General features: G+C 46.4%; 1 protein-coding gene and 1 pseudogene across 1 annotated transcript; both read right to left on the bottom strand.

The window, feature by feature from the left end:
• Positions 1–11,799: 11,799 nt before the first annotated feature.
• On the bottom strand, positions 11,800–46,843 carry LOC137532680 (proline-rich protein PRCC-like). Its single transcript, XM_068253484.1, has 7 exons — positions 44,914–46,843; positions 36,981–37,028; positions 30,576–31,148; positions 19,769–19,870; positions 17,747–17,890; positions 16,104–16,169; positions 11,800–13,874 (listed from the first exon to the last, which is right to left on the bottom strand). Exons 1-7 carry the CDS (start codon positions 46,417–46,419, stop codon positions 13,788–13,790), a joined length of 2,526 nt encoding a protein of 841 aa, XP_068109585.1. The 5' UTR covers positions 46,420–46,843; the 3' UTR covers positions 11,800–13,787.
• On the bottom strand, positions 46,525–57,814 carry LOC137533560 (uncharacterized; annotated as a pseudogene).
• Positions 57,815–72,089: the final 14,275 nt, after the last annotated feature.

Below are 72,089 nucleotides of genomic sequence, written 5' to 3'. Positions count from 1 at the left end.
GAGTATATTTCTATGTATATGTATATGTGTGTGTATATGTATATACACATGTGTAGTAACAGGTGCAGGTTGCCGATACATATGTATATATGCATGCAAGTGTTGTATTAATATTTTAATATATTTTAATGATTTTCTATATGAAATGAGGTATTTTAGCCTAAGCGCCACCGTTATTTCTTTTTGAAGCATTTTATTTGACCTGAGGAAGCGATTTGCGGTCGCGAAACGCGTTGTCCAGTCCATTTGTGCTTGAAATAAATTCATTTTTACCTGATCTGTGTGTACGAGCCTTCATAACAGGTAAGGCACACTTTACCTATTTTTAAAAAAAGTAATAGATATTGAAAATTAGATACAAGGGCGCCTCCCACAGTGTTGTTACCATTCATTAGCCTATAACTTTATCACTACTTATCACAATGAACTGATCTATATCTTGTTTTTCCGCCACCAATTAGGCTTTCTTTGGGGGGTACATTTTGCTAAGTGCCACTTTACTGTAAATGCATTTTAACAGGAAGAATAAGAAAAAAACGGAAAAAAATTATTATTTCTCCGTTTTCAGCCATTATAGTTTTAAAATAATACATGCCTCCATAATTAAAACTCACGTATTGTATTTGCCCATATGTCCCGGTTATTACACCGTTAAAATTATGTCCCTATTATTATTATTATTTTTTTATTATTATTTAGTATTTATATAGCGCCGACATATTACGCAGCGCTGTACAATGTGTATATATATATATATATATATATATATATATCTTGTCACTATCTGTCCCTCAAAGGAGCTCACAATCTTATCCCTACCATTGCCATATGTCTATATTATGTAGTGTAAGTACTGTAGTCTAGGGCCAATTTTTAAGGGGAGCCAATTAACTTATCCGTATGTTTTTGGAATGTGGGAGGAAACCGGAGTGCCCAGAGGAAACCCACGCAGACACAGAGAGAACATACAAACTCTTTGCAGATAGTGCCCTGGCTAGGATTCGAACCAGGGACCCAGCGCTGCAAGGCGAGAGAGCTAGCCACTACGCCACCGTCCTGCCCTATCACAATGTATGGCGACAATATTTTATTTGGAAATAAAGGTGCATTTTTTCCGGTTTGCATCTATCACTATTTACAAGTTTAAAATAAAAAAAATATAGAAATATATCATCTTTACATTGATATTTAAAAAGTTTAGACCCTTAGGTAAATATTTACATGTTTTTGTTTTTTTTTTATATTAAATATTTTATTTGGGTAGTTTTGGGAGGGTGGGATGTAAACAATAGGTTTATAATGTAAATGTGTGTTGATTTTTTTTTTTTACTTTTAGTTGTAGTATTACTTTTTGGTCACAAGATGGCGGCCATGAGTTTGTTTACATGACCTCACTCTAAGCGTAACATACGCTTAGAGCGACGCATGAGGGAGGTAACAGCCAGAAAAGGCGCAGCTTCCGAGAGAAGCTGTCGCTTTTTCAGCGGGGGAGAGGAATCAGTGATCGGGCACCATAGCCCGATTCACTGATTGCCGGGCTAACGAACCGCGGGCCGGGAGCGCTCATGCACGCGCGCGATCGGCCGCGGGAGCGTGCATGGTTCCTGGACGTAGTTTCTACGTCCAGGAACCAAAATAGGTTAAGATATGGGGAGTTTCCAGGCCATGGACCCAAAATTTAAAGTTTTGGTCCCAGAGCCACTTAGTTATCTCTTTTGCCTTATGACACGGTACTCCATCGGGCTGGAAAATGCATTGTTCTTCACCAAACTGTTGTTGTATTGTTGGAAGAAGTTGCTGTTTGAGGGTGTTTTGGTACCATTCTTTATTCATGGCTGTGTTTTTTGGCAAAATTGTGAGTGAGCCCACTCCCTTGGATGAGAAGCAACCCAACACATGAATGGTCTCAGGATATTTTACTGTTGACATGACACAGGACTGAATAGCTTTGACATGGGAGACCAGGGTTCGAATCCTGGCTAGGTCAAGTACCTTTTCAGTAAGGAGTTCAAGGCAAGACTCCCTAACACTGCAGGGTGACCTCTTGAGCGCGTCCCAGTGGCTGCTGCTCTTGAGCGCTTTGAGTCCGACAGGAGAAAAGCGCTATACAAATGTTCAGATTAATTCAGATTAATAATAGCAACTTCTTCCAACAATCCAACAACAGTTTGGTGAAGAACAATGCATTTTCCAGCCTGATGGAGCACCGTGTCATAAGGCAAAAGAGATAACTAAGTGGCTCGGGGACCAAAACTTTAAATTTTGGGTCCACAGCCTGGAAACTCCCCAGATCTTAATCCCATTCAGAACTTGTGGTCATTCCTCAAGAGGCGGGTGGACAAACAAAAACCAACTAATTCTGAGAAACTCAAAGAAGTGATTATGAAAGAATGGGTTGCTATCAGTCAGGATTTGGCCCAGAAGTTGATTGAGAGCATGCCCAGACAAATTGCAGAGGTCCTGAAAAAGAAGGACCAACACTGCAAATACTGACTCTTAGCATACATCTCATGTAATTGTCAATAAAAGCCTTTGAAACATATGAAGTGCTTATAATTATATTTCAGTACATCACATAAACAACTGAAACAAAGATTTAAAAGCAGTTTAGCAGCAAACTTTGTGAAAACAAATATTTTTGACAGTCTCAAAACTTTTGGCCAGGAGTGTACAAGTGTTTCTCTATGTCACTGACATGTTCACTAGTGATTCCTCCCACTTGATCACTAAGGCCCTGTTCACATCACAAACGCGGATGGCCATGCGTGCGGAACGCAACGCGTACGAACGCACGCCATCCGCGTTTGTGTGCGTTGCGTGGCTGATCCCATCACTGGAAAGTGAATGGGACAGCCACGCGTTTTTACGATAAATGCGTGCAGCATGCGTTCCCAGACTGCACAGGTCCGGAACGCATGCAGTGTGAACATCAGACAGTGCACTCTATGCACTGTCTGATGTCGTGCGTGTCTGCCTCCTGCACGCGTTTCCAAAACGCGGCTGGAAATGCGTGCAGTGTGAACGGGGCCTTACATTCATTTTCTTTCGGACCCAGGAAGTTATTTTGAAGTCTCCACAGTGGGAAGTGATGTGCTCATCCTCTCTCTCCATAGAGCAGAACAGGCTGCTTGCCAAAGAGATAAGCAGTGTGTTGGTACAGTAATCATTCCAAAACAGTCATCCAAAACAATCACACTTACAGAGTATACAAAGATCTAATGCACTGCAATCCACTCGTGGGTGCAGGATAACCATGCACTGCATATTTGTGTAGTCTATATGGCATGTTGCTAGGCACAGTGGATTTTTGCTGTAGCTGTGTATTTTATTGCTAATATGATTTTGATAACAAACTTGTATATACTTATTTTATGTAAAAGAATGGCATGTTTTTCCTTGAAAATGATCTAATGCAGTGGTCCTCAAACTAAGGCCCGCGGGCCGAATGTGGCCCCCTGAGGCTTTTTTTACTGGCCCGCCCCCACACACAAAACGTATTACTTATAGGTGCGGTCAGCTACATCTTTAAATATTGATGGTCCGCATATAGAATAGCAGTGCTGGTACCACCCATCCACATGGAAGCCAGAAAGCAGCAATCGCTGGTTTCCAATCAAATTCCACATCAGGTGACACTGCTGTCCACTGCAAGTTGTCACCTGGGTATGCTTCACTGTCTGGCCTGCAAAGACTTCTACATCATTTTATGTATACTCCGGCCCCCCAGCAGTCTGGAGTATGTTGACCCGGCCCTCGACCCAAAACGTTTGGGGACCTCTGATCTAATGTATATATAAAAAAGAATGGCACAGTGCCACCTCGTGGTGCCTTTTAGTTACTACATGATTGATTTTCAGGGTAAAAGTTCTTTCTTTTGTTTCAGCTGCATACATCTGATCAGCTAAAATAGTCTTTTCAGAGCTACACAGAATTCCAGATGCCTTCTGAAAACACAGCACCCTATAGAAAATCATTACATGTTTTTTTTTACCATTGTGGCAAAACGCTGCTGAACTGCACAAGTGTGTTTCCCCTCTTAGCGTTCCATTATTTCCTGATCCCCAATGGGTGACAATTCTTGCATGTGTGTACTTAGCTTTAAGGACAACTGAAGAGAGAGGTATATGGAGGCTGCCATGTTTATTTCCTTTTAAGCAATACCAGTTGCCTGGCAGCCCTGCTGATCCTCTGCCTCTAATACTATTAGCAATAGCCCCTGAACAACCATGCAGCAGATCAGGTGTTTCTGACTTTTAAGTCAGATCTGACAAGATTAGCCATATGCTTGTTTCTGGTGTTATTCAGAGACTACTGCAGAGAAATAGACCAGCAGGGCTGCCAGGCAACTGGTACTAGTTAAAAGAAAATAAATATGGCAGCCTCCGTATACCTCTTACTTCAGTTCCCCTTTAAGCAATACCAGTTGCCTGGCAGCCCTGCTGATATATTTAGCTGAAGTAGTGGCTGAATCACACCAGAAACAAGCATGCAGCTAATCTTGTCATATCTGTCAAAATTGTCAGAAAAACCTGATCTGCTGCATGCTTGTTCAGGGTCTATGGCTGAAAGTATTAGAGGATCAGCAGGATAGCCAGGGAACTGGTATTCCTTAAATGGAAATAAATATGGCAGCCTCCATACACCTCTCTCTACAGTTCTCCTTTAAGTGCTTCACAAAACCTCAACTAGATTTTCCTTTAACAAATTGCCCAATCGGTGGTAGAAGAGTGCAGCCTTTGCTTTGGTCACAGTGGACCATAATGAACATTACTGAAATCTTAGTAAATTAGATGTGTTGGACTTTTGATAACGGATGTAGGGCTGGCAGTGCTGCTCTTAGGTCTGACAGAGGCATATGAACACCACTGGGTCACACTGCAGCTCTACCACGGTTCCCATAAAAGCACAGTGACTACCAACCACAGCAATCATGTTGCTTAGTTTAACTTATACATTTATAAATATTCAGTTTGGAACTGTAGTTTTTAACATTGTGTAGCTCTGCTTGCCTGCAGCTGTGCACCTATTCATACCGACTTACCTCTCCTGCCTTTAAAGAGAAACTCCGGCCAAGAATTGAACTTTATCCCAATCAGTAGCTGATACCCCCTTTTACATGAGAAATTCCTTTTCACAAACAGACCATCAGGGGGCGCTTTATGACTGATATTGTGGTGAAACCCCTCCCACAAGAAACTCTGAGGACCATGGTCCTAGCAGTTTCCTGTCTGTGAACCTTGTTACATTGTGGAAAATAACGGTTTACAGCTGTTTCCAACTGCCAAAAAAGCATGCAGCAGCTACTTCACCTGCCAGCAGTAAAAATGTCACCATGTGATAAATGTCAGAATGTAAATCAGGTATTTAAAAGATTTTACAATGGGCAAACACTGACTTAATCATTTATACATAATTATTGTAAAATTAAGCACTTTTTTATTACATTATTTTCACTGGAGTTCCTCTTTAAGTATATCCAAGAGTTTTTATGCTGCAGCAGCACAATCGTAAAGGTGCATACACAGCATCAATCAGTGACACCCGTAAGATTCATGCTCTACATTAGGGGTAACGACTGCTATACAGACACACTGGGTATACCTGAGTGGCATATACTTCTATGGAGAAGGGAGACGGGATGATGGGGCAGCACACAATTCAGCAGCTTCCAGCAGGCAGGCTGAGTGCAGGAACGATGTGCACACTGGTCAGTGTCGCTTACAGATCCAAAGTGATAGATCTCTAAGTAACTCTGCGGACACTCTAGATTCTCAGCAGAGGCCACTCGCACAAACACCTCAGCAGAGTTCTATCTAGTATGTGTTTTATCAGGGCCGGTTTGAAGATGGGGAGCACAGATAGAGCAGCGCTGGCACAGGGCACTTACTATGAGGACAAAACTTTGCAGGGGCCCTGGGGAGCACAAGTCAGGGGGAGACCTTGGGGGCCCTGGGGCAATTGCCCCCTTTGCCTCTATAGTAGCGCCAGCCTTGTGTTCTATGCTTTACTGCTCGCTACTGCTTTCTCATTTATAACCAATCTATTTTTTATTTTTTTTATTAAAAAAAATAGTTAAGAGGACAATCTCTTGCTATAAAGAGATATAATCATAAATTACACATGCATAGAATTTTGTTATCTAGAATGAGTAAGCTGCACCTCATTCTGTGCTGATATCAGCTTTCTGCTATGTATGTATGTATGTAGAGCACAAGTATAAAAACTTAGCAGAATAATGTAAGTGATAATTAGCTGCTGACTTGCCGTGTCCAGTCAGCAGGTTGAGGAGGAGGAGCTTTGCCCATGCCTTGTTGTTCAAAGCATACAGATAATGTCGAATGACATGACTGGCTGGGCAGAATATCAAATCATTTGGCAAATAACACATTTCTCTTGTCGTGTTCTATCCAGGTATTTAGCTGATACATCAAGAATGTTAAAAAAAAATCTTAAGCATCACCCAGGCATGGTTTTATTTAAAAAAAAATAATAATAATAAAAAAAAAAATCAGACATTAACCTGAAAAGCATTCATCCAATATAAGCACCTTTAATTAACAATTCATGTTTTGCTAACCATTCTTAAATTTAGATTGCCCAGATGCAAAGCACAAGTCATTTCTTGGAATCAACTACTCTTATTAAACAAATGCTACGTAAACAAAAAATAAATTGAACTCAAAAATATGTACAAGTCATGTTATATACAATAATTCACACCACAATGTGGAGACAGCTTTGCATTATGGGAGCCATGTTTATGTCTCTGGGAGCAACTTCTTTGCGGAGTCCAAACTTGTTGCGCATGTAGATCCTACAATGGAATTGTCCTCTGGTGTAGTAACAATAAATGACACAAGCTTGCAAAGCATTCTGGGTAATACATAGGCCCTGCATTTGCTCAGAGTTGCTATTCTTAAGTGATATTACACGGATAACCCAGATTTCCTATGTAACACAGCAGTCTACATACAAAATGTTGCATATCTCATATACAGAGGTCGGACATTGTCACTAACTGCTTATTTTACATCTTATGTGTTATGTTGTGAGAGAATGAACTGCAAAGCGGGCTGGTAACAAGAAAAGGCACCTGCGTGCTTAACCTCTGACTGAAACTGCCCCACACATTCATGGTCTGCATGTCAGTTCAAATGCATCAAATTAACATTTCCTATTAGCTGGAAGAACAATTACTTTAATGGGAGCCCAATAACAACTGGTTTATTGAACCATGTGGAACATGGAGGCTGCTATAGCCCACCTCCTTATTTATACACCCAGTTAAACCAGCAGCCTCAGAAGTCAGAGCATGATTGGTATTTCTCTTCTGCTCCGAGAAGGGATCTGTTTAACAGAAATGCCTTTTAAAATTAAAAAAAAAAAATGTTCTTCAAAACTTAGCTGTGTAAATTTCAAGGGTTTCCTCAAGCCAGCTGGCTGATTGGCCTATGTGAGTCTAGAGAAAACAGGCGGGGCTATTTGCATTACAACTACAAGGACAAAAGGGGTTATCTTAACAAAAAAAAAGGTTGCCACCGTCAACAGTTAATTCATATTAACACAACCAAAAGACAGGAAAAATTTCATTGAACTCACTCCAGGTTACTCAGTTAAATAGCAGAAATGCTGTTCTTAGCAACATCTCAAAGCATAATTTAAAGCAAGGGAAAAGAGTATTCAAAGATGAATAAATGGATAAAAATAAGAAGGTACCTTTAACATGTCCTTTAAAGTAAATGAACTGGACAAAAAAAAAGAAAAGAAATAAAAAGAATTGGCCAGTTACTTACCTGGGGCTTCTCCCAGCTCTGAGGCCTTCCTGGTCTCTTGCCACCATTCCGCACTGCTCAGTTCCCCCGCTGTCACACTTTGAATGCTGGATGTTCAGTCCTGTGCCTCCTCCAACACTTTTGCTCTAGGGCAGTGAGCAAAAATTGCTACTGCGCATGCGCAGAACACTTCCATCCACGGGACCTCAATCAAGATGGGGCGCAGCCAGTGCCACTTATGCACAGTGCCTGGCAACTTGCCCAGCGTACAGAGGGGCACAGTGCAGAATGATGGAAAGAGACCAGCAAGACCAAGCAGAAGAAGCCACAGGTAAGTAACTGGTCAATTTTTTTCCCCATTAAGTATCCCTTTTAATAACCCCAGTGGAACTTTTTCCTATGTATTTCCCCCAGAATGTACTGGAGCCATTGGAGCAGCCAGGAAACAGATATGGTATTGGAAGATCAGGAGCTCCTGCCAGTGTATCCAGGAATACAGCTACCCAAACTCTCCATAGCTGTATTTGAAATAACAAAAAGACTCCCGCACATAATTCATCACATGAAATGAAAGCAGCTGTGGTGAGCTGTCCCAGTTTATGCCGGACATCATTTTATCTCTATATCTAGGCAAACAAAAGATTACTCACATGAGGACTGCAGTTAAGAACCAGCTAACGCCCATAGGCGCCAGCAGGTCTTAAGTGGGTTACCATGGAAACCTTCCATGTCAGTTCACGGAGGGTGTCTCCGTGAACAGCCGGAGAGCTGACGATCGCGGCTCGCTGGCAAAATGTAATCACGTGGGGAAGAAATCCCCGCTGTTTACATCATACGGCGCTGCTGCGCAGCAGCGCCGTAAGGCAGATCGGCGATCCCCAGCCTCTGATTGGCTGGGGATCGCCGGCATATGATAGGCTGAAGCTTATCCTACAATGCGCAGGACAGATATCCGTCCTGCGCCGCTCACAGGGGGAGGGAGAGGGACGGAACGCCGAAAAACGCTGCGGAGGGGGGCTTTGAAGAGCCCCCCGCAAAGTGCAGCAAGCCGGCGGCGATCAGACCCCCCCCCAGGAGGACATCCCCCTCCAGGAGGACATCCCCCTAGTGGGGAAAAAATGGGGTAAGTCTGATCGCCCTGGCTCTATCCTGATCTGTGCTGCAGGCTGGAGAGTCCACGCAGCACAGATCAGGCAAACCACCCCTGGTTCTTAAGTGGTTAAACAAAAATCTTTACTATTAGCATGCTTGTATAAGGTCAGGCACTAAAAGTATTAGGAAAAGGAAACAGCATTCTACCAGGGGGTTGGCAATCGCAGCCTCCATATTCCTCTTTGCAAGATGTCCTTCAAAACCAGCAAAATTTCAGTTTCTGGATAAAAGGTAAAACATTTGTGTAGAGATCACTAACTGAGGCTGAGACTTTTCTACTACAGTGTAAAAAGTCAGAACATCTGTTGTTTTTATTGGTATGTATTCCTATTGAAGATTTCATTATATCTATATATCTAAATTTAGTTACAATATGCATGGCATGGATATGGTGATGCACATGCATATTGCAAAGGTCTGTGTAATGTCAGAGGGGGGTGTGGGTGGGTGTGTGTGTGTGACACCATACTATTAAGATTCTCAGTCAGCTGAGGCAGATGCACAAGTATGTTGACGGCGTATCCTAAGCAGATACGCGGTGCCCCATTGGCCTGCCCGTCACTGTATTCATACTATTCACCATTGTGCATCTGGCACCACCACTGTGAGTGGGGAAAAGTGCCAGTACATAAAGTCCAATGGACTCAGTGAACCAATAAGATTCCTTCCTGGTGCTAGCGTAGATTCCAAATGGTCTTTTGCATTCTAGTGGGAGCCAAATGTTTCTGCCGTGACTCAGATATATACCATTGCTTGTCCTCCGATCCCAGCAGCAGCAGAGGACCAGAGATGCCCAAAGACAAGTCAGGTAAGCAGGGCTGTGGAGTCGTTACAAAAATCTTCCGACTCCTCAGTTTATGAAACCACAACTCCGACTCCAACTCTGATTCCGGGTAACCAAAATTGCCTCGACTTACTCTAATATTTAACAGGGCTGTGGATTTTGTACAAAAATCACCCAACTCTGACTCCTCAGTTTATGGTTGGAAGAGGAACACAGCCTAGTGAGAATGGACACCGTCTGTTCCCATAGGCTTACACAGATTCCTTGGGCATCCAGAAAAATCATACCGGTTGGGAATGTATTGCTCTGCTACATTTTAGGTGGCAAGTGTAAATGGAACCTATGCTTAACATAAGATCTGTTTACTCACCAGCTTCAGCCCTGCAGAATTGGTCCAGTTTACAGACAAATCAGTTGCTTCCGGAGCATCTGGTTACATGATCATTCGATAACATGCACACTTGACCTGATCTATGTTCCTCCAGAGTTCATCGGGTTTCATAATCAAGAATTGTTAGACCTGGCTGTTTCTGATCTTTCTATTAGATAGTATCAATGAACTGCACATTTTTCCAACTTTGAACACATTTTGCTGCAATCCATATGAAGACTGAGACTGGACCAACCATATGCAGTCACCACCAAATTTGATTGGTCGAATTTCAATCTGCATACACACTGCAGCAAAATGTCCCTGAAGTCACAACAATTGACATCAACTGGTCATCTCTACTTAATAGCCTGTACATGTTTGGCCACCTCTTGAATTACATTTGTTGGCTATTTGCCAGTGTGCTGACAAAACTGGGCAGACTTGAGGAAAGGATGGCACAGTAGAAAAAGATGAAGATAGACATTATCAACAAGCAGGGCCAATGGACAAACTTAACACACAACTTCATAGTCTACAATTTATTGGCTATGACTGGTGACAACCTCTAACCCTGCTAAAGTAAATTATCTGGCTTCTAACTACAAAGATATGTTTAATATCGCAGTGCCTACAACAAGCTTTCATGTCACATTTTAATGTGCAACCTCAGGCAAAAATAAAAACAAGATTTTCTTTAGTTGTGTAGATCGCATATAGAAGAGTTTGGTAATATGATATTTTTTTTCGTGCTGTCTCTGCTCTCATTTGGGAGATTTTCCTTCACTTTCTTTCCCGGGGATGCTCAGGAGCTTGAAGAAGTTAATTAGGTGTGTTATACCTGAATTAGCAGCAGTCCTAACGTGATCCATAAATTAATGGGTTAGGAAAATTCCAAAAGAGATCAAGTTAGTGTTATTGTTAGGATAAAGATAAGACTGGGACATAGGGTAGTGTTTTGTACCACTTATTACAAAAGGTTATAGCTAGACTTGGGTGAAATGTCAGGCTCAGTGTTAGGCACTTGCCAGGGAGATGGAATTGGGGTTACTGTTTGGCACACAAGGCGTAAGGATAGTGCCAAGCAAAGATCTTGTCTGGGATCAGCAGATGGGGGTTGTTATAAAAAAAAAATAAGGAAGGAGGGAAAACTATTCCATCCCAGAATGCTCCAAGTTTTACTAGCTACAGGAAGTGACTAGAGGCTTTCCCAATGACATACAAAATCAGCACCGGGAGACTTTGGCGCAGGATACAACCGGTATGGCTTATCCTGCTGCTGCACAAGTTGGTGGCGACGTTAATTACTATTCCCCCTCTAGGTCCACATGGATAGTGGGGAATTATAGTGTTTTAAAAGTAACTTGAGCTCAGTCTTCTGACGGGGCCGAAGTTACTCAGTGTGCAGCACTATAGCCGTAATTCCTATTGCGGCCCATGGTGGCGCCGGCTGCGCCCAAATCTTCCTGCGCTGAAAAGAACTGCTCCATTCCCAGAGGGAGCACAGACAGCAATAAAAGCATAACAATGGTCCAAACACTGCTGCTCCCTCCCGAAAGCTCAAATCAAAATGAATAATGGCAGGAGTTTCACTTTAAATCCTAAATAATTAAGCAATGCGGTTTGAGAGGTTGACATGAAAGGTGTAGCTAAATTTTTATGTAGCCTATACAGACATACCTCAGCAACTCCTTCTACATGAAGACTCTGGTGTAGCAGCCTTTCTGCATGGGAATTTTATTTTAAGCTGAGAGTATGTCCCTCATTCTGCATATCCTAATAAAGCCCATAAAGTGTGTCCTTATAATACACTACAATGCATTTCCTCAGCCTCCTCATGTAACTACCATTACCTGGAAGAAGTCAGTGTGGCTCCTAAGAATGGGGGCTTAGCTACACTTAAAAGCCAAAATGACAACCATGAAAAATCACTGGATTGTGCACTCACACTTCCGGCTTGATTCACTAAACCATGATAACTCAAATATCACACCTTATCAAAGACATCACACCTTATCAGAGTAGCATAACGAGCACTACAAACCCGTAGGGGCTCAGGGCAGGACGAGTGGCATTGCCAATTAGCAGGCATAAGTTTGTAGTGCTCGCTATGCTACTCTGATAAGGCGTGCTAACTTTTATAAGGTGTGATATCTTTGATAAGGTGTGATATTTGAGTTATCACGGTTAAGTGAATCAAGCACTTAAAGTGAAGCAGAGCCGAAGCCCCTTTTAAACAGGAAATACCTAAGTAGGGAGTAGTCTCTGGATCCTATGGCTTCTCAGGCCTTCCTCGCTCCTTCCCCCACTCACTGGGACCCTCAAGAAGTTCCAGGCCATGCTGCATCCACCTGAGCCTGCACAGTAGTACAGAGCAGCTTGTGTAGGGTCAGCTCCGGCTCACTGCGCAGGCATGACTGTACTCGCACATGGCTGTACTCGCGCAGGGGCAGTACAGCTGTGTTTGGGCTTGAAGAGGAGAATGCCTCCCTTCAGATTTCTGACAAGCCCATGTTAGAAATCTTTGGGGTGCTCCATGAGTGGAAATGGGGAACTGGAGGACACTATGGGAGGCCTCTGCAGGATCTAGAGGCTTCCCTCTTCTTAGGGAAGGGTTTTCTTTTTAAATTTTTGAAAAGCGGTGAAACTGCTAAGGTTTCAGCTCCTCCGTAGCCATACAGACATATGCCATTTGCACGAGTCTGAGAAAGGCGTAAGATTGCCTGATTAACAGCTCCAAAGACAGTTTTATATTAAAACAACAGAACTCTGGGTTTTGACTGGAAGAAACGGTTCACCATTGTTCACACATCAGGTGGGTGTATTAAACTCATGCCTTAGCAAGCAGTCTGTGCAGCGGTTACAAGCCTGTTTTAAATCATTTTTCAGAACAGATTATAGCAAGTCAATTACATATGCAAACCTTTCCTGCAATAATTGATATAACTAAGGGGAGTTCTTTAACAGCCAGGGTATGTGCTTTGCCAGTACTGTGTCCAGAGAAAGCAGTGATAACTCCCATATGCAGTATTCAGTCTCTCCCATGTAGAGAGACAAAAGCTTGCTGCTGACAGGCTACATACTCTGAAGCCTGTAAGTAGCCAAAGTGTTCATAAACAGAGCATACTCCAGTTATGTGTGGCTAGGCCCTCTGCCCTGGGAGCAACACCTACTTCTCTCTGGTAACTGGCCATTATAGGAGGCAGAGCAGGATAAGTCAATAGTCTACAATAAGCACACCTACATATATGTAAAAAAAAAAAAACACTGACAATCAGTGCCAACAAACCCCGGAAATATCACCAGCCCATGTAAAACCATGTAGAAGGCCATTGTGTCAGCGCAATATGGCTGTGTGTGGCCGGAACAGTGTATGACAGCAGTGAATGGCAAGGGAAAGATCCACACAACAGGTAGTTAGACGGAAAGCAGAGGCAAACCTACAAAACGCTTGTGTAAAAAGTCTTCCTTTCATTCACATATTTTACAGGGAAAGCAATTCATTAGTCGTCCTATCAGAAAACAGGGAGCCTGCAGTCGCAGAGTCACAGGTAATCACATAAATATGGGCTGGAGCGCAGTCTGTAGTCCAACAACATAAGTGCCAGCCTTGGCCAGTCCCAATACACTTGGCAGGAGTTAGGTGGGATTCCCAACTGTGAAAAGCTTGTGTGATCCACTGAAATGACCCAGTTCTGCGACCGCTGCACTAAAACCCGTACTTTGCCTGCGTCTGCCGCCGGGTCATCTTGTTCTCTGACCAGGTGTTCTTCAGCTCCAGCTCTCGCTCTTTGGCCTGGGAAAAGGAAAAGTAATGGAGAGTCTTGAGAAATAGTACTGGCAGCCCAACGTCCTCAAGGAAAAATATCTTGTCAAGCCCCAGCTGCTCTACTCAAAACTGCTTGTTGCATCTACTGGTTATAATGCCTTCTAATTTATTTAAATTGGATCCGAGATAAACTTTTACAGATTTCATAATTGTGCCCCTTATATATTTTATAGGGCATTCCTCAAGCCAAATACTTGTTTTGTTTTAATGACCTAATTCCCTATAAACTAAACAAGCCACACCCACAGCTACTCCAGCACCTAGGCATTCTGATGCAGCATGCAGCAAGTACTCATGGGATCTCAGTCTGGGGAGAAGGAGGCTTTTCCCGAAGTAGGAGGAGGAGGCATTACCAGGCGGAAGCTGCTGGGATTTCAGAGGCAAGGGGGCGAGATGGGAGTGGAGTTTTCACAGGCTGAGGGGTGGAGATACAGAGCAGCTTGGCTGTGTAATGATGACAAGCAGAACATGGCTGCTGTCATTGTATCACAGGAAGAAATAATCATATACTTTTGAAGCCGTTTGCAGATGGATTTACTGTGTAAACCATCTAAACTTTAAATAATATATATAGACAAATTACTTGCTATAGTTAGTTTTTCATCTCGGACCCGCTTTAAAGTGGACCTGAACTCTTGCACAGGTCTGAAGAAATACATAGAGAAGTGCACCCTGTTTGTATTTAGAGAGTTTAGCCCGTTTAATTCCCCCTCATTTGTGTCTAATCACTAGTTGTAATCTGATCTCCCCCCTGTGTCACATGACTGCCTATGGCAGATAAGCCCATCTGAAAGTACAGGCTGTAAACAATATGTCTGCTTCCATCAATCAGGAAGTAGAAACAGTGCAGATTTATTTTAGGATGTGTATCAGCTGTAACAAATACATGTTTTTTATTTAAAGGTTATTATGCTGTTGTGTATCTTTTAGAGCAGAGAGGAGTTCTGAGTTCAGGTCCGCTTTAACTACAGCAATTATGCTGATTAGGTATTGATTGCGGACTTCCGTACTCCTTAAGGTACATACACACGTCGGCGGGTCTGACGGGTAGCTTGTGTCAGGCGACGTGTGTACGCACCTTTACAGGTGTCAGATTAAAAAAGGATAACCAAAGAATCTATAACACAGACAATCAACTAGCCATCATTGATATTATTCAGTATTTATATAGCGCCAATAGTGTCTGCACTGCTTTACAGGGTAGTCTTGTCACTAAAGGTGGCCATACATCTGTCGACCTGAAGCCAGATCCACCAACTGATTCTATAATTATTGTGGAATCAGATGAAAATTGGTGCAGCCACAAGCATTCCTGATCAACGATTCGACTGAATTTGGATCGAAATTGATTAAATGTATTGATTGAACTTGCTGGGAAATTTCGTCCCGAACAAATGCGATCGAAACTACCGCCAAGCATCAGAGAGCGCAAAAAACCTATTTTTTTGGGGGGGGTTACCTGCTATGTAAACCTCTACATGACCCACAAAGGATTAGCATTTACTCTCCGCAAGAATAGAGACTGTTAAGACTTCAGACCCACAACCAACCTGCTACCTGTACCTGACCCGCCACTTCACTGGTGGATCCAATATCCAATATCAACCTGACCTGTAAGTATTTAGACTAACTTACAACCCAACTTTTTCCTTTTACTAACAAAATACACACTGAAAGTATAATGGGAAGGCTGAAAATTGCAACTTATTTTTGTATGCAAACAAACCTAAAGCATTTCATATTTAATAATTTTTTCAATCTTACTGAAAGCAACAAAACAAAGGTGTAACAGTCCTAAAATAATTTCTAGGGGTACCACAACATGCTTCTATGCCATTTTAGAATAGCTTTATAGTATATAGACACTACTTTATCTTTTCCCACTTGCTTTGCTTTTGAAATAACACGCAAGTATACATAAGCCAACTGCTTTTCTTTTAATCATTTTTTCAGGAAGGACAATGCACTCTTAATAAACTGAAGTCTAACAAAAAAAACAAAAACAACTGTTTATGTCTGTATATATGTGCTAACATTAATGACAGCTAAACCAGCTCCTGAGGAGAAACTCCCACCTGTTTAATGTTTAGAGCAACTGCTCATGTTACAGTCTCCAAGCAGCTAAGCATACAGTGGCATTACCCAGCTATGCTGTGTGTTCAGAAAAGGCAGACTTCAAATATTTACAAAACATACCTGGTGGATCAGGTAGGTAATTTGGTGCTTCCGCCGCTGTTGTCCTGTTGGCTGCTCACCCTTTTTCTGTATAAAACATACACACACACACACACACACACACAAAAAAAAAAAAGAATATAAAATCAGGAAATTTACAGCATTTTAAAGGGAACTAATATCAGTCTTTTCAGTTTGTCAAAGTATCAGGTCTATGGGTTCATGGAACTCAAACACTGGAGGGGTCTGCTCACCTAAAATGGGGAAAAATATTACTTCCGTAGAAACTACACATTTTAAAGCAGGCCGGTGTAGATTAATTAAAGGGAACCTTAACTGAATGGGGGGTAAAGAGTTTCCCTTACCTGGGGCTATTACCAGCCCCCTGCAGCAGTCCTGTGCCCTCGGAGCCGCTCTGGAATCCTCCGGTCCCCCGCTGTCACTTAGTTTCGTTTTTGACGACTCACCAGTCGGCCAGCCGCCATGCGTATTATTGGACGCATCCCTACTGCAATTAGCGCTGTTGCGGACCACAACGCGTACAAAAATACGCGTTGCCACATTCCGCACGCGTAGATATGCTGCAACGCGCATCATTGTACGCGTTGCGGTCCGCAACAGCGCTAATTGCAGTAGGGAATGCATCCAATAATATTTGAAGGTTCCCTTTAAAACCCACCTGAGCTGAGAGGGATAATATATGTTAAAGGACTTACGAGGCCTGATTTTAAAAAAATAAACAAAAAAAGTTAGATACCTGTGTGTTTTTGTAAGGCACGGAGGACGCCGTCCGCGCCCTCCGTGCCGTTCCGCCGGGTCCCCGCTGCTGAATATCCCCCCGAACGACCCCCGACCGCACGGCCCGGGCTCTCCAGCCTTCACCAAGATGGCCGCCGGAGCTGGCCGCGGCTGCGCAGTCCGCATACCCGCGAGTGCGGCTGCGCAGCTCTAAGGCCAACTCCCCGATCCACGCTACTGTTACGTGAATCGGGGGGTTGGCCTTAGAGCTGCGCAGCCGCGGCCAGCTCCGGCGGCCATCTTGGTGAAGGCTGGAGAGCCCGACCCGGGCCGTGCGGTCGGGGGGATATTCAGCAGCGGGGACCCGTGCCTTACAAAAACACACAGGTATCTAACTTTTTTTGTTTATTTTTTTAAAATCAGGCCTCGTAAGTCCTTTAACAACAGGGATCATATATGACAAGGCTTGGCACATAGAAAAAAAATAAATGTTTGATGCAAAAACCAAGTCAACATTTCAGGACACGTCATATTCTATGAATTACAGAGGGGGTACTGTCAATTATCTCGTAAACTTGGCTTGAGTACGACGATAATTGTTTAGCATATACCAATAGAGTGCGGGTTGAATCAAGTTTTTTTTAAACAAAGGGATATAGATGCAGAGATTTATTTCCTCTTTATCTATGCAGATTTCCAGGCTGTCCTGCCTTATATAATCAGAATAGCTCAGAATATACTGTATGCCTGCTGGCTAAGTCTGGGACGTCAAACCAAAAATCATCATGAAAACAAATTGCTATTTTTTTACGTTACTGTTTTTTCTGAAGTTCTGCACTGTGGCATAGCTACAGATAAGCCCTTTCTTTTCTGAGATCAGGACCACTTGATCAGCCAGTGTCTGTATTTCTATAAGATGTTCTTACCTTGCTGAAGGACTTCATGTTCTTCTCCTCTGTCAGGGACTTGGTGAGCCACTGTTGGTTACCACTGAGTTGGTCATCACCTTTGATCTCCACAAAATTGATTTCCTCTCTCCCTCGATTCCTCTTCCCTTGCAGGCGTTTGAACTGAAAAAAAAAATACACAAAGCCTACATCAAACAATGTCCAGTAACTACTAAATATTAACAATGAACTAAAGCATAACTACAGGCACTTCAAACATGAATGGCATTTGTATTATGTCATATGTTGCACCGTCAGGACCAGGAGGGGGGGGGGGGGGGGGGTGGATCAGGTAGCAGTCCATCCTCGCTGCTCTTGTGGGCCCACTTTCACTTTCGTGACCTCTGGGTCACAACACTGAAAGATCTCTCTCTGTGTGCAGGGAGGCGGGGGAGTGGCAGGGGGCACAGCCAGGGAGAGAGAGACACCCAATGCAGCTCTGAAAAGCCTGCAGGAACGCCCCTAGTGGGCGTTTTGAGCAGGGAATCCCTCTTCTCCCATTACCCCTAGAGATAGTAACAAATATTGTCGCCAATTTCAGTGGGCTATAGCGCAGCAGTGGGGGGGTGGGGGGGGGGCAGAGAGTGGCGTGGAGGAGACACAGAGGCATGTGATGAGGCAGAGAACATGCCTCTGTATCCCTTCTGCCCGCCTTGGGTTCTCTCTAACAGAAAATAGCTTCTAACATACCGGTATTTGCTGTGCAATAGTTAACTTCATGCAATTAATGGTATCCTGACGTAAGAGGAATACAAAGACCGCCATCTTCATTCTCTGACAACACAATGCCAGCTGCTTGACTTCTGTGCTGATGCTCTGCCTCTGATACACCATGCAATTTCCTGTCAGATCCAAGGGGTGAATTGATAATTCCTGACAGGTCTGATCTGATTTCCGATCAGTTTTCCGTCCACTTCTATACAAAATGGATGAGAAAAACGACTGAAGATCAAATCAGACTGGTTAGAAATTAACGATTCTACCAGACCATCTGACGGGAAATTGCATGGTGGTGTACCAGGCATAATGTGTGTCCTTGCACTTCCTATAAGTGAGGGAGAAAGTGGGGTCCAGACAGCCAGCTGATTCTTGTAATTGTGTGAAGCTGAATTCAATACAGACTCCCTGCTAGAGCTGGCGTTTTTTGTTTTGGTAAACTACGGTTTTGCATTATAGATATCACCATGGAAGACAGTGACCAGGTAACCATTGGGTAAATGTAATCTAATGCGAGGAGAACGCCAGCGCATACCACTAAGGCTGCATCTGAAATGACCACCAACTCAGTGTGCAGCACCTAAATAGGCTTTCTGCACACTTCGCATTCAATTCAGATGCAAATCATATGCAAATCTGCTACTACTTATCATGCAAACAGGAAACTCAGGAGGAGGGGTTGGGAGCAGCTAACCTGATAGTTATATACTTGCAGAGTTAAGGAAAATGGGGGGGGGGGGGAAGGCTGCGCATCCCTAAACGCATGCTGCAATTGAATGGTTAATCGCACAGGCATACACCGCCTCTAACAGACTGAAAAATGCATGCCCTGCATCCAAAACAATGCTAACATTTATTACACTAGGAGGAACTTTAGCTTCCAATATGGTTTGCATGCAAAGTGTAAAATACTAGACACTTGCGCCACGGTGAGGCAAACCTCCGGGCAAGTGACCTAACCTAAATTTAAAACCTTGGGAGCAGCTAAGCAAAAAAAATGTATAACTTACATTTTGCTTTGTTTTTTTTTTTTTTTGCTTAGCTGCTCCCAAGGTTTTACATTTAGGTTAGGTCCTAGTGTAATAAATATTAGCATTTGTTTTGGATGCAGGGCATGCATTTTTCAATCTAATAGAGGCGGTGTATGCCTATGCGATTAACCATTCAATTGCAGCATGTGTTTAGGGATGCGCAGCCTTCTCCCCCATTTTTCCTTAAATGTAATCTAATGTAAATGAAAAAAAACTTTCCTTTCCACGGGTAAAATAAAACCATAAAGCTCACCGCTTCATCATCCATGAAAGAATCACTGGTGGCGGTGACCTCTCGCTGTGTCACTGAAGACTGCTCAGGATCCTGATAATATCCACCGCTGTAATAATCCGGCTGGAGAAAAAAACAGGTGTTTACGGGTAGAATAATGTCAAAGAATATGACCAACCTAGGATATTTACAGAGTAGAAGCACAAGAATTCTGGTGCTCCAACTGGGCTCTACACATATTTTAGAGCACGTATGACAGTTTCCATCTATACCCCGGGCTGGATTTGCCGTAAGGCATTTTAGGCATGTGCCTACAGGCGCCTGATGATGGAAAGGCGTCTCACTCCCCTCCCCTAGTGCCTCCCTCTCTCCTTCCCTATGCAGCGTCCAGAGCAGGGCATAAATGAGAAGTTACTCACCTAGTTATCAGCATTCCACTGATAAGATCTCCCTTCAGTGAGGGCTCGTTTCCACTAGAGCGAATCTGCATGCGTTTCCTGCATGCAGATTCGCTCAACCAATACAAGTGGATGGCGCAGTTTCCACTTGTCAGGAATTCTGTGCCGCTCGCTCTGCAGAAAAAATCTGCACAGCAGAGCCGTCAGAATTTGCACGCCGCACACCCGCACGCGAATCGTCGGTCATGTAACTAAATAGGAAAACCGCAAGCACTTGATTCTTGCTGTTTTCCCGGCGTTTCCGCGTGCGATTTAGTTTAAAAACCCATGTCAATGCTTGCCAGCATTGACATGGTTAAAATCGCAAACGATTCCGCGTGAAAATCCGCATGAAACAGTCAACGAGTCCGCAACCGTATGCGGATCTGTTGACGCGTTTTCTGCAAGCAAATCGCGCCGCACAAGTGGAAACGTACCCTCAGGGGCACCACTAGCTTCTAAATATTAAGGGTTCTAGCTACCTAATACTAAGGGACATCTGTAGCTAACTACGATGGCAAAGGGAGTGACAGCTGGGCCAGCCAGCACACTTGCGGTACAGTTTAGTGGGGGTTTGTAGGTTCATGGAGGGCAAAGTCTAGGACATCTGTGCCTATTGGCTCCTGTGATTAAATCCAGGCCTGTCTGTACCAGTCTGATTTGAAACTCAATCCTCTTAACCACAAACCAATGACGCTCCACAGTTTCTAGTAATTAGATACTAGATTGCCAAGAGCAGCAGGATATGGTATAGAGCTCAGAGAGATGTAGCAGGTATCAGCTATCGTCAAATTCTCACTCTTCCAACTGAGAAATATAGCGAGAATTAAACACCTTATCCCTGCTGAAGACCTACCTACTCTAGTTCATGCATTTGCATCCTTCCACCTGAAATACTGCAATGCCCTATTCATCGCATCCCCGGATAAAGTTCTGCGCCCCTTACAACTAGTACAGAATGCAGCAGCCAGACTCCTAGCCAATGCCCCCCGCAGCTCACACATCTCCCCAGTACTGCAAACTCTTCACTGGTTGCCAGTAAAACGGAGAATCAATTTTACGATCTGCCTTCTGACACCCAAGGCTCTAAAATCACATGGGTCCCAAAGCCCATAGAGGATCTATTGGAACTATATTGTCCATCCACTGACTCTCCGCTCCACCTAAAACAATTTGGTACACAGACCTTTTCCTATGCAGCGCCTACTCTAAGAACTCACTTCCACAATCAGTGCAAAAGGTTCCTTCTCTAGACAGCTTTAAGAAAAGGCTAAAATCCCACCTCATTCCTTGAGCCTGTGAGACTGCAGAATGCAGGATCACAGTGCTTTGAGCACCCAGGGAGAAAAGCGCTACAAAAATATTATTATTATACCTAAATGACGAAGCAGGTTGTTTCAGCGCACAGCACTGAAACTAGGCACCCCATAGCAGTAATTGCACTCCATAGCAGTCGGAGCAATTTTGGGTACCTGGAGTCGGTGGTTTCAATAAACTGAGGAGTTGGATGATTTTTGAACCAAATCCACTTTGTAAAAATTAGACTAAGGAGTCGGAGTCGAGGAGTCGGAGAAATTTTGGGTACCTGGAGTCGGAGTTTTCATAAACTGAGAAGTCGGATGATTTTTATATAAACTCCACAGCCCTGATACTGCGTGAGGCATGTAAGGGTAATCCGGGGCACCGGCAATCGATGGACCCCGAATTACACCTCCCTCCGAGCTACTCTGTCATTTGGCTCACGCTGCGCCCAGCTTAATGGCAGCATACATATACGTAAATCCTAAATTATATATACACATTGTTTTCTTTCTTTGGCTGCCCCACCCTGAATCATTTAATTTCCTATGCATTTTAAAAGGAAAGCGAGAGTAAGTGTGGGTCCACACTAGACCCGGTTGCAGGACGGACACTGCAGTCCGGATCAGGGGAAGTACCCACTGTACTGCAAACTGATGAAAGTGCATCAGTCTTGCATCAGTTTCCGTTCAGGTTTTTCCCTGACAGAAAACGTCTCCATCATTAGGAAGGAGTGGGAGGATTTTTTTGGGCCAATCATAAAGCTCAGGCTATCCGTTTTAACATCCGTTTTTTGCCTGTGGAGCTGGAGATGCGTTTTCTCATTACTTTCACTACCCCTGCGTGTATCCGTGGTCCTGATCCGTTGCGTGAAAATGCAGCAGATCCGGACCTTCCGTTCAGGTTTTGAAAACGGATCCCCGCAAACGCAGACGGATCCGTTTTTTACTTGGGTGAGGCTGGCTGCTATTTTCAACATTAGTATCCGGGACTCCGGTTTTCATCAGGTTTGAAAAACGCAGCCACGGATACGTTTCCGGACCTAGTGTGGACTGGCTCTAACTGGAAAGACCTTGATTTAACCCATTGTTTTAAATTAAGAATTGCTACTGGAGATAAACAACACAAATTATATTTAGCTATTTATCCCATTTATTGTAACATTTAACTAGTGTTGCTGCTACTATACATGGTAATAGAGGTATATTTTTCTGCTTTATTAATTTTTACTTTTTCTAATACTGCAATTGTGATAAAAACATTTCTGAAGATAAAAAAAAGAGGGAACTGGGAGGTTCTAAAAAAGAGGTTTATAAAGAGTGTAATTAGTGGTTTTATTACCCAGGGGGTGGGGATTTAAAAGTGGGCGTAGTTATAGGACATGGCTAAACAGTGTTTTCATTGTAGGTTTTATTCCTGTTGCCTCGTATACTGTATATTACATGTCCCTATTTCATGGGTCTCTTTCTAGTGCCCCTATTAACGTTGCTCTCCCATGAGCAAAACAACCAGCAGTAGCCTCTCTGCTTACTAGTACAGTCAGAAATGTCTTAAAAAGAAAAAAAAAATCTAAATAGTTACCTTAGGGACATTTTAAATATGTATGTCAAGAGGGTATATTACAGTTGCTTTTGTAAATAAAGCAGGGCTGTGGAGTCGGTCCAAAAATCCACCGACTCCGACTCCTCAGTTTAGGATTCCACCAACTCAGACTCCTCTAATTTGCATATTACAATTTTGTTGATTAACAGTATGTAACGTGAAATTCGTCTCTTAACTGCCAACGCTTAGGAATTTTACAAGACAACTGAAGTGAGAAGGATATGTAGACTACGATATTTATTCCCTTTAGACTAAAACTAGTCCTTGGTAAGAGTACTTGTAAAAGGTACAGACCGGAACAAAGAACATCTATCAGGCCCTAGGCAATGTAACTGTGGGTACATGTAAGAATGATGTGCAGGTACTCTGCAGGGGAATGAGGAGATTCTTCCTCTATTTATTACATATTCTTCATGCACAATCTGAACAAGGTTTATGGGTGATAGACAACACCTCTGTGTTCAATGTGCACAACATTCTCAGTGGATTCCCTGCAGCTCTGTGGGGAGAGCATATGTAGAGTATAGTACTACTGTGTAACAAAGTAAACCTGAGACAGATTAAATTAAAGTTTTATACATACCTGGGGCTTCCTCCAGCCCCCTTCAGGCTAATCAGTCCCTCGCTGTCCTCCTCCGCCACCTGGATCTTCTGCTATGAGTCCAGGTACTTGAGCCAGACTGGTGTAGTGCGCATGCACACACTCCGCCGCCGGGAGCGTACTACACCTGCGCAGCACTATTGTGCAGGTGCAGAACGCTCCTGGCTGTGGAAGCAGCACGTAGCCAGACTGCTCTGACTGGCTGAATTACCTGGACTCATAGCAGAAGATCCAGGTGGCGGAGGAGGACAGCGAGGGACTGAATGGCCTGAAGGGGGCTGGAGGAAGCCCCAGGTATGTATAAAGCTTTTCTTTTAATTAGCCTCAGGTACCCTTTAAAGAGAACCAGAGATGAAGCACCCTCATGTATTTTATTACATTTATCAGTGGGAACATGACAGTAAACACCTACCCTGCTTTTAGTTTCATTGTTATCTGCTTAATTAGTCTATTAGCAACTGTGATAAGAATCCATCGACTATTCAGTCGAGGTTTGACCTGGAATCATTATAGCTGAGTCACTCTTCTGTGCTTTGCATACTGAGAGCTGTGATGACTGGGAGGGGCTGCTGCTCCTGAGAGAGAAGCTCTGTGGCTGTAATATGATCCCTGTGTGCTCTGTGTGCACTAGATTCTCATAGGTATGAAACTGCAGTTATTATCAGTGACACTTCCTACAGGCAGATCATACCAAAATGAAAGCACATAGATGAAAGGCTGCATTTAGCCTAGATAGCAGCATAGTCTCATATAGCCTAGACAGCACATCCAGAACAACTCATATAACCCGGAAGGAGAAGGGATATGAGCCGGCGGCCATATTTGATTTTTCCTGGAGCAATAATGGATAAAAAACACTAAAAAAGGCACACCAGAGCGGCAAAATGATCAGGTAGAGCATTTATTCTTTACAAGCTATCAACTGATATGTTTATTTTGTGTGAAACGTTCATCTCTGGTTCCCTTTAATTCGTAGTCACCAAACCAAATTTTAACAAAATATCAAATTATTTGATTTCATGAGCAAAGAGAGTGCGTACATTTGCATAAACCAGCATCAATGCAGAATTATTTCCATTTCATTGACCATCTCTATTAGTGACACGGCTACACATCAGGCTTTATACTTACAGCATAGATGTTATTTCGTATATATGTTACGGCCAGAACCCGTAGTGTGGCCACTTCGCGTTCTGGCCAGCCACTTCGGGTTCTAGCCGGCCAATGTGCAAAGTGGCCGCAGCGCAGCGGCCAATGTTAGAAATGTTATGTTTACGCCATCTCGCTGCGGACAAATTTATTACAACTTGCTTAATTTGATTAAATAGAGCCGGCAGCAATGTAATAGATCAGCCCTGTCCAACTGGCGGCCCGCGGGCCGCATCCGGCCCGCCAGACCTCCTGTTGCGGCCCGCTCCTCTCCCCGAGATGCAGGCATGGCGTGCGCTATGGGCGCCATGCCTGCTCTCTCTTGTGTGGCCTCACAGCTCAGCTCAGACCTCACAGATCGCGACGACAGGAGGCAGACAGAGCGCGCTGCGCGCGCATAACACCCGCACGGAGTACGTCACATGCGGAAGGGAAATCAATCACTTCCGCATGTGACGTTCTGCCGCGCGGGTGTTATGCGCGCGCTCTGCTTGTTTCAGTCGCCGCGATCTGTGAGGTCTGAGCTGTGAGGCAGCGGGGCACAGGAGCGAGGTAATGGACGCTGACTGGGGGGGCAACCGTCACTTACTGGGGGCACCTGTCACTATCTAACTGGGGGTGGGGGGCACCTGTCACTATAACTGGGGGGAACCCGTCACTATAACGGGGGGGGGGGAACCTGTCACTCTAACTGGGGGGGCACCTGTCACTCTAACTGGGAGGGCACCTGTCACTCTAACTGGGGGGGGGGGGGCACCTGTCACTCTAAATGGGGGGGCACCTGTCACTATAACTGGGGGGGGGGCACCTGTCACTCTAACTGGGGGGAACCTGTCACTATCTGGGGGGGCACCTGTCACTAACTGGGGGGGCACCTGTCACTAACTGGGGGGGCACCTGTCACTAACTGGGGGGGCACCTGTCACTAACTGGGGGGGCACCTGTCACTAACTGGGGGGGCACCTGTCACTAACTGGGGGGGCACCTGTCACTAACTGGGGGGGCACCTGTCACTAACTGGGGGGGCACCTGTCACTAACTGGGGGGGCACCTGTCACTAACTGGGGGGGCACCTGTCACTAACTGGGGGGGCACCTGTCACTAACTGGGGGGGCACCTGTCACTAACTGGGGGGGCACCTGTCACTAACTGGGGGGGCACCTGTCACTAACTGGGGGGGCACCTGTCACTAACTGGGGGGGCACCTGTCACTAACTGGGGGGCACCTGTCACTAACTGGGGGGGCACCTGTCACTAACTGGGGGGGCACCTGTCACTAACTGGGGGGGCACCTGTCACTAACTGGGGGGACACCTGTCACTAACTGGGGGGGCACCTGTCACTAACTGGGGGGGCACCTGTCACTAACTGGGGGGCACCTGTCACTAACTGGGGGGGCACCTGTCACTAACTGGGGGGGCACCTGTCACTATCTAACTGGGGGGACACCTGTCACTATCTAACTGGGGGGACACCTGTCACTATCTAACTGGGGGGACACCTGTCACTACCTAACTGGGGGGACACCTGTTACTACCTCATCCGGCCACACCACAGCATCACCGCCAGCCCGGCCACAGCAGCACCGCAAGGCCTTTCAGCCCACACATCATCACCAATCTGGCCGAAAACACTATTGCCAGGCACAGCAGCCAGTAAAGGAGAATACAGAAGCCAGGTAAGAGGTGTCTACCATATTAAAGGGGCATTCTGCCTATTTATGTGAAATGCTCTCTATTTATGTGCCTCATGACTGCTGAATTTGTCTTGTTGGGGGCCTCATTTGTTGGGGGCATCACGATTGCCGAATTTGCCTTGTTGGGAGCCTCATGATTTGTTGGGGGCCTCATGATTGCTGAATTTGTCTTGTTGGGGGCCTCATGATTGCTGAATTTGTCTTGTTGGGGGTCACATGATTGCGAACTGCGAGACTATGGAAAAGCTGAATCATCATCATGAGACAATAGCATTAAACCTTCTTTAGCTTTTCAAAACGGAAAATAAAACTGGGAGGTTCTAAAAAAAAAAAAAAATACATTTTTCAGGAGTATGATGGATGAAATTGTTTATCTTCAGAGTTTATTTTCAACTTGGATTTTCCATAATGTTCATGTATGAGTTAAAACGTTTGTATGTAGTTTAAATTGCTGTTGCCACTTTGCGATAGATAAGTGACTTTTGGGTTGCAGTTTGGACACTCGGCCTCCAAAAGGTTTACCACCACTGTCCTAATCTATTGCTAAGTTCAAGTAAATTTGCCTCCACCCGTGGCCACACCCGCATTCTGGTCCATGGCCAAACCCATTTTTCGGCGGAACCCTCGTGTTTTCTGGCGCGCTACACAACTTCGCCATTATTTTAAATTGAATTTTGTGCAAAGTGCTGCCAATCTAACTGTCCTTTAATCGCATTTTTTCCGGGGGGGAGGGGGGGGCTGGGGTCTGCGGCTCTAGCAAGAACCTTTGGCCCTCCACCATGGGGTCTGAAAAAAAAATGGCCCTCCATGCCCATGAAGTTGGACAGCACTGTAGTAGATGAAGCCGCCGGCTTTCGCACTGCCTCTCTCCTCTCCCCCCCCCCCCCCTCTCTCTCTCTCTCCTCTCCCCGCCTCCCATACAATAAGTAGCAGCCGGAGAGTCGTTCGTCGCAGCAGGGCAGCAGAGCGGGGAGGCTGCAGACATTGCTTCTGCCAGCACCCGCTCTGCAGGAATGGCAGGATTCCCCTGCCGCGACGAACGACTCTCGGGACACGCGTGTTCCCGCCGGCTGCTACTTATTGTATGGGAGGCGGGGAGAGGAGAGAGAGGGTGGGGGGGGAGAGGAGAGAGGCAGTGCGAAAGCCGGCGGCTTCATCTATTACATTGCCGCCAGCTATATTTAATTAAATTAAGCAAGTTGTAATAAATTTGGCCGCAGCGAGACGGCGTAAACATAACATTTCTAACATTGGCCGCTGCGCTATAAGAGATTCCTGTGTACACATCATATATACTGTACAGTCACAATCAGATATGTATTTCTGACTTTAAAAATACGGGGACTGCTTTATTGAAGCAGCACAAGTAACTAATTTTGATTGGATTATTTCATTTTTGTGGACTCAACACAGCTGTTACTGAATATATACTGTATATATACACATTTTTAATGACTATTATCTGAGAAATAGAACATTTTATCATGTTTTCTATTTTAATTACAGTTACAAATTCATTAGGAGTCGGAGCACTTTTTCCCTACTCCGACTCCAGGCACCCAAAATTGCTTCGACTCCGACTCCACAGCCCTGAAATCAAGTCTTATTTTTATAGTATTAAAAAAAACAAAAAAAACACTAAACTGAAAAAAATACACCTTTCTTTCCAAATAAAATATCGCCATACATTGTACTAGGTATTTTACGCAATTTAAATGTTATTTAAAGAGAATCTGTATTGTTAAAATCGCACAAAAGTAAACATACCAGTGCGTTAGGGGACATCTATTACCCTCTGTCACAATTTCGCCGCTCCTCGCCACATTAAAAGTGGTTAAAAACAGTTTTAAAAAGTTTGTTTATAAACAAACAAAATGGCCACCAAAACAGGAAGTAGGTTGATGTACAGTATGTCCACACATAGAAAATACATCCATACACAATCAGGCTGTATACACCCTTCCTTTTGAATCTCAAGAGATCATTTGTGTGTTTCTTTCCCCCTTCAGCTCTCATCCACTGAAGTGTCAGGCTGTTTCTTCCTGCAGAGTACAGACAGCTCTGCCTGTATGTAATTCCTCAGTATGTGAAAGCCCAGCCAGCTCAGAGGAGGATTTATCCAGCTTGTAAAAGATAAGAGAGAAGAGAGAAGCTGTCCTAATCTAAATAATACACAGGCAGTGGGCCTAGAGGGGGGAGATGCATCACAGAACCACAACACTGAAGAACTTGGCAGCCTTCCAGACACAGGCTGACAAGTCTGACAAGAGAGAGATAAGTTGATTTATTACAGAGATGGTGATAGTAGAACGTGCTGCAGTAAGCCAGAACACAGAATAGCTTTTGGAACTTGTAGGATGTTAAAAAACAGGATGCAATTTTTGTTACGGAGTCTCTTTAATGTTAATAAACGGAACAAATAGGAAAATAAAATGTGTCTGTTTTATCTACAATCTCACATTTTATTTTTAAACTACAATGGCTGAAAGCTGAGAAATTATTCATTTTTGCAATGTTTCTCTTCTTCCCTATAAAGTGCAAGTAAAATAAAATAATTCTTAGCAAAAAGTACTGCCTAAAGAAAGCCTAGTTTGTCCCGCAAAAAAATAATATATAGATCATTTTAGTGTGATAAGTAGTCAAAGTTATTGGCAAATAAATGGGAGGAGCGTTATGTGAAAATTGCTCGTCTTGAAAGGGAAAAACCTGTGGTAGGGAAGTGGTCAATGTACTTTAGAATGGAAAGCGCTCACAAAATCACTTTTTAAAGCACTTTTCCTATATCATGCAAACGCTCAGAAAATAGTGCAGGATACGCATGGAAAGAAAGATCATCGCTCATGTGAGAAAACACACACTGAAATTCATTGTACAAGTGCTTTTAAGCTGCTTTCACAGTGGGACGTTACAGGCGCACGTTAGAGCAGCCTGTAACGCACCCCCACCGCACAGCAATGGAAAATCAATGGGCTGTTCACAGTGCCCACGTTGCGTTACACAGTAACGCTTCACGTCAAGACAACGTACTGCATGCAGTACTTTATACGCGGCTAAGCCGCGTTAGACTGTTTGCACATGCTCAGTACGGGTGGGTTTTTGTTATTTTAGGGGCGGAGAGGAGCCGGGGAGAGGCCGCTACATAGCCAGGCACATGGCTACTTGGCATTCACTGCACTTGCAGTGTTTACACTTTGGAGCGGCCGCTGATTGGCTGGCGGGACCACGTGATGCGGAGAGCTCCGCTCACGTGGTCTCCGCAGCGCCTCCGACAGAGCAGGCGCACCAAGAGCTGCTTGTAACGCGGCTCTTGGTAGCGTCCTGCTCCAACACCACCAGGTGTTGCGTTAGGGGCACGTTATGTGCCCTATAAGGTCCCCTAAACGCAACGTCCTGGTGTGTAAGTAGCCTTAAAGCACTTTTTAAAAACGCTCATTGTGAACAAACCCTGAGTGAGTGAGCATGTGCGTCTCCAGCTGAACTTTTTTTTCTGTTTTTAACTATCAGTATCTAATAAGACCTGGAAAAATCTTAACCCCTCCCGACCTCCTAACGCCGATGGGAGGGTGGCAGCTACAGGACGTTTTACAGGGGACAGCTTTGTCACTTAGCTGTACCCTGGAGTGGCTCACAATCTGATCCCTCTCATAGGCTGATGCCTATGAGAGGTGATTGTAATGGTGGATCTCAGGAGGGAATAAAAAAAAAATTGATTAAAAAAAAATAAAACTAAAAAAGTCGCAGCAGCAATCAGATACCACCAACAGAAAACTCTTTGGTGGAAAGAAAAGGGGGTAAGATTCATTTGGGTGCTAAGTTGTATGACTGCGCAATAAACCGTTAAAGCTACACAGTGCGGAATTGTAAAAAAATAACCTGGTGATTAGGGGGGTGTAAGCCCATAGTCCTCAAGAGTTTAAAAGTTGTGTGTTTTTTTTGAATGAGGAAAAGAACATGTACAAATGAGAACATCACAGAAAGGCTGGTAGAAAAGAAAGTGTATAACTGTACCAAAAAAGGCTAAAATAGCAAATAGGGTTGACCTACCTGATAATAGGCGGCTCCAGAAGGGTTGTTGTAGTCAGGGTACTGGCTGTACTGCTGCGCACTGTAGCCCTCTGCTGGCATTCCCGACCACTGCTGGTTAAAGTTTGGACCTGCTGCTGTCTTGAACTCTAGAGGTGCATTTGCTGCATCATTCTGTAGCTGCATAGGATCTACCCCTGGAGGTCCATCATCATTTATTGGTGGAAGGGGGTAAGTGTAGCTCTCAGCTGGAGCTTCAGCAGCTTGATTATCATCAGTCAATGAGAAGAAATTTCCTTGCTGGAACTCGTCATCGCTTTCCTCATCTTCCTGCGTGATCTGCTTGGTGACCTGCAGGGCGGCGTTCTTTGCTGCTGCTTTAATGGCGGAGGGAGATGGTGTATGGGACACCTCAGGACTTGCAGTTAGCTTGGGTTTGGAAATCTGGAGCACTTTTGGAAGTTTGGGCTCACTGGGAGTGTCAGATGGTTTCTTTAAAAAGCTGTAGGGGAGAAGCTGGCGCTTGGCGTCTCCACTGGTGGCATTCTTCGGTTGTGGGAGTAAAGAGGACAACCCAAAGCCTTCTTTGGAACCCTGCATGCAACAGATGCATACAAAACAAAATCAATTAATTGGGTTTAAAATATACCAGTCGTGTAACAAGACAGGACCATCTCAAAGGACGCTCGCAAAGTACATAGTGAGCAGTGCACCTTTGGCAAAATTCATGAAATGCGTAGGGGTGGTACGGACACACTCATTCACAAAGTGGAGCACAACTGCACACTGTTAGAGGGTCCTGGCCAGTGGCAATGGTGTGGAGGACACGGGAAGCCTCTAGATTTTCCAGAGGCTTACCTCTACCAAGGTACTTTATTTATACAAAAGTCCAAGCACAAAGGAAGGGGTTTTTAGAAGGAACGAAATGTTATTCTTTATTCTTCAAGTCACAAATCTTCCATCTCTATTCCGTGCCGGTTTCAGCACAGACTCGCCAATGATTGCTTTCTACACTATGGCCTTGATTCATAAAGCATTCCCGCATGCGGAAATGCTGAAAACAGCCGACTTTACCGAACACTGAACAAAATGTGTATTCATAAAGGCTGTTTCCGCATGCGGAGCTGACATTCCGGAGCAGAGCGATAAATCACCGCCTTGTGCGGCGATTCTAGGCGGAAATGTAACAAAATGTCCATTCATAAAAATTAGAGCAAGCGGTATGCGGACGGGAAATACCGCTTGCTCGGATGTAGCGAGAAGTGTGCGGAGTACATGTAAGTCAATGGGACAGACCTCCCAAGCAGCAGCAGAGAGAGCAGCGCACTGAGGAACTCAGCCAGCTTCTGTGTTTCCGCAAGGCTCCAGACAGCCTACCGCCTGCCTACAGCGGGAAATCTCCGCTCTGCTATCACAACTGGCAACATTTTATGAATGAACACCCAGAAGTCTGAAATACCGAGCGCGGAGTTTCCCCGCACTGATTAACTTCACCGAACACATTTTTATGAATCGAGGCCTAAGTCACAGATTGCGGTTACATACTTATTCTATGACCTCCAACTGATGTTCATGTACACTGTACGCCTCTGAGGAAGCGGCTTTTGGCTGTGAAACACAATGTCAGGCAGTTTCTTTTGCAAATGGGCTCTCTGAAGTGTATTCACATCTTGCATCTGCTACTTTTGTGACTTCAAGAATAAAAAATTACATTTTGTTCCTTCTAAAAAACCCTTCCTTTGTGCTTGGACTTTTGTATACATTGTGTATTTATAGGGGGTGGAACTGCTCCATTTGCCGTCATATAAGACGCTCTGGAATATAAGTTGCACCTAGGTTTAGAGGGCAAAAACCAGGGGAAGATAATATATAATATACATACATACACACACACACACACACGTATACACTAAACCTGGTGCGTCAATATTCCAGGAGCATCTTGTAGATGTTCTCCCCAAGTGGTGTCCTCCTGTATACCCTTCTGTCCTCATCTCCCCTGTGTGTCTGCTCCCCCTCCCCCATGAATAATTAGCAGTGTAGCGGCAGCATGTCTCACCTTATCCATGGCTCCCACGGGGAAAGTAGACCTCTTCTCTCCTGCACAGCTCCCCTAGTGACAGCTTCTGCTAATGATGCGATCAGCACTAGGTATGCACAGGGGAGCAGGAGATACAGGGGGGAAGCGGAGACACATAGGTGGAAGCAGAGACTCATGAGGGCACACACAGGGACAATGCAGGAAGTCCCTGATGTGGCGGTGGGTCGGCGGTTCATAAGTCGGGGACTCCCAGCATTCGTCGTATAAGACGCAGGGACCTTTTCTCCCCATTTTTTGTGGAGAAGTCGCAAATACGGCAAGTATCTAACTTATCCTTTCCAAGACTACAGGCATACTTCAATTTCACGCTTTATGCGTCGTGTAATAGCACACAGTGTGCACATTTAAAAACACATATGTTATTTCATTGCATGAACAAGTGCATTGTAACACATGCCTTTTCGAACACATAATCCACAAAAGCACTGTGTTAGGATAAAATGGTCTGTAACTACGCAAAGATGTGTAATATACAAATACAATTGTATGGCCAATGGGACCACATATGGTAATCAGTGGTGCTCGGATACCCCTCAATCACGGATCCGCATGCGGCCGTGATTATTGGAGCCACATCCGTGTCAACCCGTGATCGCATCCCGTATTTTTTTCCGCAACCGGCTCGACCCGTCTTTACCCGTCTTTAGTATTGTAAAAATCCGCAATGTCGTGTCGTGAGCAGTTGTAACCCGTAATGTTCCATGCGTATCGCCATGCGTAGATATGTACGTGTTGAATAGCCGAGATTGCGCACGCGCAAGCGTATCAGCAGGCAATGCGGACATAAAAATCCGCATGTATGAACGGGTCGTATGGGTCAATGCGTATCAGTGGGTACCCGTACTCACTAACTGCGCATGCGCATGCGTATCAGTAGGCAATGCGGACATAAAAATCCGTATGTATGTACGTGTCGTATGGGTCAATGCGTATCAGTGGGTACCCGTACTCACTAACTGCGCATGCGTATCAGTAGGCAATGCGGACATAAAAATCCGCATGTAGCCTCCCCTACCCTGCGTCAGGGGCCTCTGATTGGCCCAGTGACATGTAATGGTAAAAATCCGCATCACGGCCGAATCAAGGCCGTGATTACGGGTCGTGACCCGTCTTTTTGTACGCATGCCGTGATCCGGATTTGACGCAATGTCGTGATCCATGCGGATCACTGCCTTCGTGATGCGGAAAAATGGCCGTGAATCACGCGTACCCGTGATCACGACCATTCGTGAGAGCACCACTGATGGTAATGCATTGTTATATCTAATATGCTTAGTGTGAATGCCCCCAAGAAAAGATAGATGTGGCTTTAAACAAGGCCTGGAAAGTTTAAATAAAGACAAGTAAAATTTATTTGCAGTTATACAATTGCACCCCGAAAAGTGATGTGTTTTAGCTCACCTGTTCCACTAAAACACGCATAATGTCAACACAAGACGTAAAACTATGGAATTTAACATCATTGGAGTACAATTTCTTCCTACTGATAAGCTATAATGTACTTAAAGAACCGGAGATGTGAGACCTATGGAATCTGCCATATTTATTTCCTTTTACACAATACCAGTTGCCTGGCAGTCCTGCTGATCTGTTTGGTCAGTGGGGTCTAAATCACACACCTGAAAAGCATGCAGCTAATCTTAGACATCTGATCTGCATGCTTGTTCCTAAAGGTGCGTACACACGTCAGATAAAAGTCTTTGGAAAATGAAAGATCACAGACCAATTTTACCCCCTTTCATGTAGTACGAGAGCTATACTCTACACAGTATATTCTATGGAGCTGAACTCCCCATCAGATAAAAATCTTCGCAAGATCCTGCACACAAAGATGCTGTACACATTCAACAGATCAGTATCTGCAAAAGATCTGTTCCTGCAAAAGATCCATTCCTGTAAAATGCATTCATAGTCTATGATATCTGCAGATCCCATAGACACCTTGTTTAAGGGACATTCATTTGCAGATCAGACAATTATCTGCCGATCTGAAGATCCAACCTGGTGGATCTGATCTACAGATAATTGTCCGTTAAACAAGGTGTGTATGAGATCTGCATATATCATAGACCATGAATGCGTTTTGCAGGAATGGAACTTTTGCAGGAACAGATCTTTTGCAGATACTGATCTGTTGCATGTGTACAGCGGTCTTTGTGTGCAGCATCTTGCAAAGATTTTTATCTGATGGGATGTTCAGCTCCATAGAACAGACTGTGTAGAGTATGGCTCTCATACTACATGAAAGGGGGTAAAATTGGTCTGTGATCTTTCATTTTCCAAAGACTTTTATCTGCCGTGTGTACCCACCTTTAGAGGCAGAGGATCGGCAGGACAGCCAGGCAATGTGCATTGTTTAAAACGAAATAAACATGTCAGCTTCCATATCCCTCTCACTTCGGAGTCCCTTTAAGTAAGGGAAACACCCAGGCATGAAAAACCCAACACTTAAGGTGCCAAAGCATTTGTCAATTTGGCGGCCGATCGACCATCTGATTCAATAATTATTGAATCATATGAAAATCAGTGCCGCCACAACCATGCCTGATCAATGATTCCACTAATATAGGGTCCGAATGGTTAAATGTATTAATTGTACATGCTGAGAAATCTCGGGCTGATGTGGTCAATCTAGTGAGCAGTGGTAACCCAGCCACATCCCCCTAAATGTTATACTTTACGTGTCACGTTGACCCCCCTCCTCCCCCCAAAGTGTCCATGCTGTATCAATTCATTGGTGCGCCATGTGACTACCAATATATAGATGTAGAGCACTGGGGTGAGATGAAAGACATGTGCCTCACGTGTTATACATGAGGCGCCAATGCAGAAATACAGTGTGGACACTCGGGGACGGTGTGCATGGGCAACACATAAAACATTTTGGGGGGGGGGGGGGGGAAATGCGGCCACAGGTGGTGTCACAAGGACGATTCCTGAGGGCCATTTCACACAGAGGCGGTACGGTATTTGTACCGCACCTCACCACTGTGCAATTAAAGTCTATGGAGACTTTCATACTGCTACGTTACAGCGTGACACGACGGAAGTGACGTTTTAGCCGCATCCCCGGCACTGGGACAAACTACGTTACCGCACGGATTCTGCGGGAAGGTGCGTCGGCCTGGAAGTCATGTTAGTCTATGGCAATGCATAATTCTTGAAAAAAAAATTATAAATAATAATATGCTTCTGTGCACTTGGCCAGCGGCCAGACAGGAACACCGCACAACAGCGCAGTGTTCCCTGAAGGCCTGTTTTTGATGGTACAATGTGTCAGGTGTGACATACCGCATCGCTGATGCTGAATTCCAGTGTGAAACCAGCCTGAAAGATTCATGCTGAAATGAATCAGGAATCAGACCAGTGTTCTCCCCAGAATTTTTTTCCAGCCGGGTGGCATGAAAAAGTAGCCAGGTGGTGCGAGATGAGAGAATGCAGGGCCGGTGCTTCTCTGCACAATTCTGCTTACAGCATAGGAGAAGGTGAGCCGATGACAGCCGGGTGCTCACCAAAACTAGTGGGGTGGAGCACCCGGCTTAGAGCCTGGGGAGAACACTGCAGCCTGCGGTGTATGAGCAGCCAGTAGATCTCTCTCTGATCAGATTGGATCAGAGAGAGAGAGAGCGGTCTCTTGGTGGAAATCTACCCATCATCGCTAGATGTATGGGCACCTTAAAGAGGCACTTAACCTCCCCAGCGTTCAATTTCCCCAGGATTTCTGTGCAAACAGTGATAAAATTTATTTTTAAAACTTTTTTTTCCTGTAACTTGCCAAAATGTGTCAAGCAAGGGTCTAGTATACAGTGCAGGAGAGTATTGATGTGTATGCATGTTTATACTGTTCACAGAATGTTTTTTTGAACGGACATTTCTGTCCATAACGCTGGGGAGGTTAAGTCACTTAAAAAAAATTAGTTTTACTCACCTGGGGCTTCCCTCAGCCCCCTGAAGCTGATCGGTGCCCTCGCCATGTCTCTCTGATCCTCCCGTCCCCGCCGGCAACCACTTCCGGTTTTGCCGTCAGGACCCGACAGGCATGGGAACCGTGAGGGATTCTTCGCGTTCCCAACCACAATATCGCCCCCAATGCTGCTATTGCGGCCTCCTCGCGTTTCCATGCCTGTCGGGTCCTGACGGCGAAACAGGAAGTGGTCGCCGGCGGGGACGGGAGGATCAGAGAGACACGGCGAGGGCACCGATCAGCTGCAGGGGGCTGAGGGAAGCCCCAGGTGAGTAAAACCCTTTTTTTATGACTTAAGGTTCACTTTAACACTTTCATCTGGGATAGGGGAGCTCTCTGAAAGCCTCAGATTGAAACTTACCCGACTGGCCGTTTTCTTGCGGGATGGTTCATCTTCCTCTGAATCAGACTGAAGAATAAAAAAGGGAATCAAGTTAGTGACATGGTCGAATAAACTCTCATACTACACAGACCTGAGTGACTGGAATCCACATTATAAAGGAGTGAATGACCACATTTTACAGTTCATTATTTATGCTGCAATTTTGCTATTTGCCAACCTTGGATTTTTACTCAAAACAAACATGGACAATTGTTTCAGCTAAAGAGTATATTGCGCACTATAGCCTGACTAGACTAACCACAAGCCCAATTCGGGTGATTCAGATGTTATTGAAGCCAAAAAAAGATCAGCAGGAGAGCCAGGCGATTGTCATGGTTTAAAAGAAAATAAACATGGCAGCCTCTATATCCGATCATTATAGCCACTTTAAGCCTGCATGGCAAGGTTTACAGCTGAACAAAGTATTTCTTCTATTTTAAAAGTTCAGTTTCAAGGGTAATCTGCATAATCTACCCTTAATTTTGTGCATGATTGGGTTCTTTAACCCCCTTTCCGTTCCAATTATTGCGGCAAGGGGGCAGCGCAGCACTTTTCCATTTTTTTTTTTTTTAAATCATGTAGCTAGCCTAGCGCTAGCTACATGATAGCCGCTGAGCAGCGGCACCCCTCCCCCCCCACTCCGATCGCCTCCAGTGTTCTGTGCAAGCAGGAGATCCCGTTCTAAACGGGATTTCCGGCATGGCTTTCCCCGTCGCCATGGCGACGATCGCGATGACGTCGGGACTACAGAGGGAGTCCAGATCCACTCCTCAGCGCTGCCTGGCACTGATTGGCCAGGCTGCGCAATGGGTCGGGGGGGGGGGGGCGCGACGGGTAGCGACGGCGATCGAGTTATGCAAAAAAAAAGCGGCGGCAATCGAGTTATATAAAAAAAAAACAATTCGTGAAAATCGGCCCAGCGGGGCCTGAGCAATCCTCCAGCGCGGGTTACAACCGTCAAGGAGGTTAAAGAGGAGCTGTCAGCCATACTATCTCAGGAAAAAAAAAAAAAAAAAAAAAATATATATATATATATATATATATATATGTGTATGATCTTCTCAAAAAATTAGCATATTGTGATAAAGTTCATTATTTTCTGTAATGTACTGATAAACATTAGACTTTCATATATTTTAGATTCAAATACACACAACTGAAGTAGTTCAAGCCTTTTATTGTTTTAATATTGATGATTTTGGCATACAGCTCATGAAAACCCAAAATTCCTATCTCAAAAAATTAGCATATTTCATCCGACCAATAAAAGAAAAGTGTTTTTAAAACAAACAAAAAAAGTCAACCTTCAAATAATTATGTTCAGTTATGCACTCAATACTTGTTTGGGAATCCTTTTGCAGAAATGACTGCTTCAATGCGGCGTGGCATGGAGGCAATCAGCCTGTGGCACTGCTCAGGTGTTGTGGAGGCCCAAGATGCTTCGATAGCGGCCTTAAGCTCATCCAGAGTGTTGGGTCTTGCGTCTCTCAACTTTCTCTTCACAATATCCCACAGATTCTCTATGGGGTTCAGGTCAGGAGAGTTGGCAGGCCAATTGAGAACAGTAATACCATGGTCAGTAAACCATTTACCAGTGGTTTTGGCACTGTGAGCAGGAAGCAGGTCGTGCTGAAAAATGAAATCTTCATCTCCATGAAGCTTTTCAGCAGATGGAAGCATGAAGTGCTCCAAAATCTCCTGATAGCTAGCTGCATTGACCCTGCCCTTGATAAAACACAGTGGAGTGGACCAACACCAGCAGCTGACATGGCACCCCAGACCATCACTGACTGTGGGTACTTGACACTGGACTTCAGACATTTTGGCTTTTCCCTCTCCCCAGTCTTCCTCCAGACTCTGGCACCTTGATTTCCAAATGACATGTAAAAGTTGCTTTCATCCGAAAAAAGTACTTTGGACCACTGAGCAACAGTCCAGTGCTGCTTCTCTGTAGCCCAGGTCAGGCGCTTCTGCCGCTGTTTCTGGTTCAAATGTGGGTTCATGCTTCCATCTGCTGAAAAGCTTTATGGAGATTATTTCATTTTTCAGCACGACCTGGCACCTGTTTACAGTGCCAAAACCACTGGTAAATGGTTTACTGACCATGGTATTACTGTGCTCAATTGGCCTGCCAACTCTCCTGACCTGAACCCCATAGAGAATCTGTGGGATATTGTGAAGAGAAAGTTGAGAGACGCAAGACCCAACACTCTGGATGAGCTTAAGGCCGCTATCGAAGCATCCTGGGCCTCCATAACACCTGAGCAGTGCCACAGGCTGATTGTTGCCTCCATGCCACGCCGCATTAAAGCAGTCATTTCTGCAAAAGGATTCCCAAACAAGTATTGAGTGCATAACCAGGGCTGTGGAGTCGGTCCAAAAATCCACCGCCTCCTCAGTTTAGGATTCCACCGACTCCGACTCCGACTCCTCTAATTTGCATATTACAATTTTGTTGATTAAAAGTATGTAACATGAAATTCGTCTCTTAACTGCCAACGCTTAGGAATTTTACAAGACAACTGAAGTGAGAAGGATATGTAGACTACTATATTTATTCCCTTTAGACTAAAACTAGTCCTTGGTAAGAGTACTTGTAAAAGGTACAAACCGGAACAAAGAACATCTATCAGGCCCCAGGCAATGTAAGTGTGGGTACATGTAAGAGTGATGTGCAGGTACTCTGCAGGGGAATAAGGAGATTGTAAACAGACAACACCTCTGTGTTCAATGTGCACAGCATTCTCAGTGGATTCCCTGCAGCTCTGTGGGGAGTGCATATGTAGAGTATAGTACTACTGTGTAACAAAGTAAACCTGAGACAGATGAAATTAAAGTTTTATACATACCTGGGGCTTCCTCTAGCCTCCTTCAGGATAATCAGTCCCTCGTTGTCCTCCTCCACCACCTGGATCTTCTGCTATGCGTCCAGGTACTTGAGCCCGTTGGGCGTAGTGCGCATAAACACACTCCGCCGCCAGGAGCATACTACACCTGTGCAGCACTATTGCGCAGGTGCAGAATGTTCCTGGCTGTGGGAGCGGCATGCGGCCGGACAGCGCTGACTGGCTGAATTACCAGGACTCATAGCAGAAGATCCGGGTGGTGGAGGACAGCGAGGGACCGATTAACCTGAAGGGGGCTGGAGGAAGCCCCAGGTATGTATAAAACTTTACTTTTCATCCATCTCAGGTACCCTTTAATTTGTAGTCACCAAACCAAATTTTAACAACATATCAAATTATTTGATTTCATCAGCAAAGGGAGTGCATACATTTGCATAAATCAGCATCGATGCAGAATTATTTCCATCTCGTTGACCATCTCTATTAGTGACACAGCTACACATCAGGCTTTATTCTTACAGCATAGATGTTATTTCGTATATATAAGAGATTCCTGTGTACACATCATATATACAGTCACAATCAGATCTGTATATCTGACCTTAAAAATACGGGGACTGCTTTATTGAAGCAGCACAAGTAACTAATTTTGATTGGTTTATTTCATTTTTGTGGACTAAGCACAGCTATTACTGTATATATACTGTATATATACATTATTTTTAATGACTTTTATCTGAGAAATAGAACATTTTATCATATTTTCTATTTTAATTACAGTTACAAATTCATTAGGAGTCGGAGTCGGTGCATTTTTTCCCGACTCCGACTCCAGGCACCCAAAATTGCCCGACTCCACGACTCCGACTCCACAGCCCTGTGCATAACTGAACATAATTATTTGAAGGTTGGCTTTTTTTGTTTTAAAATCACTTTTCTTTTATTGGTCGGATGAAATATGCTAATTTTTTGAGATAGGAATTTTGGGTTTTCATGAGCTGTATGCCAAAATCATCAATATTAAAACAATAAAAGGCTTGAACTACTTCAGTTGTGGGTATTTGAATCTAAAATATATGAAAGTCTAATGTTTATCAGTACATTACAGAAAATAATGAACTTTATCACAATATGCTAATTTTTTTAGAAGATCCTGTATATATACACACACACACATATATACACGTAGATAAATACTTGCTATACTTACATAACATATGTATTGCACTTTTCACATTATGATTCCTGGGTATTTTATAAAGGAAAAGTAGAGAATCCTATTCTAGACAGTTTCCATATTTACTGTGGCTATTTTGAAGCCAGTCGTGATGTAATATCCGCCCTTAGTCTCCTCTGCCTGATTTGCCCGCCCTTCAGTATAGAAAGTGCATTGTTTCAGCCTGAGAAATTTTGGCCAATCAGAGAGGAACAGAGTTGTGAAAGGGGAAACCAGGAGGGAAAGAGGCTTCAGCCAATCAGGCTGCATTAGTTAAGTCTGAGGGGGAAGTAGAGAAGCAAAACAAGACAACCCAGCATGCCCTGCAACTTCTCTTTTGTGTACCAAATTTTCTGTGTACCAAATAAGAGTCATGTAAACTGGGGAATGATAATTTATCAACAAGAAAAGTAATAGTGATTTTAACTTTTGGATTGCCCGATTAGCATCTTTATTACTTGTTTACCAGATAAAAATAAAGAATATATTTTTATTTTATGCCCGACAGTTACTCTAAAGTGAACCAGAGACGAAGCACCCTCATGTATTTTACCATATATATCAGTGGGAACATTAGAGAAAACACCTACCCTGCTCTCTCCATTTCATCCTCACTGCTAAAAGTGTCTGATATCAGCTGTGATAAGAATCCCGGACTGAGCACTCAGTCTGGCTTTGCAGGGAATAATTATAGCTGAGTCATTATAGCTGAGCCACAAGGGGGCAGACTTGGGCTTGAAAAGACACCAGAGAAGACACTCAGCTATAATCATTCCGTAGCAAAGCCAGACTGAATGCTCAGTTGGGGTTTCTTATCAGAGGTGATAACAGTCAGATTAAACAGAGAACAATGAAACAAAGAGCAGATTAGGTGTTTACTGTCATGTTCCCACTGATTTATAAGGTAAAATACATGCGGTGCTTCGTCTCTGGTTCTCTTTAAGTACCTGGTCATAGACACCAGCTGTGTCCTGCAATTATCTTATGCTGAGAACACACGATACGTTTTTTGCGTTCGATTCTCCGCACAGTCTATAAAAGAGACTTGGAAGTGAGTCTAAATTCCCGTTTTTATGGCTATGGATGCTGCAAAATCGCTTTGCAATCGTTATGCAAAAGCGATTTTGTAGCTTTTTCACTACTAGAACGAAAAAAATATATAGGCAAATCGCAATTGCTAATCACTCAGCAAACCCAAGAGGTCAGTCAATCACCAGCAGATTAATTTGAAGCAATTGGATCTGCTGGCATATTGGCCAGTGGGTGGCCCCCATTAGGCTGTAAGTTTTAAAGAGAACCCGAGGTGGATCTTCGGGGGGCAGATGGGACACAGAGGTATGTTCTATGCCCCATAAAAGGCTCTATGCCACCCCACTGCCCCCCCCCCCCCCCCCAAGTTTTGTCGCTAACTCAGAGGTAAACACAGGGGAGAGGAATTCCCTGTTCAAACCGCCCGCCAGTGGCGTTCCTGCAGGGTTGGGCAGCTCTCTCCCCCTGGCCGCGCCTCCTGCTCTTCTCCCTCCTCCCTGCACGCTATGAGAGACACAGTCTCTCAGTGCAGTGTCGTGACCCAGCCCCGCCGATCAGGTAGCCTACTTTTTTTCCCCCATTTTCTTTTAGCTCACCTCGTACACACGCCTGACTAAAGTCGACTAAGGCAGCCGATAAAAGTCTTAGCCAATAGTCAGGGGTGTGTACACAGGCTCGCAACCCTAACCGTGCCATTTTAATATGGCTTTACAATTCCTAAGCTTCGGCAGTGATGAAACGCCTTTAGTTACATACCGTACTTTCAATCAACAAGGTAATGGCCACCCCAGCCGATAGGCATGTGTACACAGGGCTGTGGAGTCGGAGTCGAGGAGTCGGAGTCAGGGCGATTTTGGGCACCGGACAGGAGTCATGGTTTCAGAAACCGAGGAGTCGGAGTCGCATGATTTTTGTACAAAATCCACAGCACTGTTAAGTATTAGACTAAGGAGTCGAAGTCTGAGCAATTTTGGGTACCTGGAGTCGGAGTCATGGTTTCAGAAGCTGAGGAGTCGGAGTATTTTTGTACCGACTCCACAGGCCTGTGTGTACAGTAGCCCCTGACCAAAGTCCGCACACGATCTGACTTGCCCAGTGACCTGTCACGTGACGTGAAAACCGCGCCTCTCCATCATCACTCAGCCCCCCACATGGCAACAGAACACGTTGTCAGCTACACAGCTGACACGCATCTGTACCAAGGCTGCGGAGTCTGTACAAAAATCATCCAACTCCGAATCCTCAGTTCACTAAGCCTCTGACAACAGGTACCCAAAAACTGCTCCGACTCCAACTCCACAGCCCTGGTCTGTACAGGCCGGCCCAGCAATATCAACCAAGGGGGTCAATTCCCAATCCCCAACCAACGACATCAGTCAATGGTGTGTACGCACCTTAAGACATTTTGCAGGGAGCACTGTATCCTTCAGCATCCAGTGTGAATATCTGGCGGCCTGCATTGAGTGCAAGTTGCATCTGTGTTTCTACTTTAAAAAAAACCTGAGGTGGGCATTTTAGATATATATTAAAAAAAAAAAAAAAAGAAAACATGCTACCTGATCCAGGGGGCTAGCTGGATCAGGTAGCATCAATTACCGCCCCTTCCATGACCCGCAATCGTTGACATAAGGTTAAAAAATGTTTTTTAAAAATGTTGTTACGACACTGCAGCTCTGGCTCTGTGCGTCTTAATACAGAGCACAGAGGCGGAGGAAAGGTGTGCCAGAGTGTAGAAGAGGTGAGGAAAGGTAGAGCTAGCCAGAGTTGGGGAAAGGGCGTTCCTACAGCCCAAGTAGGAATTTTGCAGGAGTACAAGCAGCTCGTCGCAAATTTTGGGGATCATAGCGAGGCGCTGGGGGGGGGGAGAGGGGGTGAAGTATGTGGGATGGAGAGTGGCACTGGAATGGGGAGGACAGAGGCATATCATGGAGCAGAGAACATGCCTCTCTGTCCCATCTGCCGCCACCTCCCTTCTTTCCCAGTACACATTGAAGGGGACCTAAACCTGCATAAATGACAGAGCATCTGCATTACCTTCCATAATGCACTTCAGTAACCAATGGCAGGGTATACGATATAGCCCTACCATGACACATTGCAAAGCATTATGAAGGGACTAAAAACAAGACAGTTCACATGTCTGTCAGGTTACTGCCAATTGCCACAATCTATTTAAAGGACGACTGAAGCGAGAGAAATATGGAGGATGCAATATTTATTTCCTTTTAAACAATACCGGTTGCCTGGCTATCCTGCTGATCCTCTGCCTCTAATACTTTTACCCATAGACCCTGAACAAGCATGCAGCAGATCAGGCATTTCTGAAATTATTGTCAGATCTGACAAGTTTAGCTGCATGCTTGTTACTGGTGCGATTCAGACACTACTACAGCCAAACAGAACAGCAGAGCTGCCAGGCAACTGGTATTGTTTGAAAGGAAATAAATATGGCAGCTTCCATATTGCTCCATACTTTTCAATCGCTATACAAAGCACTTTATGCAAGGCTTTTACTACCCAAAACCACTTGCTGTATCCATAAAGCCCTGCACTAAAAGAAATCACAATACAAATCGCTAGCACTAAATTCAAAAACACTTCAAAATCGTTCTGGAAAAAATTGCAACAATCGCCACAAAAAACGATTTAGCAATTTTGATTTCTAGTGGACCCAAGCCAATTCCTCATGCTAATCAAAGCGTGAATCGTTTTTGCCTGTCAGATCATTCGAAATACTACCTGATTATTACAAGAAATGTCTGATAACATTATTTGCAGAAATCTCCCCGAGTTTGAACAGGCTTTATTCCTGCATGCTTACATCACCAGTGTGAAGCTCTGGGACGCTAATCTTCACAGGTTCTGACCGTTTCTTCAATTTAGAATTTCCCAAATTTTCACCCTCAGGGGGAGGAAGGTTGAGTCCATGACCAGTCTGTTTTGGGGGAGGTATTCGCATGTCAACCCCAGATGCCGATTTCGGACTAAGCTGAGGAGGGGGAATGTTCAAAGGTGGCGGCAGACCAAGGCCAGAACCAACTTGTGGAGGTGGAAGGTTCATTGTGTGTCCACCAATTGGTGGAGGTAAACTGAGTCCAGGACCAGATTGAGGAGGAGGAGGAAGGTTCATGCCAAGACCAGTTTGAGGGGGAGGTAGGTTTAAACCAGAACTATTCTGTGGAGGTGGCAGATTCAGTCCATGCCCACTTTGTGGAGGAGGCAAATTCATGGTATGTGTGTTTTGTGGAGGATGCATGTGTAGTCCAGGACCACCTGGAGGAGGTGGCAAATTCAGTCCTGTTGTATTATGTGGAGGTGGGAGATTCATATTCGGACTAACTGGAGGAGGTGGAATAGTCATACCTGGACCACCATGTGGTGGTGGCATGTTCATACCCTGGGCACCTTGCAGTGGTGGAAGATTCATTCCTGCTGTCCCCTGTGGGTGTGGTAGATTCAATCCTGACGATCCTTGCGGAGGTGGCAAGTTCAGTCCTGATGCCCCTTGTGGAGGTGGTAAATTCAGTCCCGAAGTCCCTTGCGGTGGTGGCAGATTCATACCTTGGGCACTTTGAGGAGGTGGCAGACTTATTCCTGAAGCACCTTGAGGTGGTGGCAGATTCATTCCAGGTGACCCTTGTGGTGGTGGTAGATGCATTCCTGAAGACCCTTGCGGAGGTGGAAGATTCATTCCTGATGACCCTTGCGGAGGCGGTAGGTTCATTCCAGGTGACCCTTGGGGAGGTGGCAGATTCATTGCAGATGCCCCCTGTGGAGGTGGTAAACTCATTCCTGATGCCCCCTGGGAAGGTGGTAGATTCATCCCAGATGCACCCTGTGGCGGTGGCATGTTCATACCTGGTGGTCCACCATGCCCTGGAGGCAGACTGACTCCAGGGGGCGCTTGTGGTGGGGGCAGGCTAAGGCCAGGTGGTGGGTAACCTCCATACCCCAGGCCGGGGTAACTGGCTCCATAGCCAGGTGGGCCCGGGCTTGCAGGGTAGGCAGGAGCGCCATAGCTAGGAGGGGGGCCATATCCAGGCGGGAAGGGCAGGCCGTACACACCTCCTGGGGGGCCATAGTAGCCCGGACTGTGCTGCTGTTGCTGTTCCTGCTCCCCCTGGTGGCTGTACGGGGCGGGTGGGGGAGGAGGTGGTGGTGGAGTCTCCTGTCTGGGCTCCGTGGCCGATTCCGTGTCCGAGCTACTCTCCTCGCTACTGGCATAGGCCACTAGAGACATGGCTGCTAATGCTGCCGCCCGCTCTACCGACCCAACAAGGCGCCTGCCCGCACTACAACTCCCAGCGGCCACTGCGCAGCCGCGCATCCTCCGGGGCCGCCCAGCGCACGTAGGGCATTGTGGATGTTGTAGTGCTCTGTCTGTGTTCTTTTGCGTAGTATAAGGAGCAGACTCCGTCAAGTCTGTATGGTGTTATGTCTAGAGGGAAAACAGAAGTATTTGTTCACTGAATCGTCCTGAGATCATGGCATTTCTTTCCACCTAATTCTTATTTACTGAATACAATTCACGGCATTGTTCAAACAATACAAAGAACAACTGCAGATCAGTTCGCTGCTTTTTACTTTCCCACTTTTGGAATTTTTTGTACACATCTGTGTTTATATTTACAGAATAAAATGTAAGGTTCTGTTAAATCATATTGCAATCCCTAAAGTATTGCCTCTGCTGTGAACGTTTTTGCAACTTGTTTATCAGATTTTGCAACCGGTTGCAATAATTCATAGCTCTTAGTATCAGAAAATGCAACCCAACTAACAGGCCGAAACAGGTTGTCTACTAGTGTTGTTCGGATCATGAACGATTCATCTCTTTTGTGAGCCGAATCATCCGGATCACCACAATGAACAGATTCGGATCAAAAGGGGTGGAGCCAGGTGCAGCACGCCCCCCTCTCTCAGCGGGCAGCGGGGTCCTGGAAGCAGTAGAGTTGGGAAGTTCGGATCTTTTCAATGATCCGGATGATTCGAATCGGATCATTGAAGAGATCCGGATCTTTGATCCGAATCTCGGATCATTTTACTACCGAAGCATTTGGGGGTGAAATGAATAGCAGCAGGACAGGTCTTTCCCTGCCGTGGACAGGAGAAGGGGAGGGGGGTGGACACACAGAGAAGGGGAGAAGATGGACAGAGGGCAGGGAGTGGACAGAGATGGGAGGAGAGACGAGCAGAGAGCAGAAATGTTTGCACACAATACCCACATGCTGCAATCATGCCTTACATGTATTTCACCCATATGCTCATCTGTGTACTTTGAAAGCAAAGGTCGCATTGAAAGAAAGCATTCCCCAAAGCATTCCCAGAAGTGAAGTGCAGCTGTTTAGTGCCGAGTGCAGGGGGATCATATTGCGCTGCAATCACAGTGCCTGCAAAGTTACTGAGCTGTGCTGAGCCAAAAGCTTCTAATGTGTTCACTGTGCACAACTACTGAACAGACAGCCTATAATGAGCAGCACATTATAGCCAGTATGTGTGCTCTACACACAGGGCCGGGCCGAGGCATAGGCTGGAGAGGCTCCAGCCTCAGGGCGCAGTGTAGGAGGGGGCGCACAATTCATTCAGCTGTCATTCCTAATTGTGTTTGAAACAGAAAGAAATAAGAAAAGGGGATACATAGCAAGGACTGCAAGCCAGATAACTAGATATTAAGGTGTTGGGGAGGTTGTGGGCCCTGTGGCACCTCTTAGTCTAATAGCAATCAGTGTGTGATGGCTGGGGTGGGAGGGGTGGAGGGGCGCACTTTGGTGTCTCAGCCTTGGGTGCTGGAGGACCTTGTCCCGCCTCTGTCTACACATATCTGGCAGTGGCACCCATGCCCCCTCTCTCTCATCTACCTGTGGCTGCAAGGCTGCCTCCCCTTCAACTCAGCGATCCATCCCTGCTCTGCTTCCAGGACCCCGCTGCCCGCTGAGAGGGGGCGTGTCGCTCCTTGCCCCGCCCCTTTTTCGATCCGAATCACTCATTTTGATGATTCGGATGATTCGACTCACAAAATAGATTCGGATCAAAGATCCGAATCGTTCATGATCCGGACAACACTAGGAAGCAGAGCGGAGATTGATCACTCAGTTGGAGGGGAGCCAGCCATTAGAGATGGGAAGTTCGGATCTTTTCAATGATCCGGATGATTCGAATCGGATCATTGAAAAGATCCGGATCTTTGATCCGAATCTCGGATCATTTTACTACGGAAGCATTGGGGGGTGAAATGACTAGCAGGACAGGAGAAGGGGAGGGGGGTGGACACACAGAGAAGGGGAGAAGATGCACAGAGGGCAGGGAGTGGACAGAGAAGGGAGGAGGGGAGCAGAGAGCAGAAATGTTTGCACGCAATACCCACATGCTGCAATCATATGATTTACAGGGGCGTAGCAATAGGGGTTGCAGAGGTTGCGACCGCATCGGGGCCCTTGGGCCAGAGGGGCCCCGAAGGGCCCTCCCTCAACTACAGTATTACCTCTGTATTGGTCCTATGCTCATAATAATCACTTCTATAGATACTTTGAATAGTGGTAATCACTAACACACTGTTCCCCATCCCCTTCTTGCACCTCAGACACTGTGGTTGTCCTTGGCAGGTTTTGGTGCACCGTATCATTTGTTATATATAGAGTGCTTGGGGGCCCCATTGTAAAACTTGCATCGGGGCCCACAGCTCCTTAGCTACGCCACTGATGATTTACATATATTTCACCTACATGTGCATCTGTGTACTTTGCATGCAAATGTCGCACAGTGAAAGAAAGCATTCCCCAAAGATAAGTGCAGCTGTTTAGCGCCCAGTGCAGGAGGATCATATTACGCTGCAATCACAGTGCCTGCAAAGTTACTGAGCTGTGCTGAGCCAAAAGTTTCCCATTTGATCACTGTGCACAACTACGGAACAGACAGCCTATAATGAGCAGCACATTATAGCCAGTATGTGTGCTCTACACATATCTGGCAGTGGCACCCATGTCCCCTCTACCTGTGTGGCTGCAAGTCTGGCTCCCCTGAGTCCCCTCCAACAGAGCGATCCATCTCTGCTCTGCTTCCAGGACCCCGCTGCCCGCTGAGAGGGGGCGTGTCGCTCCTGGCCCCGCCCCTTTTGCGATTCGAATCACTCATTTTGATGATTCGGATGATCGACTCATAAAATAGATTCGGATCAAAGATCCGAATCGTTCATGATCCGGACAACAGGGGACAGGTAGTTGGGAGAGGGGACATGGGTGCCACTGCCAGATATGTGTGGAGCACACTACTGGCTGCAATGTGCTGCTGATTATAGGCTGTCTGTTGTAGTTGTGAACAAATGGGAAACTTCTGGCAGAGAAGCAAAGCTCAGTAACTCTGCTGGGCTGAATGAATGACAGGACAGGCACTGTGATTGCTGTGCAATATGACCCTTCTGCACTGCTCCAAACAGCTGCACTTATCTTCTCCCTAAATTTATGTGTTCGAGGTGAGAAAAGGGGAATGCTTACTTTCACTGTGAGACATTTGCATTTAGAGTATACAGATGAACATATTGGTGAAATATATGTAAATCATATGATTGCAATTGGGTATTGTGTGCAAAAAAACATTTCTGCTCTCTGCTCACCCCTCTTCGTTCACCTCCTCCCTTCTGTTCACTCCCTGCCCGTCTCTGTCCACCATCCCCCCTTCTCTATCTGTCCCCCCCCCCCCTCCCCTTCTCTGTCCGTCCACCCCCCCCCCCCCCCCTTCCCTTTCTCTTGTCTGTCCACCCCCTCCCCCCCCTCCCCTTCTTTGTCTGTCCACTGCAGGAAAAGTCTGGTCCTGCTAGTCATCCCCCCCCCCCCCCCCCCCAATGCTTCCCTAGTAAAATGATCCGAGATTTGGATCAAAGATCCGGATCTTTTCAATGATCCGATTCGAATCAACCGAATCATTGAAAAGATCCAAACTTCCCATCTCTATTGTCTACATGTGGGGTTGATGTGGCTATGTAATATTTAAGGCTATAGGCTTGCTATACACCAGCAGTTCTGGATGCTTGCCTGGCTTAAAGAGACACTGAGGCGAACCATGGGTGTGGCCAACAAATGGGTGTGGCCATGACATTGTATGGGCGGAGCTAACATAATGATGTAACAGTGAGGCATAAGAAAGCAGTGTTTACGCCATGTTGTGGTCAGACGAGGTTTCACATCATGGGTGTGCAGAAACTGTGATGCTATTTAATAGTATGCAGCCTGAGAGAGAGGGGGTGGCAGGCACTCAGAAAGAACTGTGGATACTGTCAAGATGGCTGCTTGCAGGTAACAAGCTTCAGCAGAAGCTACGTGCTCAAGACAGAGGTGAACAGTACTATTTTTTCACGTGAACACATACTTTTGTGTATTGACTGTGATTGCCATCCATTGTACACTTGCTGCTTTTATTAAAGCTACAGTGCCAGACATCCATGTTCTTTTTTCTTCTTGAAGAATTGCTATTTAATAGTATACCGTAACCCCAAAGCAGCAAACATAGCCAACTATGACCATTAAATAATAAAATGCAGCAACAGTTACCCCAGACACCAGAAAATAAACGTAATGTGGGCTAAATTTCAGCACAAAATAAACGCAATGGGCAACATGTCAGCACAAAATAAACGCATTGTGGGCAACATGTCAGCACAAAATAAACGCATTGTGGGCAACATGTCAGCACAAAATAAACGCAATGGGCAACATGTCAGCACAAAATAAACGCATTGTGGGCCACATGTCAGCACAAAATAAACGCATTGCGGGCACAAATTAAACGCACTGTGGGCAAACATGTCAGCACAAAATAAACGCAATGTGTGCAACATGTCAGTACAAAATAAACGCAATGCGGGCAACATGTCAGCACAAAATAAACGAATGTGGGCAAATATGTCAGCACAAAAGAAACGCACTGTGGGCAACGTCAGTACAAAATAAATGCACTGAGGGCAAACATGTCAGCACAAAATAAACGCACTGCGGGCAAACATGTCAGCACAAAATAAACGCACTGCGGGCAAACATTTCACCAGAAAATAAACGCACCGCGGGCAAACATTTCACCAGAAAATAAACGCACTGCGGGCAAACATGTCACCAGAAAATAACAAAAGAAACGCACTGTGGGCAACGTCAGTACAAAATAAATGCACTGAGGGCAAACGTGTCAGCACAAAATAAACGCACTGCGGGCAAACATGTCAGCACAAAATAAACGCACTGCGGGCAAACATTTCACCAGAAAATAAACGCACCGCGGGCAAACATTTCACCAGAAAATAAACGCACTGCGGGCAAACATTTCACCAGAAAATAAACGCACTGCGGGCAAACATGTCACCAGAAAATAAACGCACTGCAGGCAAACATTTCACCAGAAAATAAACGCACTGCGGGCGAACATTTCACCAGAAAATAAACGCACTGCGGGCAAACATGTCAGCACAAAATAAACGCACTGCGGGCAAACATGTCAGCACAAAATAAACACACTGCAGGCAAGCATTTTACCAGAAAATAAACGCACTGCGGGCAAACATTTCACCAGAAAATAAACGCACTGCGGGCAAACATTTCACCAGAAAATAAATGCACTGCGGGCAAACATTTCACCAGAAAATAAACGCACTGCGGGCAAACATGTCACAAGAAAAAAAACGTACTGCGGGCAAACATGTCACCAGAAAATAAACGCACTGCGGGCAAACATGTCACCAGAAAATAAACGCACTGCGGGAAAATATGTCACCAGAAAATAAACGCACTGCTGGCAAACATTTCACCAGAAAATAAGCACACTGCGGGTAAACATTTCGCCAGAAAATAAACACACTGCGGGCAAACATGTCACCAGAAAATAAACGCACTGCAGGCAAACATTTCGCCAGAAAATAAACGCACTGCGGGCAAACATTTCACCAGAAAATAAACGCAATGGGGGAAAACGTCACCAGAAAATAAACGCAATGGGGGCACAGTTCACCTGGAAAAACAAGCATTTACTCACCTGGCAGAAGTCTCCTCTGGCACGCTGCTCCTGGGACCGTCTTGTTCCTCCTGCTCTGGTCTCCCGCGCTCAGAGTGCAGGGCTACGGCAAGATGGCGCCCGAAGCCCTGTACTGGAGACACAAATAGTCTCCAGTACAAGGCTTCGGCAGCCATCTTGCTGTAGCCCTGCTCGCCTGCTGGTGTCGGAACAGACACCGGAAGACTAAGGAGGCTGGAGCGGGGCTGCGGGCAATGAACTGGCACGGCGTCTATAGAGATCGAGATCGACTCTAGCTATGCGCTAACTCCCAGAGCAGATGGTCACTAGGCATTTGCCTCTGCTTTTTATACTCTGAGCTACGCCTGGAGGCTGCAACTTACTTGGGGAGGGGAGGAACTAGGTTTTAATTAAATCTCAGACATATTCCATTTCCAGGTAAAAGTCTACTATACATCAAAGATTGTGAAGTTAGGCTTTCAACTCCAGGTGAAAACTTGATTAAGGCGTTTTCCTGTCTCCGTTCTCAGACATAAATGGGATTTCCAGAGATCCACATACATGAAAAGGGTACTATAGCACACACACAAAACAAAAGACTTCCTTCACTTCCAATCTCCCCAGGTTACAGGTGACAATTGATTAAGGCTTTCACATTGCAGCAGGATGTCCTGTGTGATAGGTGACAATTGCTCCCAAACACAATACACCTCGGAGACATTATTCAGACAACATGGTCTGACCACCTGTATAGGCTTCACAGCAACTAATTAAGGGTTTCCTAATTAGAAGCAGACAATGATAGGTAATTTTCACTTTATACGGAATTCCAGGAAGACTGGCTAACAGACAATCCCATATGATAGTCAAAAAAAATGAAGGAAATATGTTCCTGTTATCCTTAATATCATCAGCACCTCAATATATCTCCACACCTCCGCCGTTAACTTGGTGCAAGGCAGATGATCTTCCCAGATCATCCTGCCTGCACCTACACTGTTGGTTCTGCTTGACGGGACAGCCCATCAGCATTCCCATGATTGCTCCCCTTCCTATGTTGAATGGTGAAGCTATATTGTTGGAGAACTAAGCTCCATCTCAGCAGTTTTCCATTGTCCCCGGAAACCCAATGTAACCAACTAAGAGGGTTGTGGTCGGTTACGACGGTGAATACACGACCGTAGAGATAGTGCTGCAGCTTTTGTAGGGCCCATACAATTGCCAAGCACTCCTTCTCTATGGTGGCGTAAGCTACCTCCCGGGGTAGCAGCTTCCGACTTAAGTACAGAATCGGATGTTCTTCCCCAGTTTGGTTTACCTGGCTTAATACAGCACCTAGGCCAAAGGCTGAGGCGTCCGTCTGGACTACAAACCGTCGGCTGAAGTCTGGCGCTTGCAACACGGGAGGGCTGGCTAGGGCCCTCTTCAGAGCTGTGAATGACTGTTCACATTCTGGTGTCCAGAGAATCTGCTTGGGCAGCTTCTTTTTTGTGAGGTCTGTCAATGGCTTGGCGAGGGCACTGTAGTTGGGGACAAACTTTCTATAGTACCCCGCAGTCCCTAAGAAGGACTGAATCTGTTTCTTCGTCTGGGGGGTGGGCCAGGACACAATGGCATCTACCTTCCCCGTATCTGGACGAAGCTCTCCCCCCCCCCCACCACATGTCCCAGGTACTGTACCTGTTTCATGCCGATCTGACACTTGCTAGGCTTGACTGTTAGTCCTGCTGCAGTGATGCGCCCCAAAACCTGTGACAGCTGCGCTAAGTGGTCGTTCCAGTTGGCGCTAAACACGGCGATGTCATCCAGGTAGGCGACAGCGCAGTGTTCCAAACCTTCCAGGAGACCATTTACAACCCGTTGGAAGGTGGCCGGGGCGTTTTTCATTCCAAAAGGCATTACATTAAATTCAAACAGACCTGAGGGGGTGATAAAGGCAGACCTCTCCCGTGCCTCAGCTGTTAGAGGGACCTGCCAGTATCCCCGACTCAAATCCACGATTGTTAGATATTGCGCGCCAGCTAGCTTATCTAACAATTCGTCGACCCTCGGCATTGGGTAAGCATCTGACGCAGTTATCAAATTTAGTTTTCGATAATCTACACAGAACCGAGTGGTCTGGTCCCGTTTGGGTACTAGCACTACAGGTGATGCCCATGCGCTGTGCGACCGTTGGATCACCCCTAGTGACAGCATTTCCTCAATCTCCTTGCTGATGTGGGCCTGAACCTCAGGGGAGACTCTATAGGCTGACTGTCTAACCGGCTTGTTATTTCCGGTGTCAACATGGTGTACAGCCAGGCTGGTCAGACCAGGGCGGGCTGTAAAGGTACCACGGTAAAGGGTCAGCACATCAGATAGCCCAGCCTGCTGCTCTGCTGTCAACTCCGGATTGATCTGCACCTCGGCAACAGAGTCGGTTTCCTGGGTGGATGCCAGGATGTCAACCAGGGCCTCTGCTTCACCGTCCGGTAGCAAACTGCAGACAGGGAGAGCGCAAGCGGTTCTAGCATGATGTTCCTTTAACATATTTACATGGTATGTTTTCAGCTGCTTACCTCGGTCATCCAGCGCGACCACATAGGTCACATCACTAATCTTCCTATGTATGGTATAGGGCCCATCCCAAGCGGCCTGCAGCTTATTCTGTCGCATCGGGTTTAGGACCCATACCTTGCGACCTACCTCATAAACTCTCTCCCTAGCCCCGTGGTCATACCACTGCTTCTGGGTGGCCTGGGCTTGAGTCAGATTCTCTCGCACTAACCCCACCAGGGTGTCCATCTTTTCCCGGAACTTTAGAACGTATTCCACTATGGAGACCCCGGGACCCATGTCCTGCCCCTCCCAGACCTCTCGAATGAGATCGAGGGGTCCGCGTACCCTCCTCCCATATAATAGCTCAAAGGGCGAGAACCCGGTGGATGCCTGGGGCACCTCACGATAAGCAAACAGTAAGTGGGGCAGGTATCGCTCCCAGTCTCTCCCTTGCGATTCAACAAACACCCTTAGCATCTGTTTCAGAGTACCATTGAACCGCTCACATAACCCATTTGTCTGGGGGTGGTAAGGGCTGGCCATGATGTGTTCTACCTGCATTTGTTTACAGAGGCATTCCATTAGGCGCGACATGAATTGCGGGCCGTGATCGGTGAGCATTTCACGGGGAAAACCGACCCGTGAGAAAATGCGCACCAATGCGTCCGCAACCTTGTCTGCCCGTATGGAGCTCAGGGCTACAGCTTCAGGGTAGCGAGTGGCATAATCTACCACCGTAAGAATGAAACGTTTCCCTGTGCTGCTGGGTATCGCTAGAGGCCCAATTATGTCAACAGCAACCCTTTGGAAGGGCTCCTCTATTATGGGTAAGGGCCTCAGTGGGGCTTTGTCGGTGTCACCTGCTTTGCCGACCCGCTGACAGGCGACACAAGACCGGCAAAAATCAGCAATATCTGTCCCCATGTGGGGCCAATAAAAATTGTGGGCAAGCCGGGATTTGGTCTTGCGGATCCCCAAGTGACCAGCCAGGGGCACCTCATGTGCTATTCTTAATAGCTGCTCCCTGTACCTGTGGGGAACAATCAACTGCCGGTCGGCCTCCCCCACCTCAGACGGCTCAGAGGGAATAACCTCTCTGTACAGTCTGCCGTGTTCCCAGTACACCCTCACTTTGTCGCCCTCCACCGGTGCCCTGTCCGCCAGACTCCTGAGCTCCTCCAGGCTGCTATCAAGTCGCACAGCCTCGGAGAACTCAGCGCTGTCGGCCACAGGCACCAGGGAGGTGGCAAACTGAGAGGCCTCTGGGTCCTCAGAGCCAGGCTCTGAGGTGGAAGAGCCCGACCCAGTGACATCAGCCCCTTCAGTGGACAATTCGTCTGCTGCAGCCCGGTGAGCACTGCGGGTCACCACTGCAGCTGACGGAGCATTCACTGTACACATGTCATCATGCAACACATCACATATTACATCAACATTATCTGCATTCATGGTAACAACGTGTCCTCCTCCAGGCCTGGGCATTGGAGACTCACTAGGGCTGGCTCCTAGTACACAGTCTGTAGCCCCTGGGGCCTCACCAGCACTCCCCGCTTGCACAGCATTATCACACAGTACCTTGCAAGAGTCCTGAACTTCTGCGGGGGATGCAGGCTCCATGGGGTGTGGAGTAGGCTCATACCGGGCCACTAACCGTCCCAGGTCAGTACCCAACAAAACGTTCGTGGGGATGGCATCCGTTACCCCCACTTCTTTCATTCCGCTGCCGGCCCCCCAATCCAGGTGGACCAAGGCGGTGGGTATGGCGGCGGTGACGCCCCCAACTCCTTTGACAGCCATAGTCTTGCCAGGAATGTACTCCTCAGGGTTCACAAGCTGGGGGTGCACTAGAGTCACCTCTGCTCCAGTGTCTCTTAGACCGGTGGTAACTGTATCCCCAACCGTGACAGGTTGCAGATTCTCTGCATAGCTACCTGCATTCCTGGTGGCACACAACGCATTCCGGGCCCGCCAGAGTTTGGGGCTTCCTTCTTCTTTTCTGGGCACGCAGCACTGATGTGACCCGGTTTGTTACAGGCAAAACATCTCCGAGTGTCAACGGTGGCTGTTCTACCTCCAGGCGGCTGCGGGACTTGGCTTCGCTGGGTGCTCAGAGGAGAAGGTCTCGCAGGCTTTTCTCCCTTCCAGCTGGGCGCCGTAGTCCTCCGAAAATCAGATGCTCGATTGGACGTGTAGGCATCAGCAACTTTCGCGGCCTCATCCACGGTCTTTGGCTCTCGGTCCCGTACAAACTGCCGGACCTCAACAGGGCAAGTGTGGAGGAACTGGTCTTTTATTATCAGTTCCTGCAGGGCATCAAAGGTTTCAACAGCCAGTCCTTTTACCCACTGCTGGAAGGCAGTGCGCAGGTTGCACGCATGATCCAGGTAACTGTCATTAGGACCTCGCTGCACTGTCCTGAAACGTTTGCGATACACCTCTGGCGTGAGGTGGTATCGTGCAATGATGGCTTTCTTAATTGCCTCAAAGTCTGTTTCTTCCTCCTGGGGGAGACTCACAAACGCCTCCAGGGCCTTGCCTCTCAGCCCTGGTGTGAGGTATCTTGCCCACTGCTCACGGGGCACCCCATACTGCCGACAAGTCCTTTCAAACCCCTGTAGGAAAGTGTCTATGTCAGAGTCCTTGTCCATAGCGGGGAACTTATCCAGGGGGATTCTGTGGACTCGCTCACCTTCGCGTTCTGCGGGTCCAGCAGACCGGTTCTGCTGCTGAAGTTTAGCCAGCTCCAGCTGGTGTTGCCGTTCAGCTCTTCCCTCCTCTGCCCGGAGTCTGTCCCTCTCGGCCTGGAGTCGCTGGGCAGCTTGTTCCCTCTCTGCTTGTCGTATTTCCCTCTCTGCTTGTCGTATTTCCCTCTCTGCTTGCCGATGTTCCAGAATCAGCTTTAGGCGCAGTTCGGGCTCAGCCGAACCTAGTAGCTGTAGGTCGGCTTCCAGAGATGTCATCTCCGTGTTAGGTGGATCATCCAGGACATCGTCTCCACTCGCATCCTGTGGCGGGAGCGATTCCTCCTCTGGCGTGTCGTGAGCTGCATCTGCTGACGTTGAAGCACGGGCTCGTTCTGCCTCATCATGCTCCTCGAGCGCACGAACTAACTGCTCCTTAGTCTGGCCGCTCACCGTCTCGATGCCTTTGTGCTCACACAGGTTGAGTAGTATCTCTTTGTTTTGCCTTGCATAGCTGGATGCTTTCTGAGCCATCGTGTTGCACAAAATAAAAAGAAAAAAAAGGGGGGGAGGGAAAGCAAACACCAAGTGTGTATCTTTGAACAAAAAAAAAAAAACGTATATAGATTCTGCACTGAGTAGACTTCTGTAGGCTAGTTGCTTCTAGCAAGCTTCCAGCCTTTAGTACTCAGAATAGCGAGCTAAACTGCGTACTAATGTACTAAACGATGCCACCACTGCCAGTCAATTATGTCAAGAACCGGCCCGCGGCACGCCTGCGTATACGGTTCCCGACTGCGGGTTTGACCAGATTAAGCGGGGAACAGCCTTATTTAAGCTACAAACAAGGCTGGAACCCCTCAAACACTTCCCACTGCCACCACTAGCGTTGCTAGACACGTTCACTCAGCTATCGAGTGCTCAATACGCAATCTGCGTTTTCGTATTTGGGTCAGCTTTGCGCTTAGGCCAAATACGGGAACGCCACGCACCCACACACACACACAGTTGCAATCTTACACTGTCGTGAAGCAAAGACCCACTAACAGTCGTTCCGAACGATACTGTTAGCCACTCTGCTGTCGCTACTCGCACTGGCGTTGTTCGTACGTTGGGTCAGCTGCGCGCTTAGGCCAACGTATGACAAACGCCCCCACACACAATGCAATTACAATTTCATACGGTAGTGTTGCTCAAGCATACAATTAGGCATGAACTTATACACGGTTACACTTCAGTCTCTTCTAGGCTATGAGTGTTAGTTTAGTACGGCAGAAGTCAAACTTATTAAATAATAATTTAATATTCTAGAAAAACATAGAACAATGCAGAACTTAATATATACAAAAAGATTACAAAAAGACAAAGTAAAAATAGTTACAAGATAAAAGTTACAAAGATAACACACACGGATATTTGCGTACAATAAAAATGGGGATTAAAAAAAACGTTACCAACTTGAAGGTCTCAAAGTTGTCGGCAGGAGCATGCCGCTTGTTCGACCGGAAGTCGAGATCGACTCTAGCTATGCGCTAACTCCCAGAGCAGATGGTCACTAGGCATTTGCCTCTGCTTTTTATACTCTGAGCTACGCCTGGAGGCTGCAACTTACTTGGGGAGGGGAGGAACTAGGTTTTAATTAAATCTCAGACATATTCCATTTCCAGGTAAAAGTCTACTATACATCAAAGATTGTGAAGTTAGGCTTTCAACTCCAGGTGAAAACTTGATTAAGGCGTTTTCCTGTCTCCGTTCTCAGACATAAATGGGATTTCCAGAGATCCACATACATGAAAAGGGTACTATAGCACACACACAAAACAAAAGACTTCCTTCACTTCCAATCTCCCCAGGTTACAGGTGACAATTGATTAAGGCTTTCACATTGCAGCAGGATGTCCTGTGTGATAGGTGACAATTGCTCCCAAACACAATACACCTCGGAGACATTATTCAGACAACATGGTCTGACCACCTGTATAGGCTTCACAGCAACTAATTAAGGGTTTCCTAATTAGAAGCAGACAATGATAGGTAATTTTCACTTTATACGGAATTCCAGGAAGATTGGCTAACAGACAATCCCATATGAAAGTCAAAAAAAATGAAGGAAATATGTTCCTGTTATCCTTAATATCATCAGCACCTCAATATATCTCCACAGTCGGGACGTCCCGCTGCTAAAAGCGGGACGTTTCCCGGGACCTCATGCTGCCTGGGACAGCGGACCCCGAATCCGGGACGCGTCCCGGGCAATCCGGGACGTCTGGTCACTCTGGTTTAACCTAATAGCTCTAACTAAACCGCAACATCCCCGCCGCTGTAAAATATCTAAATCCCCCCTCCCTCTCCCTTTCAAAATCCATGACTTTCTTGGTCGTGGATTTTGCTGCCCTAAGAGCTTCCGTGTGAGGCAGGGCTATGAGCCGCAGCCTTGCCTCACACACGTCTGTCAGCGGTGGATCTCCGCCTCTCCCCTGCCCCTCTCAGCGAAGGAAGACTGAGAGGGGCGGGGTAGAGGCGGCGATCCGCGGCTGACAGGCGCGTGTGAGGCAGGGCTGCCGCTCATAGCCCTGCCTCACACGGAAGCGCTGCCTGGATTGCCACCCGGGGAGTTTGGGGGGATTTAGATAGTTTACAGCGGCGGGAATGCAGCGGTTTAGTTAGGGCTATTAGGTTAAACACTTTTATTAAATAAAAAGAAGCTTTTTTGAGACTTCAGAGTCTCTTTAAAGCGGATCCGAGATGAAAAACTAACTATAACAAGTAACTTGTCTATATATCCTTTATAAAGTTTAGATAGTTTACACAGCAAATCTAGCTGCCAACAGCTTCAATAGAATATGATTATTTCTTCCTGTGATACAATGACAGCAGCCATGTTGTTTGTAAACATTACACACAAGCTATCTTATCTGCATCTTCAAGAGAACCCGAGGCGGGGGGAGCGGCGAGAGTGACAGGAGCGAGGTAAACACAGCGCGCACAGCGCAGCTGTGATTTATGGGGTATTGTAGAGTGCAGGGGGCGATTAGGGGCGATCTATATAGCAACAGAGGCTGGGCTCTATAGACAGACCCAGCCTCTGTATTGGGATTTTATTCTCAGAACCCCGCCTCGGGTTCTCTTTCAGCACTCAGCCTGTGAAAAAACCTAATCCCCCCTACCTCCTCCCCTCTGCCTCTGAAATCTCTGGATAGTAATACCTCCCCTCCTGCCCAGACTGAGCGCTCATGAGCCCTTGCTACTGTCTGAAAATGTCAAAGCTCTGAAAAACTGTGGGCGAGGCCTGTTTAGTTTATAGGGAATTATAGTATTAAAACAAAAACAAAAAAGTATTTGGCTTGAGGAATTCCCTATAAACTATAGGAAAGGAACACAATTATGCAATGAGTAAAAGTTCATCTCGTATCCACTTTAACAAGGGCAAAAAGGGATAATTTGCATATTCAGTAGTGGTGCATTGTGGGTAACCACAAAATGTTCACTTATAGCTAAATTATTGCAAATGTCCTTCTGTTTTAAGAAGGCAAAGTTCACCAAGCATTGCTTATTAGAATGAGGGCTTTTCGGTCTCTTTTATCCCCCTATACATTACTAGTGGTTTGGGTCACCCCGAGCTGCTTGGTTACTCTGATGTTTCGCAGTAACACATTCCATGCACGTTACAATGCGGCACAACATTATACTGCAATGTACCCACCACACTGTGAACGTCGCTATAAGTGGTGCACTAGTGATGGGAATTCCGGCTCTTCTCAGAGAATCGGCTCTTCTGAATCGGCTCCCATTAAAGAGCCGGCTCTCAATCGGCTCTTCATTAAATATCACTAGACACCACTCAGAATCGGAGTAAAAGCCCCGCCCTGTCTCCATGACAACTCCAGACTGCTTCTCTGACTGGTGCAATCCCTCCTGCTACTGTTCTGCTCCGCCCCATACACTCCTACAAGCTGCGAGAGGAGGACTACATCTCCCAGCATGCCTCAGCGCCCTTTATTACAGACCAAAGCAGGGCTGTGTGGGGCGGCTGAGGCATCGGCTCATTTGAAACTGAGAACCGGCTCTTGTCGTTCGCAGCAAAGCGCCGGCTCTTAGAGCCGGCTCGTTCGTGAACGACCCATCACTATGGTGCACCACTGTGAATATAGCCTGAGGCTGGTTTCACACTTGTGCAGTGGGATCCTCTCGTGGCGTGGAGATCCTGTCACAACAAGAATTGTACCACACCAAAGTCCCCTTTCATATTACCATGCGGCAGACAGCGCTTTCAGGGTAATGCCTAGTACACACCATGCAATTTTCTGTAAGATTTTTAGATTTTCTGAACGATTTTCTGTAATTAGATTATTTTTTGTAAAGTACTGGTAGAGACTGGGCATTATTAGGGCTTCTCAAATCCGGATCCGGGAGAAACCCGGATAGTTGCTATCCGGATATCTCCCAGTAAAGCTGTGCGGGCTGGGGGGGGGGGGGGGGGTGTCAAGCTTACCTGTCTGACGTCTTCTTTGTCGGTCCCTGGCGCCTCCCACGATGCGTTCCACACGCATCACGTGACTACAAACACTTCCTCCTTCAACCCGGACCGCATCGTGGACCGCATCGTGGGCGCCAGGGATGGACGAAGAAGACGTCAGACAGGTAAGCTTGACCCCTCCCCCCCCCAGCCTGCACAGGTTTACGGGAAGATATCCGGATAGCAACTATCCGGGTTTCTCCCGGATCCAGATTTGAGCAGCCCTAGTCATTGGCCTCAATTCACTAAGCTTATCTCCTGTCTTTAATAACGTTTCTATAGTTATCACCATGGTGATAAGGCATGTAGTATTCAGGAAACATTTTACCTCAGGCAAACCTAAAGTTAACTCTTCTGTCTGTAAGTTAACTCTTCAATCCTTGAAATAACTCCAGAATTCTAGTCAGGCTGTTAATTAACTACGTGTGAAAATAACTATAGAGGAGGTAACTTAACTACAGAGGAGGTAATTTAACTACAGAGGAGGTAAAGTAAGGAATGAAGAGATAAGATAACTCTCTCACTGTGTGGTGGCAAGTTTTCCCTTCCCTTATTATCTTCAGCATGATCTTAGTGAATTGAGGCCATTATCTCTGGTGCATTGTCTTCTGGTTATCTCCTGCTGAGTAGAACAATGCTTAATTGCTAGGCAGATAGATGGTTAGATAGCTAATTTCCAACATGTTGGAAATAATCTGGCAGGTAAATCTTACAGAAAATTGTATGGTGTGTACTAGGCATAATAAGCATAGGCCAGCCCCCGCATAGTGACGTAGGTGGACAGGAACTACGTCACTGGGATTTCCGTGGTCCGCACATGCGCGCTGCATTGCATTGTGCGCCATCCACACTCATTGTACTGTCATTTACTTGTATTACTGCATAATCTGTGCAAAAGGCACGGATCCTGTGGTAACGCAAGGATTACTTTTGATGGGATTGCAGCAAATTAACTACCGTATTACCATCGCAGTGTATCACAAGTATGAAGAAAGTCTCAACAGACTTTCAGTGACTTAGCGGCCTCTTGCGGTTAAATTGCTTACAGCAATGCCATAGTGCGAAAGGGCCTTAAAAATAATGCCTAGCACTGAAACTAGACTTAGAAGAGACAGATCAGGTTGTCTGGGTGCCTATTTTGGCAGCTGTCTCATAGACACCAATGTAAAGGCCAGATAATGTGCACTCAGTCGGTGAACTGGGCGAGCAGTGCACTCGATAGTAGTTAGCCGATTGGTTATTAGTACAAATAAAATAAGAGGTAGTTTGAGTAGCTTATCGTCTATTAGTAGCCAACTGGTTAGTAGTGTTTACAGCTGATCGGCAGGTTCTAGAAACATTGGGGCCTCATGGCAAAAGTAGCTTTCCCCCCTCGACACTATCTCCTAACCCCCACAGCAAATTCACTTCTCCCAGGGTCCCCAAAGTGGTTTCCCCCTCTGACTTGTGATTCCTTGCTAATTACAACAGAGAGAAAATGTGTGCATCAACAAAGTGAACCTGACAAATCTGGCTTTGCAAATTTGGCCTATTGGCTAATCACGAGACATTGCTCATGCAAATATGCATTTGCTTTCGCATGCCTAAATATGCAGGGTCAAAAACCAAAACCGCAAAACAATCGCCCTGCGGGAATTAGTTCATGCTACATAGCACTATCCAGGGGCGCCACGAAGAGGCTTCCCATTGCCCCCCATACAACCGGGGGGCCGCGGGGGTCCCAGGCACTCTCACCGCCTGGAACCCACACAGCGGCACCCCGGAGGGGGAGGCCGTGGGGTGCAGGCGATCTCCCCAGCGTGGCCAGCGCCGGGAAGAGCCGCTCGCACACACCTCCCAAGATTAAAAACAGGCACTTACCTTAACGTCCATTGCGCCTGGGACCCCCGCGGCCCCCCCTGGTTGTATGGGGGCAATGGGAAGCCTCCTCGTGGCGCCCATGGATAGTGCTATGTAGCATGAACTAATTCCCGCAGGGCGATTGTTTTGCGGTTTTTGGTTTTTGACCTTGCATTTTTAGGCATGCGAAAGCAAATGCATATTTGCATGAGCAATGTCTCGTGATTAGCCAATAGGCCAAATTTGCAAAGCCAGATTTGTCAGGTTCACTTGGTTGATGCACACATTTTCTCTCTGTTGTAATTAGAGTTGTGATTCCTTGCCCCTGAGCGGAGTTGAAGATGCATAATTTACCAAAGATGCAGCTGTGAGCTCCAGCCAGGCCAGGACTCTTCCTCACTCACCACATTCCATCAACCCCCGCCCCAAAGGGCACAGCATGGCACTTCTTCCTTTCTTTCAGCCATGTATGCGCTGAAGTGTTGTAACATGCCTACGTCGTGTCAGGGAGAGCGCAGCTGTGACAGTGCAGGGAAGAATGGAAGCATGTCAATGGGTGACTCGTGCTGGATCAGAAGCACAGAACAAGAGGCAGGACTGAGCAGTGGCCATGGCACGTGTACATGACCCACCACGCGCGCACACACGACCCGCCGCACTAGCACATACCTGGCCCGTCGCACGGATATGGGACGCAGAGACACAGGGGTCTTATTAGGTAGGATTACCCACCCTGCGAACTGCTGCTGCTGCCTATTGCCCTTTCCCACTCCACCCACATGTCCCAACTCTGTACCCCAGCAACCAGGCCAGCCAAATTGAATTTGAGAGGGGTGATGATGTGGGACACGTGGGGGCTTCCACAGACTCGTGGGCCCTGGGGCAATTGCCCCCTTTGCCTGTATTGTGGTGTTGGCCCTGCTTATTGGCTACTTCAATTTCAGTTGTTTGGGTGCCAGAAATAGTCTAAAGCAAAGGTGGGCTGCTTTCTGTGGCCTGCCTGATCCTTGCCTCTTCTCTGTGTCCCCTCCTCCTCTAATTTCAGCAAGTCTTTCTTTTGAGGGTCATAGCCGTGTTGGAGGGAAGGGGGCAGAGCAAAGAGTGTGCAAAGCTCTGCCACCCACATTGCATGCCGGTGAATGTTGCAAAAGTCCTTGTTCACATTATAAATCGCTAGTGCAAGCGCTAAGCGCTTTTGTGAGTGGTTTTGAAAGCGATTTTCCCTTTGCTTTCAGAGCTATTTACGCTTTGGTAAGCGATTTACTTAGCGATTTTGTCCGGCGATTTAGTTTTTTCTTCCTGATGACCAGGTTGAATCAGGAAGTGAACCTGGAACTGAATAAATACAATAAATACAATGTATTTATTCTTGAAAGTGCTGGGAAAATCGCTTTTCAAATCGCTTTTTCAAGCGCTTTGCAATTTGCCTATACTTTGTACTGAAGTGCAAACACCCAGGAAATGGTGCAGGAGCCGCATTTGCGATTGGAAAGAAAGCTCATCACTCACGTGAGAACACTCATATAGAGCAACATTGCAGAAGCGTTTTTAGGCCCCCTGCACACTGCATGCAATTCTGATTCCGATTTTTAATCGTTTCTTACCTGCGATATTGATTTTTAATTGTTACTGTATGCTGCGTTTTTTCTGCATTTTTTGTTGATAGCATTCAGAGAAAATCGGAATTCCAAATCAGAATCTGAAACGGAATCGCAAATCGGATTTGCAGTGTGCATGGAGCCTAAAGAGATTTTAAAAATTGCCAGCGCTTAAAAAAAAAAGTGAGTACTTAGTGTGAACAAGCCCAATGTTGCCATGCTGTGATCTCCGGACAGGACAGGTGAAGATGCTCTGGAGAGAGTAACATTATGTGAAACAACAGAGCAGTTGAACACATAAGTAGTATTAGTTATATCCATTGCTAAGGTAAAATCTTGGCATTGTAGTGTATATACAGGAAAATATTTCTAACTTTGAAAAGTCAAAAAATAAACACAATCAACATAAAACAATTAACAGATTTGCCTTAGGCTTCATTCACACCAATTAGCGCAGATGGCTGTGCGATCGAAATGCAACGCATACGATTGCACACCATCTGCGCTGCTGATCCCATTCATTACAGTGAATGGGTCAGCGCTGCGATTCTCGAACAAAGCATGCAGCAGTGCAATAGCGTATCGCACTGCTGTGCAGCGCATATGATGGGAACGGTAGAAGTGCTGTCTATGCACTTCTTCCGTTCTTGCATGTCGCACACTATATGCGCTGCTGAAGTGCGCACGGCAGTGTGTATAGTGGGAATGAGGCCCTACAATATTGGTGTACATAACAAAAATGAAGAGAACCTAAAATGAAATAAAAAAACTGAAAAAAAAAGACTTTAGCTTCTCTACCAGCCCCCTGCAGCCGGCCTGTGCATGCACTGTCAATAAAGTGATCCTCCAGTCCCCCACAGCGACCCTTTTCCAGCTGAATGGCGAGTCAATGGCCACTGCGCATGCACGGCCGTGTGTGTACTTGACCATGCTCCGGCCACCAGGATCTGCGCATGCGCAGTAGAGATTAGAGGATGCACAGAAGGGGCAAATAGATCAGGAGGAGGCACAGGGAGAGGGTGGGGACAATGGAGTAACAAAATGGAATACTGAGTGCACATGGGGAAGATATGGCACAGACTGAGGGCCCGTTTCCACTGTTGCGACGCGATTTCGCCAGCATCCCGACGCTTGTAAAAACGCATGCGGATGCGTTTCCGCATGCGTTTTTACCCGCGATTTCGCGTGCGATTTCGCATGGCAGGGTGCCATGCGAAATTAACCATGACTCTGCCAGGGCAAAATAACATTGAAAAAGGTGTGAAATCGCACGCGAATCGCGGGTAAAAACGCATGTAAAAAACGCATGCGTTTTTCCTATTAAATACATTAGCGGCGATTCGCATGGATTCCCGACGCAGGCGAATTCTGTGGGTCCCGTCGTGCAGATTTGGCCCGCTGCCAAATCGCTCCCGCACGCCGCACATATGGAAACAGCCCCGGCCACTTCAATGTACCAAGCGAATCCGCATGTCGGCGCCGCATGCGGATTCGCTATGGTGGAAACGAGCCCTAAGACAAGGCACAGAGGTAGCATAGAGAGGGACGCAGGAGACATATGGAAACACTGGGGGCACAGAGGGACAGAGGTAGCACAGAGGAGTCACAGAGGTGGCTTAGGACACTGGAGGCACAAGGGACAGAGATAAGGACAGAAAAACAGTGTTTTGACTTGCATACAAATTTAGGTTAAGAACACCTATATATTTGAACAGGAATGTATCCTTGGGTGGACCTACTTTTCTACTACTGGTCACCAATACATCCAGGTCCCCCAGCTAATTTTGTCTCACACCCCCAGCTAATTTTGTCTCACATTATATGACGCGTCCCCGCTTGAACAGGAGGTGAGGTGACAACATCTGCCTGACTACGGTTACACCCAGGCCTTTGATGTGCAAAGTATTGGAGCTGAATGTAGGATGAACAAATAAACAAACAGGCCAAACAAAGTCCAGTAACAGTCCAGGGTCATACATGAGAGATCAGAGAAATGCGGTACACAAGGGCTAGGCAAAATCATGTCAAGAGGCAATCCAAGGTCAGTCCAGACAGCAGAAGTCGTAACGATGATCAGGCAAAAGGTCGGACCAGGAGGCAAAACAGGAGTGGTCAGAAGCAAGCAAGGTTAGTATCCGAAATCTAGCAGAATGAAATTAGCACCACAAAGTACAGAGCACCCAGCAGCTAGCAACCTAATGCTACAAGGGCAACAAGTGAATGAACCAGACAGGCTTAAATATCAGCATCCACCAATTAGTGGCCGGCCACTCATTCTCTGCACCAATCACACAACAGCAACAATCCTGCCTAAGTGTCAACTGACTAGAGATGTCAGCTGACACTAAATCCTCTGTTTTCTCAATGAATAGGACAGACGCTTGTTACAGAGCGTCCGTCCACCTTCAGCACTGGTGCGCAAGCATGTCTGCGCAGCCCCGTCGGGAAGGACGCCAGTGTTGCTAGGAGCGGCGCGCACAGATGCGGAAGTGAATGGAGCGTCTCGGCGAGGGAGCCCACATTGCAGGAACGTACAGGTGAGTCATTGACATGCAATTTGTGCAAGGCCGATGTTGTGCGCCGCCTATCAACTCTGAATGCGAGGAAAGCCTCTGGTACTGACGGTGTGTCTCCAGCCTGCCTGACCATCTGTTCAAGGCAACTTGGTCCCATCCTTATAGCCATCTAGAACAAGTCACTTCATGTGGGCAGAGTCCCCGCATGCTTCAAGAGGTCCACCATCATCCATGTCCCCAAAAAGCAGGGAGTCTCCGACCTCAACAATTTCAGGCCTGTGGCCCTAACATCCGTTGTGATGAAGACCTTTGAAAGAGTGGTCCTGCCACTCCTGAAGCTCTCCACCCTGTCTCTACTGGACCCCTTCCAGTTTGCGTACAGAGCAAATAGGTCCATGGATGATGCTATAAATATCTGCCTGGAGCTCATCAGAGAACACTTGGACAGATCAAACTCATACGCCAGAATCCTCCTCCTGGACTTCAGTTCAGCGTTTATATCTGCCCACGCATACTTCATGAGGATCTGGCAGCACTGGGAGTCCACCCGACTCTACGCCTATGGATTTTGGACTTCTTAACCCCCCTGGCGGTATGCCCGACCTGAGCATGGGCTGTGATTTACATGTGCATAGCGGTAAGCCTGTGCTCAGGTCGGGCTGGCTGAAAACCGTTTGTGCTGACAGCTTCTGGGTCCTGCACAGTGATCAGCGCTGCACAGTGGGACCCAGGCTGCTCCCTCCCGGCCGCTGGAGTCCTCAGCACCTCTTTGATCTTCTAGGGACACAGCGGCCAATCGATCGCTTGAGCGGCGGTGCGGAGTGACATCGGGGGGCGGCGTGGGGTCATGGGGGAGGGATATTAAAAAAAATAAAATAAATCATTGGCCACATGGGGAGGGAGGGAGAAAGAAAAAAAAATAAATTATCTGATTGGCCACATGGGGGGTCATGGGGGAGAGAGGGAGGGAAAAAGAAAAAAATAACAACACATGATCTGATTGGCTGCAAGCTGCATTGAATCGAATACAAGTTAGTGTATTCAATTCAATGTTGCCATTTGCTGTCTGGAGACTGTGGCTGCTGGCTGTTTGATCTCTGTGATCTGTGAGTTGCTGATTTGGATACCCGTTAACGATTTCTGCCTGGACTTTGACTCTTCTGCCTGGATTGATTGATTTACCGTTGCTGATTTTTGCCTGGACTTTGACTGCTCTCTGCCTTCTCCCTGGATTGATTGATTTACCGCTGACGATTGTTTCCTGGACTTTGACTACTCTCTGCCTGCCGTTAACACCGACCTCTGCCAGCCTGTCATTTACGATGGCGTCCGTTTCCAGAAGGCGTCTCACTGCGGAATTGCTGGTGGAGTTGGAGGAGAGCGATCTGCAGTCACTGGCGGACTCAAGCGACAGTGACGCACCTAGGGATCTCTCATCCGACCGAGGTAGCGAAAGCCTTTTACGCCCTTTTACTGGGGAGCCTGGCTTGAAGAAGGAGTGTGAGCATAACCCCCTGGCCTACCTGAAGCTCTTCTTCGACGATGCGGTTATCGAGAAGATAGTGGAGGAGACTAACCGCTATGCCTCCCAGCAGCTGGCTGCTCCACGACGCCCCTTTTCAAGGACCAGGACCTGGGAGCCGGTCACTAAAGAGGACCTGTGACTTTTTTTGGCCCTTATTCTGCAGGGAGTGGTGGAGAAGCCCCCACAGAAGTGGTATTGGACCACAAACAAAATGATAGCCACCCCTTTTTTGGTATATTGATGAGCTAGTACCGGTTTTCGCTCATCATGAAGTTCCTCCATTTTGCGGACAATGACACCTTTGAGGAGTCCACTCACCCTGCTCCAAAACTCAAATAGATCTGGGAAGTTTATGAGATGGTGGTGGACAACTTCCGCACAACACACACATATATATATATATATATATATATATATATATAGACATATCGGTGGACAAGAGCCTGATGGCTTACAAGGGGAGGCTGAGCTGGCTCCAGTACATCGCTTCCAAGCTGGCCCGCTTTGGGATCAACACCCTCTGTGAGTCTTCAACCGGGTACATTTGGAACACTGTGCTGTACACTGGCAAGGGAACCAAATTCATTCCTCGGTTCAGCGAGTATGGAGTGGCGACCTCTTCAGTGCTGTCCCTTGTGGAGCCATTACTGGACAAAGGCTACTGCGACACCACTGACAACTTTTATAGCTCCCCGGAACTTTTTGAGTTGCTGATAAAACATCAGACTGATGCTTACGACACCGTCAGGCTGAACCGGCGGAAGCTGGAGACATAGCTGCTTGGCAGAAGGGAAAGATGCTGGCTCTCCGCTGGAGAGATAAAAAAGATGTATCTATCCTCTCCACAGTCCACGACACCTCCACTGTCCCCACCTGAATGAGAGGAGAAAAAGAGGTTGAGAAACGGCAGGTTGTGGTGTACAACTGGCGTAACAATAGGGGATGCGACCCCTGCCGTCGCGGGGGAAATCCCCGGGCCCCCCTGCAAAAACAATAATCCCCCCCCCCCCCCCCCCAGGGCCCGCTCAGGGATTTTGGGGGGCAGGAGGATTTGCAGCATAAGAGGAGAGTGTGGCAGATCAGTGGGGAGGGGGGAAATTCCCCCCCCTCCCTCACCTCGGGCTCTCCTCTCATCGCTCCCCCTCCTGCAATCATTGGTGGTGTTCGTGGCACCGGTGGCGGCAGGATGACTCATTACCTCCTTCTCGCCGCAGCTCTTCCGTTCTCTAAGTGCTTCATTCAACTTCCTGTGTAAACAAGAAGTTGCACTTAGAGAACGGAAGAGCTCCAGCGAGAAGGAGGTAATGAGTCATCCTGCCGCCACCGCAGCTGCTGCCACGAACACTACCAATGATTGCAGGAGGGGGAGCGCTGAGCAGAGAGCCCGAGGTGAGGGGGGGGGGGAATTTCCCCCCTCCCCACCAATCTGCCACACTCACCTCTTATGCTGCGACCCCTCCTGCCCCCCAAAAGTCCCTGAGCGGGCCCTAGGGGGGGGGGGCAGATTATTTTTTTGCAGGGGGGCCCGGGGATTTCTAGGTACGCCCCTGTGGTGGACTATAATCTGACGATGGGTGGAGTGGACAGAGCGGACCAGGCGGTGACCCTCTACCCCGCAGTACACAAGCAACAAAAAAAAAATATTCTGTCACCTCCTGGAGCAGAGTTTCTTCAAGCAGCACAGTGAAAGGCCACTTTCACACGCAGACTACATATGGAGGATGTGTGAGGGCATCTGCTTGAAGTATCAGACTGCAGCAGATGTTAGAACGGGGCGCCGGGCTTCCTATATTGTTAATCAGGAGCAACTCACTGGTCGTCACTTCCCGGGAATACATAACCCTACTCCGAAAAACTCCACACCGTGCAGGACATGTGTGGTTTGCTGCTCCAAGACTGACGACAAGGACAAAAATGACAGAAAGGAGTCACACATTTACTTCTTAATGCTTTCGATTTGGTTCGTCTTGCGCTGGGACAAGGGTCCATCTGACCACAGATGCCTGGTCTGCAAAGCACAGTCAGGGCAGGTACATTACTTATTCAGCAAATCATGGGTCCTTACTTGGATGTGTGGTGGTGATAGCCGGTTCTCAGGCTCCCACTCCGGACTGGAGTCGAACCCTGATTCCATGGCCATTGCCCGTGGTCACAATGGCAGACTTGCCTTCCATAAAAGATTCTCGTTGAAGGTACTGAACAGCAAGCAGAAAATGTAATTAAAAAAAAATAGATGTAAGCTTTAACAATGGTAGAGAAAGAACCATCGTAAGTTGATAAGGCAGTCAGACATTACCTGATATCACTGAGGAAGAGCAATCTTGCCATGGTGCGCACCAGTCCAGCATGGCCGTCACAACACAAACAGCTGTTTGTGGTGCATTACACAGTGAGTTTGGTGTGTCAGTGTGAAGCAGTACTCTAATTACACTCCCTGATTGATGTATACACATGCAAGATGTTTTAAAGCAATTTAGGCCTGCAATTTAGCATTCAATGTGATTTCTGCCCTTAAAACGCTGCTTGGCGTCAAATCCAGATTTTTCCCCGGGACTTTTGGCATCTATGCCACTCATCCATGCAAAAACTCAGATGTTAGACCCCTTGAAACATCTTTTCCATCACTTTTCTGGCCAGCATAAGTGTTTCTAGTTTTCAAAGTTCGCCTTCCCACTGAAGGTGAATCAGAGGTTCGGCCATCATGAGATTTTCTGGCCGATTTACTGTCATATAGATTATTTCCAACATGTCCGATCTGCTTTCCGATCGATTTCCGAGATCGGAGATGTTGGAAATA

This window comes from Hyperolius riggenbachi, chromosome 9, assembly GCF_040937935.1.
Source record: "Hyperolius riggenbachi isolate aHypRig1 chromosome 9, aHypRig1.pri, whole genome shotgun sequence".
In the NCBI taxonomy this organism is placed as follows: domain Eukaryota; kingdom Metazoa; phylum Chordata; class Amphibia; order Anura; family Hyperoliidae; genus Hyperolius; species Hyperolius riggenbachi.
The sequence above is the reverse complement of the archived record's forward strand: the minus strand, read 5'-3'. Positions and strand labels throughout refer to the sequence as shown.

Coding starts and splice junctions, on each gene's coding strand:
- LOC137532680 (XM_068253484.1), bottom strand. CDS start 46,419: ATGCGCGGCTGCGCAGTGGCCGCTGGGAGTTGTAGTGCGGGCAGGCGC. Junction 31,149..36,980: donor GCAAGAAAACGGCCAGTCGG/GTAAGTTTCAAT, acceptor TGTTGCATGCAG/GGTTCCAAAGAAGGCTTTGG. Junction 13,875..16,103: donor TTACCTACCTGATCCACCAG/GTATGTTTTGTA, acceptor TCCTTTTCCCAG/GCCAAAGAGCGAGAGCTGGA.